Here is a 70,168-nt window from a genome sequence, read left to right as displayed (position 1 = left end):
GAAGCCATGATCTCGGTCATACTCCTCCCGACGGCGAATTTCGTTCTCGTGCCGCCGTTCGCGCGAAGCATTGATAGAGCTTCGCGCGTCTCGGCGACTGTTGATGGCGTGTCGCAGATCGTTCGGCGGATGGGCGAGCGGTAGAAGATGGTTGGCTGCCTGAGTGAACAGGCGCCGGTATCCCTCGGCATCGGGGGTCCGAGGAAGTCCGTCGGCTATCCGGGCCAGAACGCCTCCGACTTCGCTCGGCGTATTCATAGCTCGGGCGAAGTCGGGGTTCAGGTTGCGCCCGAAGAGCGGATTCTCGCGTCGTTGCCTTGCATCTTGCTCGGCTTGCTCCTGAGTCCGACGGCGATCTCGTCGTCGGGAGTTCCTTCGTTCCCTGAAGACGCGTTCTTCCGGAGTTTCTCCTATCTCCGAGACCTCGTCTCGCGAGACAGGCTGCTCCGGATCCCGTTCTCCAGCTGCGTGGTGTCGTCGGATGTTCCTGCGTCGGTTCCTTCGTCGGCGGGACTCTCGCTGAGGCGGTTCTTCTCCAGGTGCAGTCGGTTCATCGTCGGAGACGGCGAGCGATTCTGCCCTCCCAATGAAGAGGACGTCGGGGTAGAACGGCATTGCTGCCGCGGCGAATTTCTTTCTGTTCTCCTTTGAGGCCGGAGGAACGGGAAGAATGACTGGCCTCTCTCTGATCTCCTTCCTTCTCATGACCTGTGTCCATTCTTTCGTCGGGGGAGTAGACAGCGGAGTCTTCCGGGTCAGCGAGCGTCTAGCTCCAGCCTCCCCGGAGGCGATCTTGTTCCGAAGAGCCGGAGGTAGCGTTTTTCCAGCATTCTCGGAGTTTGTTGGAGGAGACTTCTGTTCCGGTAGATCCGCGAGGCGATGTAGAATTCCCTCTTCGTCCGCCACGGATGATATTGTTCCGAAGCAGAATGTGGATCCGGGACGCATGGTAATCTTGCTGTGGAAGGTGACGGCCATTGAGCTAGCTTGGATCGTCGACACACCCCCTACCTGGCGCGCCAGCTGTCGGTGTTTTGGGTCCGACCGCACACCCGGGGTTGCCCCTCAAGGTGCTTTTAGGAGTAGGACGGTGTCGACGACTGTAGCAAAATGGTTCGTGCCGATCACACGAGGGACAATGGACAAGGTTTGCAGGTTCGGGCCGCTTAGAAGTGCGTAACACCCTACGTCCTGGTGAGTATATGAGCGTGGTTACAAGAGGATTCTCTGGATAGAGGGCACAGAGAATGTTTGTGGGTGGCTAAGTAGAGTAGGATCGATCGATCTGGAGGGGTGCCCCCTAGGCCTTATATACTCGGCCGTGGAGCATTACATATGTTATGATAGCAACAAGTAGCTGAAAGATAGTGAACTTCTTGAGCTTATCCCTACGTAACCTCCGCCGACTTATCCTCGCATGGCTCCGTTGCATGGGGGCTTCAGCGCGGGAAAGTCGGGTTTCTGTTTGTGATTCATTCGTTCGACGTTGTGGGCCGCCTGTGCTTGCACTAATCAGTCCCGCGTCCTTTTTATTGGTGGTCTTTCCCTAGGCCCACGAAAGAATGACCTTACGAATTATTGGGCCCTTGGGCTTTTCGTGAGGCCTTTTACTTCTTTAGTGGACCCAGGGGATATCTATCCCCCACAGCTTGGTTATCTCCTCCATGCGCCTAGGGGTCCCTTTTATAGCCCCAAGGCAGCTAGGAGCCGTTGAGAACAAATCTGGAAGGCCATCCTTGCCTTCTGTCATCGGGCGCACCAGACAGTCCGGTGCACACCGGACACTGTCCGGTGCCCGATTTATTTCCTTAAACAGCGCAGCCGACCGTTGCCGACCGTTGCAGATCTGGCGCACCGGACAGTCCGGTGCACACCGGACAGTCCGGTGCCTCCTTCCGACCGTTGGCCAGACCACGTGTCGCGCGCAGATTCCGCGGTCGACCGTTGGCTCACCGGACAGTCCGGTGCACACCGGACAGTCCGGTGCACACCGGACAGTCCGGTGAATTTTAGCCGTACGCCGTCGGCAAATTCCCGAGAGCGGCGTCTTCAGGTCGAGGCAGCCTGGTGTCACACCCGGTTTTGGAAGGCAAACCGAATGCGAACTATGTACGTGCCAGGATCAGAACTCACGTACACAGCGATTACATAAATGAACATCATCACACAATGCTCGAATAATAACATAAAAGAGTACTTATTACATCATAGAGTCATAGACATTCACATAGTCATTGTCTTAACAGGTGAATCAAAGTGCTAAGCGAAACGCAGTAAAGATAAGGCCTTCATAGGCAGCTGACTGGGGGTTGCCGCCAACCCACACCTAGAATTCATCGTAGTCTTGGAACTCCTGGAAGTCTCCTTCCACGGCTTCACCTTCTCCTGAGTAGTGGTTACAATGCGGACAACCTGGTGTTTTGTGGTAAAGCAAGGATGAGTACACATCAACGTACTCAGCAAATGTCCCGTTTGGCTGAAGTGGACTAGCTTTATGTGGGGTTAGGCTCAAGCAGTTGCTTTTAGTTGGTCAAGTATTTATCATTAGTAGAAGCCAGATTTTAGCATTAACCAACCCGTAACCATTTCCTCATCGAGGAACATCATCATCATCGTCGAACCAAAACCATAACATAATCCTGGCATCTCGAACCATCTGTATCTCTAATCAAAGAGGATCCCAAGGCTGCTCATAACCGTGAGCACGGCTGACATATCAGTTTCACTACCCTCTGAGCAGAGGTCGCACACTTTACCCATGAGTCATGATTCCCTTTCTACCCGGGGAGAGCTAATCCCCATTGACCACTACCTAGGTGGTCCGGCAGGGCATCACTACGTAGCTTTTACAAAGATTCCCTAGAGATCATAGCTGCCCGTTAGGTTTCTCCAGTTTGATAAACACAGTACCCCTCCCCGCAGGAGAGTGACTAACAAAGAGCAAAACGAAAGAACCTCGGCACTCAGCCTCGGCAGAGCAAGCACTGTGCCTGGACCCCATTGACGGCACGACGGCTAAGCAACTACACCTCTAGTTCATCTAATTAATCAGCTAAGGGCATCCCATTTCACCCTCATGGTTGCACTGTTATCCCGGGTGGTCTCTCAACGAACCAGTCCTTACGGAGAGGTACTCAGGAAACAGCCTGAGCCCCCTAGAGTATCACAAGATCAACATCGTCATCAGGATAACAGTATCATAAATAGCCACATCATGTTCATTGATTATGTTAAAGCAATAGCAGAGTGCTAACCATAATAGCCCATAAGGTCATCAAGGACAGAGTAAAGTGTAAAGCTAGTCAATCCTTAGGTTTCAAGTAAGTAATGCGGGGTAGTAAGTTATAAATGAATAGGACATAATGGGACAGAGGACACTTGCCTTCACCAAACTGCTGATCAGGGACTTCCTCTGCAACTGCCTCGGGAAACACAGACTGCTCGTTGTCTACGTAAAGCAATCATTCACACTATGCACTTGGGAAAATAACAAACAAAAACAATATACCAAACATATGCAGCAGAGAGAGGTCACAAGTTCATAGTTGAAAAGGGATAGGCACTCTAGTGTTCCCTAGGTCTGGGGTAGAGGACTATACAAAGTGATTCATCATCCACTAGTCAAGTTTAAGTCAGTGGTGGGAATAAATAATTATCTGGTTTAAGTTCCTAAACTTAAGTGTTTGAGTCCATAAACTTAAGTGCTCCAACTTTTATTAAGGTCCACAAATTTCTAATTATCTCAAATAAGGTTCCAATAGCCTTAATCCTATCCTGGTGATTAACTATTAATTGGTACATGGAAACAGCAGGGAAACATTGTTTGAATAGATAGACAAAAACATAATGAGCATTTTGCAATTTGAAGCACCTCATTTGGAGTTCATATAACAAAGTTATGAATTTTACAAGTTTGGGGATTAAAAATATACCCTAAGGACCTATTTTGAATTAAATAAAAGGGCCAGGGACTTAACTGCGAGAAACCAGGGACGGCGGGCGCAATTTCCAGAAAACAGGGGGGTTCTTTAAGAAAACGCGCGGGCGAAGGGGTATCGGGCGTCTACAGCCGTTGGATCTCAGATCGACGGCCAGGATTAGATCCCGCGGCGGGCGCGCGGGCGCGCGGCGGCTTGAGCGGCTGACAGGCGGGGCCGGGCGGACAGCGCGGGCGCGGGCGACTGGCAGGCGGGACCGGGCGGGCAGAGCGCGCGGGCGACTGGCAGGCGGGGCCTAACGGGCAGAGAGACGGGGTGAGGGGGCAGTGGGCCTGGGCCGCTGGATCTCCAGCGGACGGTCAGGATTAGGTCCGGGCGAGTTGAATCAGGGTCGCCCGATCTGGGTTGAACGGCGGAGATCGGGTGGGCGGCCTGGGTCTTACCTACGGCTAGCTGGGGCGGCGGCGCTCGTCCCCGCGGCGGAGGGCTCACCGGAGACGAGGGGCGCGGGCGTTTGGCGGGGTTCTGGGGCGACCCGAGTGGCCGGGGAGGTCGGGGAGGGCGCGGGGAGTTCTCTGGTGGGGTCTGGGTCGGGGCAGAGGCACCGGAGGGGGGCGATTCACGGCGGAGCGGCTCGGCGGCGGGATTACTCTACTCCGGCGAGGAATTACACGCGGCAGAGAGCAAAACAAAGGGCGATAGGGGCGGGAGAGGTCCCTTACCTCAAGGCGGGCTCCGGGGACTCCTCGGCGGCGACGGAGACGCGACGGTGGCCCGGGTCGACGGTGGCGGCTGCACGGCGGACGGCGGGTGAGCGCGGGCAGAGAGAAATAGGGAGGGGAAGGGGAAATTGGTACGCGTTCCGGGTTGCGGACGTCGGGGCGAAGCTCACCGTGGCAATGGACACGGCGGAGCTCCAACGGCGGCCGGGAACCGAGCTCGGAACGGCGGGGTTTACGGCGGCGGCGCTCTGGCGTGCGCGCAGCGAGAGAGAGGTGGAAGAGGGGGGGCCGGTTGGTGCGCAAATGAGGGAGGGGGAGGTGGCGAGCAAGGCTCGGGGCTCAAGTGGCCGAGGGCGAGGTGGGGCGAGCCCCACGCGCGACGTGGGCGCGGAGGCCGCGGCACGCACGGCGGCGGTTACGCGAAGACGGAGAAGCTGACAAGCCGGGCCCGCGGCGCAGAGAGAGAGAAGAAAGCGGATGCGGGCGCGAGGGAAGCGGGGCTGACGGGCCGGGCCCACGGGCAGAGAGAGAGGGAGGCGGGCGTGCGCGGGGAAACGGCAGCGCCGACAGGCCGGGCCCGCTGCGCAGAGAGAGGAGGGGCGCGCGCGAGGTGGGCCGACTGGGCCGAAAGGCCGAGGGGGGCGGGGAAGTGGGCTGCTTTGCCTTTTTCTTTTATTCTGAATTGTTTTTCCCTTTTTCTTTTTACTTTCCCTATTTGATTCAAATTCAAACAAGCCACAAATTCAAACCAAACCTTCCAAGAATTATGCACCAAGCAAAAGTGAAATCTAGGGTTCAACATGATGCAACAATTCATACTCCCTTAAGGTTTAACAAAATAAACTATAATTACAAATCAAATAAGCACTTAGCCCCTATAGAAATAAGAAAGAAAAGAATGAGGAAGGATGAGAAAAGGAAGTAACACCTGAATTTGTGAATATGAGCAAAGAAATTTTATACCCCCAAATTCAGGGTGTTACACCTGGCGCACCGGACACTGTCTGGTGCACCACCGGACAGTCTGGTGCCCCAGACCGAAACAGCCTGTTGGCTGTACACAGCCAACAATCTCCTTTTCTTCTTCTCTCTGTTTCTAACACTTAGATAAATATATTAGTACACAAAACCAATGTACTAAGGCTTAGAAACATACCTTTACTTGTGATGTGCACTTTGTTCATCCATGGTCATTGATTCACATTTAAGCACTTGTGTTGACACTCAATCACCAAAATACTTAGAAATGGCCCAAGGGCACATTTCCCTTTCAAAGACTCCTCCGTCCACACAACTGAACTCCCAGAATCATCCGACTCAAAACACTTAGACACAGAACCAAACGAATCATCGTCGGCAGCCATGGTCGAAGCCGCCACAAAAATAGTATTGTCAGTAGCGGTTGCGTGCGCAGGCCCAAACCTCAGAACCTGCGCAGCAACCGGGGTTCAGTATCACACAGACAAAATTTACAAACTCCCCAACACCTATTCAGCCACCTGCGAAGGCCCGGCCAAGGCCGAGGGGTCCTCGGCAGCCGGCTCGGCCACCGCCTTCAAGGCGTCCTCGCCCGCCAGCGCGGGGTCTTTGCTGGCTCCTGTTGGCCCTGTCGGTGCAGGGACCGTTGAGGGACCCTCGCTGGCATCGGTCGGCGGCACCACCTCCACTCCCGATGTCATGGGCAGCGCACCGTCCAGATCACCAAGATCTTCAACCTCCTCAGCATGCCCCATCTGCAGAAATAGCACATTCAGCAACACTACCACATTCACACATATAACCGCGCAAATGAGCCCTCACCTGATCAATCGCCCGATCGGACCTCTCCCGGACCACCTCTCGGTCGTGCGGACCCCACATCCTGTCGAAGAGTGCCCCCGCCGACTGCTTAAGCACCGAGTCTTTGACCTGGAAGATCTCGCATGCAAAGTGTAAGGAAAATGGACCCCGGGCCATTTGGCTAAATGAGTTTTGGTGTTTGTTGATTAACACAACCTGTGAACTAATGTGTTTGCTAGTGTTTATGTTTATAGTTCACAGGATGCGAAGAGGATTGAACTAAGACACTGAGGATGCAACACCTCAAATGAAGACACAGAAAGAGCTTAGAAGTCCAAGACTCAAGACCAAAGGAGCCTAAGAACAAAATACAAAAGTCCTAGAAGATGGGCTGTCAGCTGGCGCACCGGTCGCACACAGTTGGCTCACCGGTGGCACACAGTTGGCGCACCGGTGGCACACAGTTGGCTCACCGGTGGCACACAGTTGGCGCACAGGACAGCCAACAGGGTTTTCTGAGAGGAGGCACCGGACAGTCACTATTCACTGTCTGGTGCACGTAACGGCTAGCTGTCAGAACTAGCCGTTGGCTGCACATCGTTGGCACACAGTTGGTTCACCGGTGGCACACAGTTGGCTCACCGGTGGCACACAATTGGCTCACCGTTGGCACACTGTTGGTGCACCGGACTGTCCGGTGTGTTAGAACTAGCTGTTGGCTGCACAGCGTTGGCGCGCTGTTGGCGCACCGTTGGCTCACTGTTGGCGCACCGTTGGCTGACAGGACTGTCCGGTGTGTCAGAACTAGCCGTTGGCTGCACACCGTTGGCACACAGTTGGCTCACCGGTGGCACACAGTTGGCGCACCATTGGCACACAGTTGGCGCACCGTTGGCTGACAGGACTGTCCGGTGTGCCACCCTTACAGCAGCCTGCTTTTCAACGGCTAGTTGAGTTGGGGCCTATATATACTTCACCCAACCAGCCATTTGAAGGTGTGGGAGCCCAAGCAACATACCAAGGCATATTGTAGACATTTCCAAGTGCTCAAACACCCAAGTGCTTAATAGAATCACTCGGTGATTAGCGTAGGTGCTTTGCGAAGTGCTTAGGTTAGTTAGACCGCATTAGCGCTTGCTCTAGGTGAATCCTAGTTAGTTGAGTGAGTTTAGACAAACCACACAACCCCTTGGCTCTTGCGTGGGCTGTTGTAATTGTACCGAGTGGGGCGAGAGTCTTGCGAGACCGTGACAACCGCGTTTGTGTCACGGCTGCCACCGTGTACCGGAGGGAACGAGGCCCGCGGCGTTTCGGCCGGAAGCTCGATAGTGGAGACGGCGAGGAGCGTCCGAGAGGAGCCAGAAGCGGAGCAGCACTTGCACGTGGAGAAGGCCCGCGGCTCTCTACGGAGTTACTCGACCGAGGTGCTTGGCCCTCGCGTGGGCTTCCCTTTGCGTAGGGGCACCAACGAGGATTAGTCAGGACCGTGCGTGGTTCCGGATACCTCGGTAAAAATACCGGCGTCATCCACGAGAGTTTGCATCTCTACCATGCTCTTTACTTTCCGCATTTATGTTAAGCATTTAAGTTTCAATCTTGTATTCATATTTATATTGTGTAGATTGGAACTTTGCCTTTGCGGTAGAGATAGCAACACTTAGACAAAACCTAGTTTGCACATTCTAGTTTGATTATTTGCATAGGTTTTGCTCTAGGGATTTAATTGTGGCCTAGCTTAGTAAAAGTTTTAGAAGTCCTAATTCACCCCCCCTCTTAGGCGTCACCCGTTCCCTACAAGTGGTATCAGAGCCTGGTTTGGCTCATTTGAAACGCTTTAGCTTCACCGCTAAAAGAGCCGACGCTTTTTAGAGGAAGGGATGGATACCCATAGGCCACCACACTTCGACGGCACTAACTTCCCATACTATAGTGCTAGAATGGCTTGTTACCTAGAGGCAGTTGATCTAGGTGTTTGGAGAGTCACTCGTGACGGGATGAAACCCTTCAAGAATCTCGAGAAACCCACCACGAGTGAGGAAAAAGAAATTCATTTAAATGCTAGAGCCAAAAATTGCTTATATGAATCTCTTAGCATGGATATTTTTAATCAAGTATTTACCTTGAAAACTGCTAATGAGATTTGGCTAAAATTGCATGAGCTCCATGACGGCACATCCAATGTCCGTGAACAAAAACATTGCCTAGTCTTAAATGAGTATAATTCTTTTCCTATGAAAGATGATGAGCTTGTTAGAGACATGTATTCTCGTTTGAATCTAATTATCAATGAGCTCAATTCTATTGGCATTTATAAGCTAGGTGATGCGGACATTGTGAGGAAGATTATCTCCCTGCTACCACAACAAAGATATGGGAGCATCATCACCATCCTTCACAACATGGAGGACTTGAGTACCATGACCCCGACCATTGTGATTGGGAAAATCGCGGCTTTTGAGATGTCGCGAAAAATGTGTCGGGGAGAGGAGCCAACTTCCTCAAGGCCATATGCTTTTGCATGTGATGAAAGGAAGGGCAAAAAGAAGGCTCCCACTCCAAGTTCCTCAAGTGAAGAAGAGGAAGAGGAAGAAAGTGATGATGATGAAGATAATCAACCATGCACATCATCCTCCGAGGACGAAGAAACAATCTGACGCGTCGGAAAGGTAATGGGATGATCCGCAAGATTAATCTAATGGGTGTACCTTTGCAGGTAGAGGATCTTCTCTTTAACATTGACAGGAAAAAGCAAAGAAAGAGAGGATGTTTCGCATGCGGGGAGAAGGGCCACTTCAGGGACAGCTGTCCAAATATGGCCGAACCCAAAAAGGGGAGGAGCAAAGGCAAGGCGCTAACAAGTGTCAAAACTTGGGATGATTCTTCAAGCGAAGATGAACCTCCAAGAACACACAGCCACCGATCCTCATCACGCTCATCACGGTCATCACACAAATGCCTTATGGCAAGATGTAAAATGAGTATTCCATCCTCTAGTGATGAAAGTAGTAGTAATGATGAAGGTGAGGGAAAGCCCTCCATAGATGAGCTTGCGGAAGCTGTTGAATTTTTCCAGGATGTTTGCACTAAACAAAAAGCTCAACTTAAAACTCTGAAAAATAAGTTGATTAGCTCTCAAAATGATTATAAAGGTTTGCTAGAAAAAATTGAAACTTTTGCAAACTTAAATAGTGAGCTATCAACTAAAATTGAGTTATTAGAGTTTAGTGCTCCATCCATTGCTACCGATGATGGCCTTATTAAAAAGAATGAAAAACTTAAGGCTAAGTTAGCTAGATCCCAAGAAGCCATTGAAAATTTGCTAGAGAAAATGGAAATTCTTAGCATACACAATAACGAGCTAACTACTAAGCTAGAAAACGTTGGTAGCACCCCAGTAGCATCTTTAGTTGAAATACCTGAAATAATTAAGAAAGATGCTTCTACTTCCTGCTTTGATTTAATTGATGATTCTAACCCCTGCAACCAAGTCTTTGTTAAGAATATTGTTGTAGAGACATGTTCGGATGAGGTTGCAAAGGAAAATGAGCAATTAAAGCAAGAAGTGGCTCGCCTTGGCAAGGCTTTGTATGACAAGAAAGGCAAAGATAAACAAATCCGACCTCCACAGGATAACACCACTGTGGGAGTGAACAAGCCTATGGAGGGAGAAACTGTGATTTGTAGGCTATGCCACAAGGAAGGCCATAAGTCTTTCCAATGCAAGGCGATGACCGGGGATAAGCAAAGGCAAAAGCTCAAGCAAAAGACATCAAGCAAAATCTCCAACACCTACATCAAAAAGGTGGACAAAAAGGCTGCTACACCATATTTAATCAAGAAGAAAAAGAGTGGAAAGGTGATAGCAATCAAGGCCAACAAGCAAGCCAACAAAGAAAAGGAGGCCAAACGCATCTGGGTCCCAAAGGAAATAATCTCAACCATGAAAAGCACCAAGAAGGTTTGGATCCCGAAAGGGAAGTGAGTGGACCGAAGGTCGTCGGGAAATTTGGAGACTTGGCAAAGTTGGGATGTATATCATGGGATACATCGTGTTGGGTCAAGTTTATTGCCAAGTGAGTTAGTGAAAATCTTGGACCCAAATATCCCACCCATGACTAAGGTAACTAGATTTACTGTATTTCTTATCTTTAGATATGAGCATCTATCTTTTATGTATCTAGTTTTACCTTTCATGCCTAGTATTACATTTTGTGCTTACTTTAGCTTAAATGCATGCATACTAGGTAAATCACATGGTAGGTCTGCTTGTTTTAAAATTCATACACTTAAGCAAGCCTACATGATTTAAAATGTTCATTTGAGCATGGCACATAGCTCCTTTGTCACTCCATAATAAATGATGCATCAATTGATACTGTTAATATTACAAGTGGTAAAACACTCAAATACTCCATGTGTATCATTTAATTTATATGTGCCAAAGTTCGGATTATAGATAATTCGCCCCTCTTGATATCAAATCAAAGTGCATGTCTCCTACAAGTATTCAAAACTTGTATGCACACCTTTAGGGGGCGGTTACTCTATAATCTAAGACTTTGAGACTAACATCTTTTCAAGTCTATTTTTCTGTGATAGTCTCATTGTAAGGAAAATGAAGTCCCCGGAGAATAACAACAAACTTCCACTGCAAAATCTCCATGAACTCTCATGTCTCACAAGCACACCATTTGGTATCTTTGAGACTACATTTAGTATCATTTACATGTCTTCTCCAATATTTGATTAGACTATATTTCATATCATATACTTCCATGTTGCTAAAAATGCATAAGTGGTTAACTCATATTTCGTTACCTATGCATAAGGAAAGTTAGTCTTTTCAAATCATAACTTGCACCTCTAACTTTCACATTCTTTTTCTTAAGTAGAAGATCTCTGACAGGGGGAGTTTTTCTTCGTCTCTAAAGGGGGAGAAAATTCTTTCTAAAGGAGAACACTCATTCAGGGGGAGTAATCTTTTAGTGCTTCTATTGATATTAATTGATAATTCTTTAGAGAGGGCAAGTCTTATTCGCTTCCTATATGCTCTTAATGTCTTCCTTTTCGGTGGTTGATGCCAAAGGGGCATAAATTGTAGGGACCAAAGCAATATAAAATGTATCAAACACCAAACACCACCACTTTAAAATTTTATTTCTTCAAGTGGTTTTTCAAGTGGTTTTGGTTCTTTGGTCTAAAATAGGAAGTAAGTGAATTATGGAGTTAGGGGGAGGCTTAAGTCCATAATATCACTAAGTGGGGATAAAACATGCATCCTAGCAATTAGATTGCATATTTTCATTCAAATGTTTGTTATATTTGCTTGCTTTGGTTGTGTTGTCATCAATCACCAAAAAGGGGGAGATTGTAAGGAAAATGGACCCCGGGCCATTTGGCTAAATGAGTTTTGGTGTTTGTTGATTAACACAACCTGTGAACTAATGTGTTTGCTAGTGTTGTCGGCGTTTCGAGACCGGGGGGTCCCTAAGCCGACGAGTGAGTGTGTTGCGTGCCCCAGCCCAGATGGGTCGAGCGCGTGGGCGAGCGCGAAGGGGGGAGAGGCGAGGTGGCCGGAGATGGGCGTGAGAGAGGTGGAAGTCCCGCGGCCTTCGTGTTCGTCCCGCGCCCAGGTCGGGTGCGCTTGCAGTAGGGGGGTTACAAGCGTCCACGCGGGTGAGGGAAGCGAGCGGCCCCAAGAGAGCGCCTGTCCCGTCCTCGGTCCCGCGCGACCAACCTTCTCTAAGAAGGCCCTGGTCCTTCCTTTTATAGTCGTAAGGAGAGGATCCAGGTGTACAATGAGGGGTGTAGCAGAGTGCTACGTGTCTAGCGGAGGGAGAGCTAGCGCCCTAAGTACATGCCAATGTGGCAGCCGGAGAGATCTTGGCACCCTGCTGGCGTGATGTCGTGGCTGTCGGAGGAGCAACGGAGCTTGGCGGAAGGACAGCTGTCGGAGCGGTCGAGCCCTTGCTGACGTCCACCTGCTTCCGTAAGTGAGCGGAGAGCCGCCGCCGTCATGGAGCTTGGGAGGCGCCATCATTGCCTATCTGGCGGAGCTGGTCAGATGGGACACCGGTCTTGTTCTCTGCGGCCCGAGTCGGCTCGGGGTAGAGTGGTGATGGCGCTCCCTGTTGACGTGGCGGGCCCGCGCCCGAGGCCGGGCGACGTGGGGGCTCCTCCGAAGCTGGGGTCGAATCTGTCTTCCGTTGTCGAGGCCGAGTCCGAGTCCGAGCCCCTGGGTCGGGCGAGGCGGAAGTCGTTCGGCAGAGGCCAGGGCGGAGTCCGAGCCCTGGGGTCGGGCGAGGCGGAGTTCGTCGTCTTCCGGGGCCGAGCCCGAGTCCGAGCCCTGGGGTCGGGCGGAGCGGAGTTCGTCGTCTTCCGGGGCCGAGCCCGAGTCCGAGCCCTAGGGTCGGGCGGAGCGGAGTTCGTCGTCTTCCGGGGCCGAGCCCGAGTCCGAGCCCTGGGGTCGGGCGGAGCGGAGTTCGCCGTCTTCTGGGTCTTAGCCCGAGTCCGAGCCCTGGGGTCGGGCAGAGCGGAGTTCGCCGTCTTCCGGGTCTTAGCTCGAGTCCAAGCCCTGGGGTCGGGCGGAGCGGAGTTCGCCGTCTTCCGGGTCTTAGCCCGAGTCCGAGCCCTGGGGTCGGGCGGAGCGGAGTTCTCTTTGGCGCCCCTGGCGAGGCCTGACTGCCTGTCAGACTCACTCTATCGAGTGGCACTGCAGTTGGAGTGGCACAGGCGGCGCTGTCCTTCTATCAGACCGGTCAGTGGAGCAGCGGAGTGACGGCGATCACTTCGGCTCTGCCGGGGGGCGCGCGTCAGGATAGAGGTGTCAGGCCACCTTTGCGTTAAATGCCCCTGCAACTCGGTCAGTCGGTGCGGCGATTTAGTCAGGGTTGCTTCTTAGCGAAGCCAAGGCCTCGGGCGAGCCGGAGATGTGTCCGCCGTTAAAAGGGGGGCCTCGGGCGAGACGGAAGTCCCTCGAGGTCGGCTGCCCGAGTCCGAGGCTAGGCTCGGGTGAAGCGTGATCGAGTCACTCGTATGGACTGATCCCTGACTTAATCGCACCCATCAGGCCTCTGCAGCTTTATGCTGATGGGGGTTACCAGCTGAGAATTAGGCGTCTTGAGGGTACCCCTAATTGTGGTCCCCGACAGTAGCCCCCGAGCCTCGAAGGGAGTGTTAGCACTCGCTTGGAGGCTTTCGTCGCACTTTTTTGCAAGGGGACCAGCCTTCCTCGGTTGCATTTTATTCCGGTGGGTGCGCGCGAGTGCACCCGCCGGGTGTAGCCCCCGAGGCCTCGGAGGAGTGGTTTCACTCCTTCGAGGTCTTAATGCCTTGCGTAACGCTTCGGCTGGTCTGGTCGTTCCCTCATGCGAACTGGTCGTAGCCCGGGTGCACGGTCGGGGCCCAAGTTCTCGGGCTGGTATGTTGACGCTGTCAACGGTTCGGCCGGAGCCAGGTTTGCGAGAGCAGCCCCCGAGCCTCCGCACAGGGCGAGAGGACGATCAAGGACAGACTCAACTTTTTACATACGCCCCTACGTCGCCTTTCCGCAAGGAGGAGGGGGGGAGTGCGCCATGTTACCCTCGATGGGCACCGAACATGGTGTCTCCGGTGAGCTGCAAGCGGGTAATCCGAGTGGACGTCCGTGCCCCGTTCGTTGGGGGTCGGCTAGGGGCCCAGAGGCACGCCCAAAAGTACCTGCGGGTGATCTGCCGGACCCGGTCCCCTGGCGACGGGGTCCGAGGGCTCGATGCCTCCCTCTGATGGGATTCCGTTACAAGATCGCTCCCGCTGGTCTCGGAAATGTCCTAGGGTACCTCGGGAGCGCAGCCCGAGCCTCGGTTATGTATCGAACGTACCCCTGGTCATCCCTCGCTCGGCGTCTGAGGCGACTGTGAACCCTTCGGGGGCCAGCCTTCGAACCTCTGATCAGTAATGGGCGTGAAGCCCGAGTAGCCTGAGGCGGCCATGGAGCCCTTCGGAGGGCCGGCCTTCGAACCCCTAACCAGTAGTGGGTGTCGGGCCCACGCGATCTGAGGCGACTGTTGAACCCTTCGGAGGGCCAGCCTTCGAACCTCTGATCAGTAGGGGGGGGCTCGGAGCCCGGTTCCTTCACAGGGAAGGATCCTTTTCGGGGTATCCCCCTTTCCCGGTCCCTGTTGCAAGAGATAGAGAAAGAGGAAAAAGGGAAAAGGATACGAAATCGAATGACGTGGCGTACCTTTTTTGGCGCGGTTATTACGGCGAAGGCGAAGCGTCGTCCGCTTCTCCTGCCAGAAGCGCCGCCTGTCCCGCCGCGGAGTTAATGCGACGGGGCGAGTGGTTGGCGGGGCGGCCGTTGCGCGTGCGCGAGCCGTTCGAGGAACGGATCACGGGCGCACCGTCTTCACGCCGTGGGAGGAGGCTCTCTCGCTGTCCCTGGATGGGACGTGAGCCTGGCTGACGACGTGACTGCTGCTCCCGTCCGCCTGCCACCGTCATTACTGTCGGCCCACTTTCGGCCGCATTGACCATCGCGCCAGGCTGGCGCCGCTGGGTCGTGCGCTGGGTCGCCTCGAGTCGCGGCATAGGCTCCGCAACCGAAGAGGTGCGACGGTGGCACAAGTGGTGGCACGGTTGCTTGCATGCAGCAACTGGCGCGCTGGTTGCGTGACGCGTGGGCCTGGGCCTCTAAGCTGGCGTGTCAGAAGTCGGAGAAGCGCGTCCACCTGGCGCGGTTGCATGCCGCCTGCATGGCTGCCCGCCCCTCCCGCCCGTTGGTCTGGGCAAAAGTGGGGGGTCGCTTGTAACCGCTAGGCGGTTGTGCGCACCACGCGTGGCGGTTTGGCTTCTTCTGCTCGGAGCCGGTCTGCATAACATGCGGGACCCAGCCCCCGAGTCGCAGGGGTGGGCCTTGGAGCGTGTTGGAGAAGACTCAGCCCGCGGCGTTTGGGGGCGCACGTAGGGAGAGTTGCCTTTAAAAGGAGGGCGACCCCTTTCGGAAGGCAACCATGTCTTCTTCCTCCCTCATGCGTCGTGTCTTTCCATCTTCCAAGCCCCCGGATGGGGGGTACCCACCGTCTTTCCGCCTCCTCGTTGGAGGAACACAACTCCGTGGGAGTTGGTACCTTTCAGCCATCGTTCGGCTTCAAGGATTTTCATCACACAGCCTGGTTGCTCCCCTCCGCCGGTGGTCACCCAAGACGGTGACCTCCAGCTCCTGGATGGGGAGAGGCAAACCAGGCTGTGATCCCGTCCCCAGCATCGGGCGTGTTCGTCATCCTCGCTGGGGCGGGGAGCGAGGCGAGCCGGGGCTCTACCTCCTGCGCGGGTTGGCGAACCACCTCCTCTTCCAACTTCTGGTGGTGGCAATCGTCCTCCCGCGCTGCGACGGAGGCGTCCTCCAGTCATGTCAGGGAAGGCGAACTGTTGCTGTCCAGCTAGGATGCAACATTCCGCCCTTTCCCTCGCGTTCGCGGCGAGGACGGCAGCGAGGATCTGCCGGAGCGCTTAGGAGTGGCCCGCTCTTTGGCTTTGATGGCTTGTTCGCGTCCCTTGAGCGGGATCGCGAACAAGAGCCCTCCGGTGGCCGCGTCCACCCGGGACCATGGCTGCTGTTGCAGAGGTCGCTGACGAGCCTCCCGATGTTCGTCCCCCCACAGGCCCGAGGTCGCTCGTACCCGCGGGGACGGAACCGGAGTTCCGTTTGTGATGGCACCTTGAATGCCAGTGTTTTATGTTCATTGTGGCTGTCGAGGCCTGAACATGTATGTAATTTCGGCACGGAGCCGTGTTTTTTCCTCATTTTCGAGCACTAAGTCTCGCCTGTTTATTATCTGTACCACTTCACCAAGCATGAGTCGCCCCGTGTCAAGGTGACGAGTGAGGTATCCGTATCCCGGAGGCGTAGGAATCCCTCGGCTCGATCGGCCTTGTTGTCTGAGGCTCCTCTAGCTTAGTTAAAGAGACCCCTCGGCCGCTCTTCGACGAGCCGAGGCCAGGGGTAGCGATATCAGTACGAACAGAGGCGGAGTTGGCTCGAAAATGGGAACCTGGTTGGCCGGAGCCTAGCCGGGTTGTCCGTCAGCGGATCCGACGCCGGAGTCGATCAGCCGAGGCCTCGGGTCGGGCTAGCGCCCTTGGAAGATGGTTGGCCGAGGCCCCGGGGGTAGCCGGCCAAGCCGCCTGCTCGGGCCGGATTCTCGGAGAAGTCCCTAGACCGCGCCGCCGTCCGAGGCTGGGTCGGACCTTGCTGAAGACGTCGTCGATGCCGAAGGTGCTACGGCCCCCTTCAGCGTGAAGACCCAAGCCTGCAGGATCAGATCGTCTTGTAGCGCGTGCCTTCTGCGGCCGTTGAGGCCAGAAAACACACCCTCGCTGCGCTTGTAAAACTGCGTCTCTTTTCCCCTTATTCCGAGCATCTGGACTTTCCGTCGGTAACAGGGATGTTTGTGCGGGCGAGAGTTGCTTCTCGCGGAAGGTGATGAGTGAGGTATCCGTATCCCGGAGGCGTAGGAGTCCCTCGGCTCGGTCGGCCTTGCCGCTTACGCGTACCTTCACCCGTCCATGAGGCCCTGTCTCCGACTTAGTCGAGGAAGCTTGAAGGACCACTTTGGCAGAAGAGCTTCCGAACGTGAAGACTTGTCCGGTCCACGGAGTCGCTTTATCCGAACGCGAGTTACTTATCGCAGAAGGTGATGAGTGAGGTATCCGTATCCCGGAGGCGTAGGAGTCCCTCGGCTCGGTCAGCCTTGGCTGCTTACGTGTACTCCGTCGTTTCCAGGATCCGCTTTTCGAAGTAGTCAAAAAGCACGAAAGAAATTCTGCTAAAAAGAGATCTTTTTTCGAGGGAAAAATTCGACGCAGAAGGGGTCTCCCCCCTTTTAGCCCCCGAGGGAGGGTCGGGCTTTGCCGAGGCGAGGCTGACCCTTCCTTGATGACTAAACTTTTGCGTGGGTGCGAGGTATATGAACAACTTGAAAACATCTTAAGGGTAGAAGCGACGTAGATGTTTGATGTTCCAAGCGTTGCCGTAGACCTCGCCTTGATTGTTGGCCAGCTTGTATGTTCCGGGCTTCAGGACTTTGGCGATGACGAATGGCCCCTTCCAGGGGGGCGTGAGCTTGTGCCTCCCTCGGGCGTCCTGCCGCAGCCGAAGCACCAGATCGCCCACCTGGAGGTCTCGGGACCGGACCCCTCGGGCGTGGTAGCGTCGCAGGGACTGCTGGTACCGCGCCGAGTGTAGTAAGGCCTTGTCCCGAGCCTCCTCCAGCTGGTCCAGCGAGTCTTCTCGGCTAGCTTGGTTGCTTTGTTCGTTGTAGGCCTTCGCCCTCGGGGAGCCGTATTCCAGGTCAGTGGGCAAGATGGCCTCGGCCCCATAGACCAGGAAGAACGGCGTGAAACCCGTGGCTCGGCTTGGCGTTGTCCTCAGGCTCCAGACCACCGAGGGGAGTTCCTTCATCCATCGCTTGCCGAACTTGTTGAGGCCGTTGTAGATCCGGGGCTTGAGCCCTTGTAGAATCATGCCGTTGGCACGCTCCACTTGCCCATTCGACATGGGATGAGCCACGGCGGCCCAGTCCACCCGGATGTGGTGATCTTCGCAAAAATCCAAGAATTTTTTGCCGGTGAACTAGGTACCGTTGTCGGTGATGATGGAGTTTGGGACCCCGAAGCGATGGATGATGTTGGTGAAGAACGCCACTGCCTGTTCGGACCTGATGCTGTTCAGGGGTCGGACCTCGATCCACTTGGAGAATTTGTCGATGGCGACCAGCAGGTGCGTGTAGCCCCCGGGCGCCTTCTGCAAGGGACCGACGAGGTCCAGACCCCACACAGCGAAGGGCCAGGTGATGGGTATCGTCTGCAGAGCCTGAGCGGGCAGGTGGGTCTGCTTCACATAGAATTGGCACCCTTCGCAGGTGCGGACAATTCTAGTGGCGTCAGCCACCGCCGTTGGCCAGTAGAAGCCTTGCCGGAAAGCATTCCCGACAAGGGCTCGGGGTGCTGCATGATGGCCGCAAGCCCCCGAGTGCATTTCTTGCAGGAGTTCCTGACCTTCGGCGATGGAGATGCATCGCTGGAGGACGCCTGAGGGGCTGCGGTGGTAGAGCTCCTCCTCATCGCCCAGTAAGACGAACGACTTGGCGCGTCGCGCTACCCGCCGAGCCTCGGCTTGGTCGAGGGGTAGCTCTCCTCGGCGGAGATATTGCAGGTACGGGGCCTGCCAATCTTGATCAGGCGTGGCCCCGCTCTGCCCTTCCTCGACGTGCAGCGCCTCGCCTTCGGGGGCCGAGGGTACCTCGGGCTGTGCCGAGGGTGCCTCGGGCTGTGCCGAGGGTGCCTCGGGCCGTGCCGAGGGTGCCCCGGGCTCGGGAGCGTCGTCGATCTTGACAGAGGGTTGATGCAGATCCCGGGAGAAGACGTCTGGGGGGACCGTCGTTCGCCCCGAGGCTATTTTAGCCAGCTCGTCTGCAGTCTCGTTGTAGCGCCGAGCGATGTGGTTGAGCTCGAGCCCGAAGAACTTGTCTTCCAGGCGCCGAACCTCATCGCAGTAGGCCTCCATCTTCGGGTCGCAGCAGTGGGAGTTCTTCATGACTTGGTCGATGACGAGCTGTGAGTCACTGAGGGCGTCGAGGCGTCTGACCCCTAGCTCGATGGCGATCCACAACCCGTTGACCAGAGCCTCGTACTCGGCCACATTGTTGGACGCCGGGAAATGGAGGCGGAGCACGTAGCGTAGGTGCTTCCCAAGGGGCGAGATGAAGAGCAGGCCCGCGCCGGCTCCCGTCTTCATCAGCGACCCGTCGAAAAACATGGTCCAGAGCTCCGGTTGGATCGGAGCCGTCGGCAGCTGGGTGTCGACCCATTCGGCCACGAAGTCCGCCAACACCTGGGACTTGATGGCCTTCCGAGGGGCGAACGAGATTGTTTCGCCCATGATTTCCACCGCCCACTTTGCGATCCTGCCCGAGGCTTCTCGGCACTGGATGATCTCCCCCAGGGGGAAGGATGACACCACAGTTACCGGATGAGACTCGAAGTAGTGTCGTAACTTCCGCCTTGTCAGGATCACAGCATACAGCAGCTTCTGAACTTGTGGGTAGCGGATCTTGGTCTCGGACAGTACTTCGCTGACGAAGTAGACTGGCCTCTGAACGGGCAATGCATGCCCTTCTTCTTGCCTCTCGACTACAATCGCGGCGCTAACCACCTGAGTGGTAGCGGCGACGTAGACCAAGAGGGCTTCTCCATCATCTGGGGGCACCAAGACAGGCGCCTTTGTAAGGAGCGCCTTCAGGTTCCCGAGGGCTTCCTCGGCCTCAGGGGTCCAAGCGAAACACTCGGCCTTCCTTAAGAGGCGGTACAGAGGCAGACCTCTTTCGCCGAGGCGTGAGATGAAGCGGCTCAGGGCCGCAAGACATCCCATGACCCTCTGTACGCCTTTTAAGTCCTTGATGGGTCCCATGCTGGTGATGGTTGCAATCTTCTCCGGGTTGGCTTCGATGCCTCGCTCGGAGACGATGAACCCCAGGAGCATGCCTCGGGGCACCCCGAAGACACACTTCTCAGGATTGAGCTTGACTCCTTTCGCCTTGAGACATCGGAATGTCACTTCAAGGTCGGAGAGGAGGTCGGAAGCCTTCCTCGTCTTGACTACGATGTCGTCGACGTAGGCCTCGACTGTGCGACCGATGTGTTCGCCGAACACATGGTTCATGCACCGCTGGTACGTCGCGCCCGCATTCCTCAAACCAAACGGCATGGTGACATAGCAGTACATGCCGAACGGCGTGATGAAAGAAGTCGCGAGCTGGTCGGACTCTTTCATCCGGATTTGGTGATACCCTGAGTAGGCATCGAGGAAAGACAGGGTTTCGCACCCAGCAGTGGAATCCACGATTTGATCGATGCGGGGCAGAGGGTAGGGAACCTTCGGACATGCTTTGTTGAGACCAGTGTAGTCTACGCACATCCGCCATTTCCCCCCTTTCTTCCTCACAAGCACAGGGTTGGCAAGCCATTCGGGATGGAATACCTCTTTGATGAACCCTGCTGCCATTAGCTTGTGGATCTCCTCGCCTATCGCTCTGCGCTTCTCCTCGTCGAATCGGTGCAGAGGCTGTCTGACGGGTCGGGCTCCGGCCCGAATATCCAGCGAGTGCTCGGCGACATCCCTCGGTATGCCGGGCATGTCCGAGGGACTCCACGCAAAGACGTCGGCGTTTGCGCGGAGGAAGTCGACGAGCACTGCTTCCTATTTGGGGTCGAGCCCGGAACCGATCCAGATCTGCTTGGAGGTGTCGCCACGGGGGTCGAGAGGGACGGCTTTAACCGTCTCCGCTGGCTCGAAGTTGCCGGCATGACGCTTCACATCTGGCACCTCTTTGGAGAGGTTCTCCAGGTCGGCGATGAGGGCCTCGGACTCGGCGAGGGCCTCGGCGTACTCCACGCACTCCACGTCGCATTCGAATGCGTGTTTGTACGTGGGGCCGACGGTGATGACCCCGTTGGGGCCCGGCATCTTCAGCTTCAGGTAGGTGTAGTTGGGGACGACCATGAACTTCGCGTAGCATGGCCTTCCCAGTACCGCGTGGTAGGTTCCTCGGAACCCGACCACCTCGAACGTCAAGGTCTCCCTTCGGAAGTTGGAGGGTGTTCCGAAGCAGACGGGGAGGTCGAGTTGTCCGAGGGGCTGGACGCGCTTCCCAGGGAAGATCCCGTGGAAGGGCGCAGCGCCTGCTCGGACAGAGGACAGATCGACGCGCAGGAGCTTGAGGGTCTCGGCGTAGATGATGTTGAGGCAGCTGCCCCCATCCATCAGGACCTTGGTGAGCCTGACGTCGCCGATGACGGGGTCGACGACGAGCGGGTATTTCCCCGGGCTCGGCACGTGGTCGGGGTGGTCAGCCTGGTCGAAGGTGATGGGCTTGTCGGACCAGTCTAGGTAGACTGGCGCCGCCACCTTCACCGAGCAGACCTCCCGGCGCTCTTGCTTGCGATGCCGAGCCGAGGCATTCGCCGCATGCCCACCGTAGATCATGAAGCAGTGGCGGACCTCGGGGTATTCTCCTGCTTGGTGATCTTCCTTCTTGTCGTCGTCGTGGGCCCTGCCGCCCTCCGCGGGTGGCCCGACCCTGTGGAAGTGGCGCCGAAGCATGGCGCACCCCTCGAGAGTGTGCTTGATGGGCCCCTGATGATAGGGGCACGACTCCTTGAGCATCTTGTCAAAAAGGTTTGCACCTTCGGGGAGCTTCCGAGGGTTCTTGTACTCGGCGGCGGCGACAAGGTCCGCGTCGGCGGCGTCGCGTTTCGATTGCGACTTCTTCTTGCCCTTCTTCTTGGCGCCGCGCAGAGTAGATGCCTCGGGAGCCTCTTCCGATGGGCGGCCCTGGGGCTGCTTGTCCTTTCGGAAGATAGCCTCGACCGCCTCCTGGCCAGAGGCGAACTTGGTGGCGATGTCCATCAGCTCGCTCGCCCTGGTGGGGGTCTTGCGACCCAACTTACTCACCAGGTCGCGGCAGGTGGTGCCGGCGAGGAACGCGCCGATGACATCCGAGTCGGTGATGTTGGGCAGCTCGGTGCGCTGCTTCGAGAATCACCGGATGTAGTCCCGGAGCGACTCTCCCGACTGTTGCCGGCAGCTTCGAAGGTCCAGGAATTCCCGGGGCGCACGTATGTGCCCTGGAAATTGCCGGCGAAGGCTTGGACCAAGTCGTCCCAGCTGGAGATCTGCCCCGAAGGCAGGTGCTCCAACCAGGCGCGAGCAGTGTCGGAGAGGAACAGGGGAGGTTTCGGATGATGAGGTTGTCGTCGTCCGTTCCACCCAGTTAGCAGGCTAGGCGGTAGTCCACGAGCCACAGTTCCGGTCTCGTTTCCCCCGAGTACTTTATGATGGTAGTCGGGGGTCGGAACCGGGTCGGGAACGGCGCCCGTCGGATGGCCCGGCTGAAGGCCTGCGGACCGGGTGGTTCGGGCGAGGGACTCCGATCCTCCCCGCTGTCGTAGCGCCCCCCACGCCTGGGGTGGTAGCCTCGGCGCACCCTTTCGTCGAGGTGGGCTCGACGATCGCGTCGATGGTGCTCGTTACCGAGGTGGCCCGGGGCTGCAGGCGCGGTGTTGCGCGCGCGCCCGGTGTAGACCGAGGCTTCCCGCATGAATCGGGAAGTCGCGGCATGAGGTTCCGAGGGGTATCCCTGCCTTCGGGAGGTAGTGCTCTCGGCCCGTCGGGCCGTAGCGCCTTCCAGGAGATTCTTGAGCTCTCCCTGGATCCGCCGACCCTCGGTAGTTGATGGTTTCGGCATCGCGCGGAGGAGCATCGCTGCGGCTGCCAGGTTCTGACCGACCCCGCTGGATGCGGGTGGCGGCCTGACCCTGACATCGTTGGCGACGCGGTGCTGGAGACCTTGGGGCGGGTGACGTATTTCTCCGGCCGGGGGTTGGCCCGCCCATACCCGTCCGACGTCCCGACGGATCGGCTCAAGCGCTCCTGTTCCCTCGTCGAGCCTGGCCTGCGCCTCACGGACTTGCTCGAGTTGTGGGTCATAACCCCCCGCCGGAACGGGGACCACAGCTAGCTCCCGCGGGATGTCGGCGTGAGGCGCCGACCTAGGAAGATCACCGTCCTCCGGCATACCGAGATGGTTGCCTTCGGAGGGATCCCCTAGCTCGATGTGGAAACATTCGCGGCTTGGGCCGCAGTCCTCGTTGTCAAGGCTGCGGCTTCCGTCGGAACAGTCGGAGAGGCAGTAGTTACATGCGGTCATGAAGTCCCGCATGGCACTGGGGTTGCCGAGTCCAGAGAAATCCCAACAGATGCTGGGATCGTCATCTTCCTCGGACCCAGAGGGCCCGTAGGTCGAGACGTCCGTCAACCGGTCCCAAGGCGACCGCATATGAAACCCCAGTGGGGTTGCACTCGCCTCAATGAGAGCGCCCGTCAAAGCAAGGTTGCTAGGCGGGTTGAGGCCGAGTCGAAATGACGTAAGATGGGAGTTAGTCAGTACCTTTTGGTCGACGCGGAGCGACGTAGTCACATCGGGGACTGGTTGCGCCGTCATCTCAGGTACAGGGGCGACGTCCTGCAGGCTCTCCGCGAGTGCGCTGGCGTCGTCTTCTCGCTCGGGATCGGCGTGTCGCGGGGGGACGGCGCTTGCCTTCGTCTCGAACGCGAGGTCGACGCCCGGCGTGCCTTCCGTCGGGGCGTCGGGGGCGTCGATTCGCTCGACGGCCGACGAAGCGCGGCCTCTCGCTTGGCCTTGGTTGCCCCGCCTCCTCCTCCGTTGGCAGGGGAGAGGACGGAGCGAGCTCAAAGGTTGTTCTTCCACCATGCGGGGGAGATGTCGTCGGTTCCGCCGCCGGCGGGCGGGTTTTCGGCCGCCATTGTCGTTGTCGCACGGCGGTGGAAGGAGTATCATGTCGTAGCTGCCGTCGTAGGACATGAACTCAAGACTCCCGAAACGGAGCACCGTCCCGGGCCGGAGAGGTTGCTAGAGACTGCCCATCTGGAGCTTGACGGGAAGCTGTTCGTCAGCACGCAGCAGGCCCCTACCTGGCGCGCCAACTGTCGGCGTTTCGAGACCGGGGGGTCCCTAAGCCGACGAGTGAGTGTGCTGCGTGCCCCAGCCCAGATGGGTCGAGCGCGTGGGCGAGCGCGAAGGGGGGAGAGGCGAGGTGGCCGGAGACGGGCGTGAGAGAGGTGGAAGTCCCGCGGCCTTCGTGTTCGTCCCGCGCCCAGGTCGGGTGCGCTTGCAGTAGGGGGGTTACAAGCGTCCATGCGGGTGAGGGAAGCGAGCGGCCCCAAGAGAGCGCCTGTCCCATCCTCGGTCCCGCGCGGCCAACCTTCTCTAAGAAGGCCCTGGTCCTTCCTTTTATAGTCATAAGGAGAGGATCCAGGTGTACAATGAGGGGTGTAGCAGAGTGCTACATGTCTAGCGGAGGGAGAGCTAGCGCCCTAAGTACATGCCAATGTGGCAGCCGGAGAGATATTGGCACCCTGCTGGCGTGATGTCGTGGCTGTCGGAGGAGCAACGGAGCTTGGCGGAAGGACAGCTGTTGGAGCGGTCGAGCCCTTGCTGACGTCCACCTGCTTCCGTAAGAGAGCGGAGAGCCGCCGCCGTCATGGAGCTTGGGAGGCGCCATCATTGCCTATCTGGCGGAGCTGGTCAGATGGGACACCGGTCTTGTTCTCTGCGGCCCGAGTCGGCTCGGGGTAGAGTGGTGATGGCGCTCCCTGTTGACGTGGCGGGCCCGCGCCCGAGGCCGGGCGACGTGGGGGCTCCTCCGAAGCTGGGGTCGAATCTGTCTTCCGTTGCCGAGGCCGAGTCCGAGCCCCTGGGTCGGGCGAGGCGGAAGTCGTTCGGCAGAGGCCAGGGCGGAGTCCGAGCCCTGGGGTCGGGCGAGGCGGAGTTCGTCGTCTTCCGGGGCCGAGCCCGAGTCCGAGCCCTGGGGTCGGGCGGAGCGGAGTTCGTCGTCTTCCGGGGCTGAGCCCGAGTCCGAGCCCTGGGGTCGGGCGGAGCGGAGTTCGTCGTCTTCCGGGGCCGAGCCCGAGTCCGAGCCCTGGGGTCGGGCGGAGCGGAGTTCGCCGTCTTCCGGGTCTTAGCCCGAGTCCGAGCCCTGGGGTCGGGCGGAGCGGAGTTCGCCGTCTTCCGGGTCTTAGCCCGAGTCCAAGCCCTAGGGTCGGGCGGAGCGGAGTTCGCCGTCTTCCGGGTCTTAGCCCAAGTCCGAGCCCTGGGGTCGGGCGGAGCGGAGTTCTCTTTGGCGCCCCTGGCGAGGCCTGACTGCCTGTCAGACTCACTCTATCGAGTGGCACTGCAGTTGGAGTGGCGCAGGCGGCGCTGTCCTTCTGTCAGACCGGTCAGTGGAGCAGCGGAGTGACGGCGGTCACTTCGGCTCTGCCGGGGGGCGCGCGTCAGGATAGAGGTGTCAGGCCACCTTTGCGTTAAATGCCCCTGCAACTCGGTCAGTCGGTGCGGCGATTTAGTCAGGGTTGCTTCTTAGCGAAGCCAAGGCCTCGGGCGAGCCGGAGATGCGTCCGCCGTTAAAAGGGGGGCCTCGGGCGAGACGGAAGTCCCTCGAGGTCGGCTGCCTGAGTCCGAGGCTAGGCTCGGGTGAAGCGTGATCGAGTCACTCGTATGGACTGATCCCTGACTTAATCGCACCCATCAGGCCTCTGCAGCTTTATGCTGATGGGGGTTACCAGCTGAGAATTAGGCGTCTTGAGGGTACCCCTAATTATGGTCCCCGACAAGTGTTTATGTTTATAGTTCATAGGATGCGAAGAGGATTGGACTAAGACACTGAGGATGCAACACCTCAAATGAAGACATAGAAAGAGCTTAGAAGTCCAAGACTCAAGACCAAAGGAGCCTAAGAACAAAATACAGAAGACCTAGAAGATGGGCTGTCAGCTGGCGCACCGGTGGAACACAGTTGGCTCACCAGTGGCACACAGTTGGCGCACCGGTGGCACACAGTTGGCTCACCGGTGGCACATAGTTGGCGCACCGGTGGCACATAGTTGGCGCACAGGACAGCCAACAGGGTTTTCTGAGAGGAGGCACCGGACTGTCCGGTGTGCACCGGACAGTCACTATTCACTATCCGGTGCACGTAACGACTAGCTGTCAGAACTAGCCGTTGGCTGCACACCGTTGGCACACAGTTGGTTCACCGGTGACACACAGTTGGCTCACCGGTGGCACAAAGTTGGCTCACCGTTGGCACACGGTTGGTGCACCGGACTGCCCGGTGTGTCAGAACTAGCCGTTGGATGCACAGCGTTGGCGCACTGTTCGCGCACTGTTGGCACACAGTTGGCGCACCGTTGGCTGACAGGACTGTCCGGTGTGTCAGAACTAGCCGTTGGCTGCACACCGTTGGCACACAGTTGGCTCACCGGTGGCACACAGTTGGCGCACTGTTGGCGCACCGTTGGCTGATAGGACTGTCCGGTGTGCCACCCTTATAGCAGCCTGCTTTTCAACGGCTAGTTGAGTTGGGGCCTATATATACATCACCCAATCAGCCATTTGAAGGTGTGGGAGCCCAAGCAACATACCAAGGCATATTGTAGACATTTCCAAGTGCTCAAACACCCAAGTGCTTAATAGAATCACTCGGTGATTAGCGTAGGTGCTTTGCGAAGTGCTTAGGTTAGTTAGACCGCATTAGCGCTTGCTCTAGGTGAATCCTAGTTAGTTGAGTGAGTTTAGACAAACCACACAACCCCTCGGCTCTTGCGCGGGCCATTGTAATTGTACCGAGTGGGGCGAGAGTCTTGCGAGACCGTGACAACCGCGTTTGTGTCACGGCCGCCACCGTGTACCGGAGGGAACGAGGCCCGCGACGTTTCGGCCGGAAGCTCGATAGTGGAGACGGCGGGGAGCGTCCGAGAGGAGCCAGAAGCGGAGCACCACTTGCACGTGGAGAAGGCCCGCGGCTCTCTACGGAGTTACTCGACCGAGGTGCTTGGCCCTCGCATGGGCTTCCCTTTGCGTAGGGGCACCAATGAGGATTAGTCGGGACCGTGCGTGGTTCCGGATACCTCGGTAAAAATACCGGCGTCATCCACGAGAGTTTGCATCTCTACCTTGCTCTTTACTTTCCGCATTTATGTTAAGCATTTAAGTTTCAATCTTGTATTCATATTTATATTGTGTAGATTGGAACTTAGCCTTTGCGGTAGAGATAGCAACATTTAGACAAAACCTAGTTTGGACATTCTAGTTTGATTATTTGCATAGGTTTTGCTCTAGGGATTTAATTGTGGCCTATCTTAGTAAAAGTTTTAGAAGTCCTAATTCACCCCCCTCTTAGGTGTCACCTGTTCCCTACACGAAGTTCTCATCCAATTGGTCGAAGACCTCGAAATGCCCGCACCCCTCGCGGGTTAGAGCATTCAGGGCCCCTTCGCATGTGACGAGGGAGGCAAAGGACATGAGGCCCGTCGCGATGGTCGGGAGCACCACCAACTCCTCCTATAACCACTCCAGGAAGCGGAGGCCCACCTCCTGGTCGGGCGCTTCGAAGTCGGCGGTCCGCGCACCTAGCTCCCGGTACGCGTCCACGAACTGCGCATGCGTCCGCCCGACCTCCATGCGCGTCGAGGACTCTGCCTTTTCCACGCGGTTGCGCAGGCTGTTGAGCCTTGCCTCCAAGTCCTTGGCGCATTTGCAGGCAAGACTGTTTTCTGCCCGCGCGAGCTTGGCCTCGGCCTGCGCAGCCTGCGCATCAGCAATGGCTTTATTCGCCTCCCTCCTCTCCTCCACTAGCTAGCGCCGGAGATCCCCCCTCTCGGCCTCCACAGTGGTCAACTTCTCCGACAGCCTTCAGCTCTTGCTTTCAGCAGCCGACTTCTCCTGCACAGCATCCGCGTGCTGCGCCCGGAGACGCTCAACTTCGGCAGCGAATTCCGCTGTCAGCACGCCCGACGCGACACGGTCGGTGAAGTCAGCCGCCTGACACAAAAGACCATAAGACCACCAACCTCGTAAAAACAACGAACCAGCGAAGTCCAACACGACTTACATGTTGCAGCTGCTGCGACGCACGCCTCAGCTGCTGGGACACGGAGCCCGCCATATCCTTCGCGGCGGCGGCCAAGGAAATCTCGCCACTCGCGCAGAAGGCGGACCACGGGTCCCGCAAACCAGCCTTCGCCCCAACCGCCGCCGTCAGCACAGGGGCCGCCACCGGAGCCGGGACAAGAGGCAATTGCCCCATGTCAGACCCTGCATCATGATATTAGTAAAAAAACTTACCACCAAAATAATCCGGCACATTGATGTCCATGTCGAAGTCGGCGACCCGTGCCCCCGCCTCGTCAACACGCGCTGGGGAGGGCACCTTTCACCCCTTGGCGGGCTCACCCAAAAGCGGTTTGCCCGCGCCAGCAGCACCAACCTTCGCACCCGCCGAAGACTTCTTGGGCACGGGGGCGGCCGACTTCGCAGCCGGCGCTGACTTGCTACCGCTGGCGGTGGCAGACTTCGCGCCCCCCTGCGCCCTCTTCGCCTCGCGAAAAGGATCCCCGATCCTCATGACCGACCGGCGCTTCTGTGCATCGTCTTGGCGATCCCTCTCCATCACTGCCGACACAACAGCAGCAACATTTCGTCCGTAAGGGAAAATCATTAAGCCACGAGCCATACGAGACATAGACATGTCTTCGCCCTCCGCCCAGGGGATCGGAACATTCTTTGGCCATCGACCCCCGGTAACCTCCAGCATTCGCGCCGAAGACTCCCGGAGCTCGGGCAAAGACATCCTTCCCCCGGGGCCACGCATGTCCCCATCAACTCCACAACAAAACTATCAGAGACCCCCAGTCCCCCCACTGCAGTACCTATTTTACTCTTTTTAGTGGCCGAGGCAGCCTCCTACGGAGGCCCTTCCTCGGTCACGTTCACCGGCTTCTTCCCGCGGCGGTCGACAGTGTCATCCCCGAGATAGCCACCGTATGGCAGGCGGTTCAATTCGAAGACCCGATTCAATCTAACATTGGACCCCCGAATATCCTAGCTCCGCAAACCCTCTATCCTCGGCACATAGCGCCCCACAATCCTCGCTGCACCGTCCTCCACTTCACGAACGAATGCGGCCAGATCCCGGCCGTGCAGATCCAGCGTGAAGGCTGGACTTCGCACTCGCTGCCCGCCCAGGGAGGGCATCTCACGCGGGCATACTTCGCCCAACGCCCAGCCATGTGCCAAGGGCCACACCCCATAACCGATGAATTCCTCAACTAAGTCGCGCCCGCTACTCATGCGGGCAGCGCACCGAAGGGCTCCTTCATTTTCATCATCCTCCGCCACCTCAAATTGCGGGTACGCCACATAATAATGGGAGCACATCACGGTCACGGGGAGCCCCGGGTGGTTTTTGACTTCGCTCTCGGAAACATAAAACCAGAAATCCCACCAGTTGCCCCATTTATTGCGGGCACAAGGAACCAACTCCAAGACTTCCATCGAAGTCTTTCCGGTTCTCGGCGTAAACGTGCATGATCCAAACTGTGCAATCTTGTCTCCGATTTTTCTTTTTTGCCAATGCAGACAGTAATGTTTGGCGAAGACCTCCACAGAAGGCTGACCGCCATACGAAGTCACCACCCAGACATACTTCGCCAGGGCCACTACGGCGTTGGGTGTTAACTGGTGGACCTGGACCTCAAATCTCTGAAGGACCTCCGCCACAAAACGATGTGCAGGCAGGCGAAGGCCAGTGGTGAAAAATGCCTCAAACACGATTAACTCACCCTCGGGCTCGGGAACCTCTTCCGCCCCCGGAACACGCCCAACTCCGCTGCCAAAATAACCCAGCTGCTGCATATCCTGCACGCGGACCGAGGAAATCCTCGAAACGCCAAACTCCACCGTATCGCCCGGACGTAGCTCCACCGCCTCCACATTGCTCAAGGTATCCTCAGAAGATGAACCGGCCGGCAGCGTGTTTGCAGCAGACGAGGAAGAAGACGACATGGCTACGTACCATCGACGGCGGCGCGCGGTCTGCTTGACGCGGGCCAGATCTCCGACGAACAGGAGCAAGGAGGGCAGGCGAGCGGGTGCACGGTTTCAAAAGGAGGCTAGGGTTTTGCGGCGCACAGAAAGGTAAGAGAACCTGACCCACGCCGCCCAAGCTTTTTATACACAGGACGCGACGCTTCGGGAAACCCGCAGTCCAACAGTACTACGTCCGTCAACGGTCACATCAAAAAACCCTGCAGAACCACTTTGAGCGAGGGCAGCATCTCCACCATCTAGCGACGTCTCCGGCACCAGATGACTTAGTCGAACTGGTCCCTCGGAGGGCAAATGTTAGGGCGAAGGCAAAGACACTACCCTTCGCTCGAAGCCCTAGTCATCGCGACACACCAACGGAAGCCAGATGACCGGCGCAGGCCACCCTTCGTCTTTCTCACCGCAAGATGAAGGCCCACGACGAAGTCCCGCCATCCCACGTCCTCACCCAACCTGGAGGCCCACGCGGGATGGCGGCCCGTCGTATCAGGCCCCACATGGAGAAGCATGTTATGGGCCCGACTTGTAATGGCTTTTTTGTAATGACAGTCTGTAACCCTCCATTATGGGAATATTCTAGGGATAATCCAGGTGCCTGAGGGCACAAACGTCCTTACTTCAGGACGTTGGGCACTCGGGCACCTATAAATACCCTCGTACAGTGCCCTTGAGAGGCTAGATTAACAGAGCAATTGCCATCTCTAGAAAAACCTTGTTTATATTCTCTTCACTCCCCCGTTGGATCATCTTGCCCAGAAGAGCAAGTTCCAACAATGTCAATCCAAACATCCAGACACGGCTGCTCGCTGCTTCTACCTTTGTGGCGGTTTTGATGTACGTAGCTTATGACTTGTGACTTAATTTTGTTCGCATTTATTATTTACTAGATGTGTAATAGTGCTTCGTTCCATTGTTTTAGGGGCACCTGAGGTGTTACTTTTTCCAGTGGATCGACGGTTCTGATAAATTTGACCCTCGATATCTTCTTTTTGCTAATTGGTTGTGTGGAAGGACTAGTCATGAGCGTTTTAAGCGTTGGGTACCTCCTCCCCCGAATCCTCCACCAATGACGGATGCAGAGAAGGAGGTAGCAACAGAAAGATGGATGGACTCACCGCCTCGATGCGATTGTGGAGACCGTGCTGTCATCGACGAAGACACTGAGAAGCAGTTTGTGTGTCCGAACATTGATTATGTGAGCCCATCGATGCGCTAAATGTATAAACTAGTTATTTTTTTACAATAAATTACTAATTTATTCTCCTGCAGCCATACGGGTGGCGTAAGTGTCGTTTCAGAGAGTGGTTGTATGGTCCTTTGTCCCATTGGCCAGAGCCAGAGGTAAAGGAAAAGAAAAAAATCAGTGGGCGGAAGAGTTGAAGTTTGATCCAGTACTCTACAAATGTGGTAATGAAGCTAAGTATGGATTAGTTCCTTCCGAGCTTGGTGTTGGATATTTTTGTGGACATATGGTCGATTACGATGAGGTTGGTATTTTTTTTGCACTAGCTGTAATGTTATACCGGTACTTACTATTTTTTTGTAGGAGATGAGGAAATATAGTTGGGAGAGTTACGACGACAAAGGAGAGGTGATGCGCATAATAGAGTCCAAGAGACTAATGGGACAGAAGATGTGTTGTGGATCTCAGCTCGTCGATTCGTATATTAACGATCGCATACGCGACATGCGTAGGTACGCAAAATTTGCCTTTTATGACAGCCCGAAGCGTGCAGAGTATAGGAGGTTGAAGGCGGCAGATGAGAAGAGAGCAAAGGATGCAAGCGAATGGGAAGCGGCTCGAGCCGAGAAACAGATGTTGGATAATCTTGCTGATCGTCTCAAGGGAAGTGAGTGAGAAAAATGATACTATAACTTTGTTAGTACTATTTATTTATCATGACTTTGCTAACTTATTTTTCTCATTATATTTGCAGAGATTGGATGTGGCGTAAACTATTTGGCCGATGAGGCGCATGCAAGATATGTTCAGGAAAAAATGGCGACGGTTGAGCTGATGGAGGAGGAGGAGGAGGACACATCTAGATTGAGTGAGCTTATCGCTCTCGCAGAGGCATGATTACATGGAGAAGAGGAGGACGGCACATCTAGGTTGAGTGAGCTCTTCGCACTAGCTGAGGCAGGATTACGTGCTCAAGAGGAAGAGGACGAGTTTATGTCTCAGGCCGCTGAAGAGGTAGAGGTGGCTTATTACAAGCAGAAGTCTGATGAGGCTGAGGCTGAGGATGAGCTATTCTCCCAAGCTACAGATGAAGTAGAAGCCAATTATTACAAGAGAACTGTTGACAAGTGTGATGCAGGACAATGCAGCAAGTGGAATGAGGTTGTCGTTGATGATTGCGCGACGGATGACTCCGAAGATGAGTTACTTATAGATTGTGATTCTGATTGAAGAAACTTGTAGCCTATTATGTAGTACTTTCATATCCAAAATAGTTTAGAACTCCGAAGATGAGTTACTTATTGCTTGTCATGTTTTTAACAATTCACAAAAAAATCGCAAGAGTTCCCCTTGTTTTATTAACAACCACAGTTCAAATAATCACATATTATAAGACATGACCACATTTCAACATACAATATATCACAAAATAACAGAGAATATAAAAACATCCACATGACATAGTGCTTCATACAATGTCCACAAAACATAGTCCAAAATACATCGTTCACATTACAACGTTTCCAGCATGAGTCTAAATCACAAAGTTTTCAGCATAAGACCAACATCACATAGTATTCATTTCCTCCTAGTCTTAACCTTGCCCTTGGCCCCAAGAGCGTCGGTGCCTGGAGTGTAAGGGTCACGTGGACGCCTTCTACGTGGTGTCAGCTGTGATGGTTGAGTTGTAGGAGCATCCTGCAACTGTGATGGTCCAATCTCCTCCTGACCTGCGGCGCCAGCGCCAGCGTCGTCGTGTTCGTCGTCGTCGTCGTCCTCGTCGTCGTGGGCCACGTCTTCAAACGTATCCCGCATCGATCGCGAGAAGCTCAGTCCAGCTGTAGATGGTCCAACTGCACAAATGGGACGCTGAACGTCCGGCTGCATAGGAGGCACAAGCAGCTGCACGTCAACGCTCGCTAGAGACCGGCATCCACAATGAGTCGCTGCACGACGAAGACAACGTGATACCCTCTGTAATTGAAAGATGAGTTACAAACATATGTTAGAACATACAAATAAACAAGTTTTCTTTTAAACATTCATACTCACTGATAGTAACGAAAGCGTAGTACTGTCTGAAGTTCTCTATGAGATATGCTCAAGTTCAACAACAGATACTGAAAGGGAAATGTGCCCTTGGGCCATTTCTATAAGATTTTGGTGATTAAGTGCCCAACACACATTAAGGGAATGAGTATATGCCAATTGATGGATAAAGTGCAAATCAACACAAAGGTATGATTCTAGACTTAGTACATTGGTTTTTGTGTACTAACTTATTTGTCTAAGTGCTAGAATCAGAGAAAATACAATTGGAAAAGACTTGGCTCGAGCAGCCAAGACTCTGCTCAGTCTGGGTGCACCGGACTGTCCGGTGGTGCACCGGACAGTGTCCGGTGGTGCACCGGACAGTGTCCGTTGTGCCAGGCTGGCGTCTCGTCAACTGGCAGCTCTCGGGTCTTGACGACGACGTACGGTTATAAATCACCGGACTGTCCGGTGAGTCGGTTGCGGTGAAGTCGTCGCTCCCGGGAAATAGGTCAATAGCGTACGACTATAATTCACCGGACTGTCTGGTGAGCCAACGGTCGGCCGAGCCAACGGTCGGCCATGCAATCCGCGCGTGACGCGTGGCCGAGCCAACGATCAGATGGGGGCACCGGACTGTCCGGTGTGCACCAGACACTGTCCGGTGCGCCAACGACTCCAAATCTTCAACGGTCGGCTGTGCCAGAATAGGAAAGCAATCAGCACCGGACTGTCCGGTGCACCACCCGATAGAAGGCAAGGATTGTCTTCCTGGATTGCTCTCAACGGCTCCTAACTGCCTTGGGGCTATAAAAGGGACCCCTAGGCGCATGGAAGAGTACACCAAGCATACTTTGAGTATTCTTAATCATTCACACTCCGTCTTTGCGCACTCGATTGACATTCTTAGTGATTTGAGCTCCGTTCTAGTGGTGAACTTTGTGCTATTCATTTGAGCTCAAGTCTTGGCTGTGTGTGTGCGTATTGCTGTGGATTTGAGTGTGTTGCTTCCCTCTCTTACTCTAGTGCTTTCACTTTGATCCTTATTGTAAGGGCGAGAGACTCCAAGTTGTGGAGATTCCTCGCAAACGGGAAAGAGTAAAGTAAAGAAGAACACCGTGGTATTCAAGTTGATCATTGGATCACTTGAGAGGAGTTGAGTGCAACTCTCGTCCATTGGGACGCCACAACGTGGAGTAGGCAAGTGTTATACTTGGCCGAACCACGGGATAAATCCTCGTGTCTCTTGTGCTTGTTCTCATTGTGTCTATTGTGTTTCACAAGAGCTCTCCTTAGCCACTTGATTTCATTGTGCTAACACTTAATCAAGTTTTGTGGCTATAAGCTTTAAGTTTTTACAGGATCACCTATTCACCCCCCCTCTAGGTGCTCTCAATTGGTATCAGAGCCGTTCTCTTCATGCAAGGGACTAATCGCCCAAAGAGATGGATCCTAAGGGCAAGGGGATGGTGGTCAACGATAAGGAGAAGGAATCCGTCTTCAACAAGCCGAGGGACGACAAAGCCAATGACTCCGGCTCGAGTCAAAAGAAGAAGGACGGGAAGAAGAAGAGGCGCATCAAGAAGATTGTCTACTACGCCAGCGACGAATCCTCTTCTTCCTAAAAGGACGACGAATACAAGGAGAAAAAGAAATCGGTTAATTCGAACTTTTCCTTTGATTACTCTCGTATTCCACAAAATTCCAATGCTCATTTGCTTTCCATTCCTCTTGGTAAACCCCCACACTTTGATGGAGAGGACTACAGATTTTGGAGTCACAAAATGCGTAGCCACTTGTTTTCTCTTCATCCAAGTATATGGGAGATAGTAGAAAATGGAATGCAATTTGATAGTACGGATAGTACCTTGTTTATCAATGAACAAATTCACAAAAATGCACAAGCTACCACTGTTCTTTTAGCATCTTTGTGCAGGGAAGAGTATCATAAGGTGAGCGGCTTGGATAATGCCAAGCAAATTTGGGACACCCTCAAGATCTCACATGAGGGGAATGACGCCACCATGATCACCAAGATGGAGTTGGTGGAGGGCGAACTAGGAAGGTTCGCAATGATCAGGGGGGAGGAGCCAACCCAAACGTACAACAGGCTCAAGACCCTGGTCAACAAAATAAGGAGCTATGGAAGCACGAGATGGACGGACCCCGACGTCGTCCGACTTATGCTAAGGTCCTTCACTGTCCTTGATCCTCATCTTGTAAACTCTATTCGTGAAAATCCTAGGTACACCAAGATGACGCCCGAGGAAATACTCGGAAAGTTCGTAAGCGGGCGAATGATGATCAAGGAGGCGAGATATGTTGATGGGGCGTTGAATGGCCCAATGCCGATTCACGAGCCTCAAACCGTTGCTCTCAAGGCAACAAGTAGCAAGGAGGCGCTACCTAGCAAGGTGGCGCAAATTGAGGCGGCCGGGCTAAATGAGAATGAGATGGCCCTCATCATCAAGCTCTTCAAGACGGCGCTCAAAGGTCGCAAGGAGCATCCCAACAAGAGCAAGACGAAGGGAAAGCGCTCCTGCTTCAAGTGTGGTAAGATTGGTCACTTTATTGCTAACTGACCTGATAATGATAGTGACCAGGAACAAGGAAAGAATGGGAAGAGAGAAAACAAGAAGGTTTACAAGAAGGCTAAGGGCGAGGCACACCTTGGAAAAGAGTGGGACTCGGATTGTTCTTCGTCCGACTCCGACGATGAAGGACTCGCCGCCACGGCCTTCAACAAATCGTCTCTCTTCCCCAACGAGCGTCACACCTGCCTCATGGCAAAGGAGAAGAAGGTAAGTACTCGAAGTACTATTACGTATGTTTCTTCGAGTGATTATGAGTCTAGTGATGATGAAGTAGACTACGCAAGCTTGTTCAAAGGTTTAGATAGAACTAAAATTGATAAGATCAATGAATTAATTGATGCCTTGAATGAGAAAAATAGATTGTTAGAGAAGCAAGAGGATCTTTTATATGAAGAGCATGATAAATTTGTAAGTGCGCAAAATTCTCTTGCTTTAGAAGTTAAAAGAAATGAAATGCTTTCATGTGAATTATCTACTTGTCATGAGTCTATTTCTAGTCTAAGGGGTATTAATGATGATTTACATGCTAAGCTAGAAGTAGCAAATAGATCTAGTTCTTGTGTAGAACATGTAGTGATTTGCAATAGGTGTAAAAGACTTTAATGTTGATGCATGTGTTGAGCACCTTACTTCTATTGCAAAATTAAATGATGAAGTGGTTAGTCTTAATTAATGCCCAACTTAAGACTAGCAAGAATGACTTTGATAAACTAAAATTTGCAAGGGATGCCTACACTATTGGTAGACACCCCTCAATTAAGGATGGGCTTGGCTTTAAGAAGGAAGCCAAGAACTTAACATGCCAAAGGACTCCCATTTTCATCAAGGAAAAAGGGAAGGCTCCTATGGCTGGTAGTAGTCAAAAGAATCATGCATTTATTTATGACAAAAAAATTTCTAGAAATGGTTATCATAATAGGAGTTATAATGCTTATGATTCAAATGCCATGATTGCTTCAAGTTCTTCCTATGTGCATGGTAGGAATATGCCTAGGAGAAATGTTGTTCATGAACCTAGGAAAGCAAGTAATGAACCTTCTACAATTTACCATGCTTGCAATGCTTCCTTTGCAATTTGTAGAAAGAATAAGAAAGTGATTGCTAGGAAATTAGGGGCAAAATGCAAGGGGGATAAAACTTGCATTTGGATCCCTAAGGCTATTGTCACTAACCTTGTAGGACCCAACAAGAGTTGGGTACCTAAGACCCAAGCCTAATTTGCCTTGCAGGTTTATGCATCCGAGGGATCAAGCTGGATTATCGACAACAGATGCACAAACCACATGATGGGGGAGAAGAAGATGTTCACCTCCTACGTCAAGAACAAAGATTCCCAAGATTCAATCATATTTGGTGACGGGAATCAAGGCAAGGTTAAAGGACTAGGAAAAATAGCTATTTCATCCGAGCATTCCATCTCTAATGTGTTTTTAGTTGAATCGCTTGGGTATAACTTGTTGTCCGTTAGTCAATTATGTAATATGGGGTATAATTGCTTATTTACAAATGTAGATGTGTCTGTCTTTAGAAGGAGTGATGGTTCATTAGCTTTTAAGGGTGTACTAGACGACAAACTCTATTTAGTTGATTTTGCAAAGGAGGAGGCCGGTCTAGATGCATGCTTAATTGCTAAGACTAGCATGGGCTGGCTGTGGCATCGCCGTCTAGCACATGTGGGGATAAAGAACCTTCACAAACTTCTAAAGGGAGAACATGTGTTAGGTCTAACAAATGTAACTTTCGAAAAAGATAGACCTTGTGCAGCTTGTCAAGCAGGTAAACAAGTGGGAAGTACTCATCATAGCAAAAATGTGATGACCACATCAAGACCTTTGGAGTTACTTCATATGGACCTCTTCGGACCCGTCGCCTATCTCAGCATCGGGGGAAGTAAGTATGGTCTTGTTATTGTTGATGATTTTTCCCGCTTCACTTGGGTATTCTTTTTGCAGGATAAATCTAAAACCCAAGGGACCCTCAAGCGCTTCCTAAGGAGAGCTCAAAACGAGTTTGAGCTCAAGGTGAAGAAGATAAGGAGCGACAACGGGTCCGAGTTCAAGAACCTTCAAGTGGAGGAGTACCTTGAGGAGGAAGGAATCAAGCACGAGTTCTCCACTCCCTACACACCACAGCAAAATGGTGTGGTAGAGAGGAAGAACATGACGCTCATAGATATGGCGAGGACGATGCTTGGAGAATTCAAGACGCCCCAGCGGTTTTGGTCGGAAGCTGTGAACACAGCTTGCCACGCCATAAACCAAGTCTACCTTCATCGCCTCCTCAAGAAGATGTCGTATGAACTCCTAACCGGTAACAAACCCAATGTGTCATACTTTCGTGTATTTGGGAGCAAATGTTATATTCTAGTGAAGAAAGGTAGAAATTCTAAGTTTGCTCCCAAAGCTGTAGAAGGGTTTTTGTTAGGTTATGACTCAAATACAAAGGCGTATAGGGTCTTCAACAAATCATCGGGTTTGGTTGAAGTCTCTAGCGATGTTGTATTTGATGAGACTAATGGCTCTCCAAGAGAGCAAGTTGATCTTGATGATGTAGATGAATATAATGTTCCAACTGCCGCAATACGCACCATGGCGATTGGAGATGTGCGACCACAGGAACAAAAGGAGCAAGATCCACCGTCTTCCTCAACAATGGTGCATCCCCCAACTCAAGACGATAAACATGTTCATCAAGAAGACACGTGTAATCAAGGGGGAGCACAAGATGATCAAGTTATGGAGGAAGAAGCACCACAAGCCCCTCCAACTCAAGTTCGAGCGACGATTCAAAGGAATCATCCCGTCAACCAGATTTTGGGTGATATTAGCAAGGGAGTAACTACTCGTTCTAGATTAGTTAATTTTTGTGAGCATTACTCTTTTGTCTCTTCTATTGAGCCTTTCAGGGTAGAAGAGGTCTTGCTAGATCCGGACTGGGTGTTGGCCATGCAGGAAGAGCTAAATAACTTCAAGAGAAATGAAGTTTGGACACTGGTGCCACGTCGAAAGCAAAACGTTGTGGGAACCAAGTGGGTGTTCCGCAACAAGCAAGACGAGCACGGAGTGGTGACAAGGAACAAGGCTCGACTTGTGGCAAAAGATTATGCCCAAGTCGTAGGTTTGGACTTTGAGGAGACTTTTGCTCCTGTGGCTAGGCTAGAGTCCATTCGCATTCTGTTAGCCTATGCCGCTCACCATTCTTTCAGGTTGTTCCAAATGGATGTGAAGAGCGCTTTCCTCAATGGGCCAATCAAGGAGGAGGTGTACGTAGAGCAATCCCCTGGCTTTGAGGATGAACGGTACCCCGACCACATGTGTAAGCTCTCTAAGGCGCTCTATGGACTTAAGCAAGCCCCAAGAGCATGGTATGAATGCCTTAGAGACTTTTTAATTGCTAATGCTTTCAAGGTTGGGAAAGCCGATCCAACTCTTTTCACTAAGACATGTGATGGTGACTTATTTGTGTGCCAAATTTATGTTGATGACATAATATTTGGTTCTACTAACCAAAAGTCTTGTGAGGAGTTTAGCAGGGTGATGACTCAAAAATTTGAGATGTCGATGATGGGCGAGTTGAACTACTTCCTTGGGTTCCAAGTGAAGCAACTCAAGGATGGCACCTTCATTTCCCAAATGAAGTACACGCAAGACTTGATCAAGCGGTTCAGGATGAAGGACGCCAAGCCCGCAAAGACTCCAATGGGAACTGACGGACACGTCGACCTCAACAAAGGAGGTAAGTCTGTTGATCAAAAAGCATACCGGTCTATGATAGGTTCCTTGCTTTACTTATGTGCTAGTAGACCGGATATTATGCTTAGCGTATGCATGTGTGCTAGATTTCAATCCTATCCAAGGGAGTGTCACTTAGTGGCTGTTAAGCGAATTCTGAGATATTTAGTCGCTACGCCTTGCTTCGGGATCTGGTATCCAAAGGGGTCAACCTTTGACTTAATTGGATATTCAGACTCCGATTATGCTGGATGCAAGGTTGATAGGAAGAGTACATCGAGGACGTGCCAATTCTTAGGAAGGTCCCTGGTGTCGTGGAGTTCAAAGAAACAAACTTCCGTTGCCCTATCCACCGCTGAGGCCGAGTATGTTGCCGCAGGACAGTGTTGCGCGCAACTACTTTGGATGAGGCAAACCCTCCGGGACTTTGGCTACAATCTGAGCAAAGTCCCACTCCTATGTGATAATGAGACTGCTATCCGCATGGCGGACAATCCTGTTGAACACAGCCGCACAAAGCACATAGGCATCCGGCATCACTTTTTGAGAGACCACCAGCAAAAGGGAGATATCGAAGTGTTTTATGTTAGCACCGAGAACTAGCTAGCCGATATCTTTACCAAGCCTTTAGATGAGTCAACCTTTTGCAGGCTGCGTAGTGAGCTTAATGTCTTAGATTCGCGTAACTTGGATTGATTTATAGCATACATGTGTCTTATGCTTTGATCATGTTCCTTTATGCATATTGTTGTTTATTTATGGTGCTCAAGTTGTACAAGCACTCCCCGGACCTCAAAAGTCCATGTGTGAGTGATGCACATATTTAGGGGGAGATGTGCTACAACCTGACCCTTTGAGACTAACCATGTGCTTGAGTTTACTTGATTTAGTTTCAAAGGTGGATTGAAAGGGAAGTTGGACTTGGACCATGAAAGACTTCCACTGCACTCCGATGAAAGAGTAACTAACTCCAAGTTCATCTTCATGCTCTTATTGCCTTTTTGATCTTAATTGAAGATTTTTGGTGAGGCAATGGGGTTCAAGGGCCAAAGATGATCCCGTTTTGGTGCTTAATGCCAAAGGGGGAGAAATTAAGGCCAAAGCAAGAAATGGATCAGCTACCACCTGAGAATTTTGAAAATAGTAGAGTAGAGCTTTTGTTTTAACAAAATACTCTTATTGTCTTGTCAAAAGTTGGTCTCTTGTGGGGAGAATGTTTGATTATGGGGAAAAGGGGGAGTTTTTGAATCTTTGATCAATTTCTCTTGGAATACCTCTCTCTATGCCTCAACAAGTGAATTTGACTTAGAGATAGGAAATTGGGTTTGATTTGCAAAAACAAACCAAGTGGTGGCAAAGAATGATCCAAATATGCCAAATTTGAATCAAAACAAATTTGTGTTCTCATTTGCATTGATGTTGCACTTCTTTTAGTTGCTTTTTGTTGTGTTGGCATAAATCACCAAAAAGGGGGAGATTGAAAGGGAAATGTGCCCTTGGGCCATTTCTATAAGATTTTGGTGATTAAGTGCCCAACACACATTAAGGGAATGAGTATATGCCAATTGATGGATAAAGTGCAAATCAACACAAAGGTATGATTCTAGACTTAGTACATTGTTTTTGTGTACTAACTTATTTGTCTAAGTGCTAGAATCAGAGAAAATATAATTGGAAAAGACTTGGCTCGAGCAGCCAAGACTCTGCTCAGTCTGGGTGCACCAGACTGTCCGGTGGTGCACCAGACAGTGTCTGGTGTGCCAGGCTGGCGTCTGGTCAACTGGCGGCTCTCGGGTCTCGACGGTGACGTACAGTTATAAATCACTGGACTGTCCGGTGGTGCACCGGACTGTCCGGTGAGCCAACGGTCGGCCGAGCCAACGGTCGGCCGCGCAATCCGCGCGTGACGTGTGGCCGAGCCAACGGTCAGATGGGGGCACCGGACTGTCCGGTGTGCACCAGACAGTGTCCGGTGCGCCAATGGCTCCAAATCTTCAACGGTCGGCTGCGCCAGAATAGGAAAGCAATCAGCACCGGACAGTGTCCGGTGGTGCACCAGACTGTCCGGTGCACCACCCGACAGAAGGCAAGGATTGCCTTCCTGGATTGCTCTCAATGGCTCCTAGCTGCCTTGGGGCTATAAAAGGGACCCCCTAGGCGCATGGAGGAGTACACCAAGCATACTTTGAGTATTCTTAATCATTCACACTCCGTCTTTGCGCACTCGATTGGCATTCTTAGTGATTTGAGCTCCGTTCTAGTGGTGAACTTTGTGCTATTCATTTGAGCTCAAGTCTTGGCTGTGTGTGTGCGTATTGCTGTGGATTTGAGTGTGTTGCTTCCCTCTCTTACTCTAGTGCTTTCACTTTGATCCTTATTGTAAGGGCGAGAGACTCCAAGTTGTGGAGATTCCTCACAAACAGGAAAGAGTAAAGTAAAGAAGAACACCGTGGTATTCAAGTTGATCATTGGATCACTTGAGAGGAGTTGAGTGCAACTCTCGTCCATTGGGACGCCACAACATGGAGTAGGCAAGTGTTATACTTGGTCGAACCATGGGATAAATCCTCGTGTCTCTTGTGCTTGTTCTCACTGTGTCTATTGTGTTTCACAAGAGCTCTCCTTAGCCACTTGATTTCATTGTGCTAACACTTAATCAAGTTTTGTGGCTATAAGCTTTAAGTTTTTACAGGATCACCTATTCACCCCCCTCTAGGTGCTCTCAGATACGAGCATAGAGTTTCCCTATTCACAAGTTAGAACATTAGGATGCACAAAATTAGACATAAAGCATTGAATTGAAATCTCTAATTTTAGTAAAGAAATAGGTACCACTCTGTCAAGGATTGGAGCAGCCTCAATTTGGGACCCGTGCCGAGCAGCTATGTCGAATGCAGTGTCTTTGTCGTCTGACGATTCTTGCTCTGCATAGTCTGCAGTTGTCCACTGTCCCTTAAGCTTGCACCTAGTCACACCAGCATACCAAATCAAATACCTTCGGAAGTGGTAGTTTGTGTGTGGCTGGTCGTTGACATAGTTTAGATCCCCCTGCTGTTCCCATTCATCAATATAATCACGGTGGTGGGTCTCGAAGTCCGTGACCTTCTTTTGCCTCTGTCTGTCGAACCTGCAAAAGTTAGACACATATATTAGTAACTCATTGCATATTAGAAATAATAGTTAGAATAACAAGTGGATATAGTCACTCAGTTATGAAGTTCTATTGAAGTCGAGAAGGGCCCCACCGGAAACTCCTGTCGCAATCCGAACTGTCGAGCAACTCTGTGGGGCAAGTGGTACTCAACAACATAAAAACAAATGAGGGGACACCTCATTAGGTAGATGTCCTCGTCTATTGAGCACACGCTGCTCAACTGTATGCTGGTGAAATATGGATCAAGATACGGTTGCCAGGTCAACTGGAAAAGTACTAGAAATCACATATAAGTTTATAGTCATATAAGATACGGTTACTAGGATGATCCTGAACTGGATCCTGGGTCAATGGGATCTCTTGGGGGGTACCACCGGATTAGAAGCCCCACAAACGCCAGGAAGAGGACAAGAAATCTCATACTCGTGCGGCCCCGATTGAGCATCGGGCACAACAACCACTTCTTCCGGAAGCTCTACCAAAGGAGCTTCAATACGAGATGCATTTGGCATTTGTGGAGACAACCCGACTGGAGCATCGCAATGACTAACATATAACTTTTGAACAACCACATCCAAACATGGTGGAACCATCGTCTTCACAATTCTTACATATCTCACCCAGTCATCTTATGAGGCAATGGAGATCAACCGTCGGACAACTGTTCCATATGTAATATGGGACAACAAACCCTGGATTGATATTCTAGGGTCGTTTATGTTGCACCTAATCTCCTCACAAGCTCGAGCGAAAATCTTGTCAAAAGATGGTCTTTCATCGAACATCATGGTCACGATCTTCATACCAGCAAAACGAACATTCCCATAAGCATCTATCTTCACGCTTCCTCCATGGTATAGTGTCACTAGGGTGTCCATCTATTGCAAACACATTACTAACTCAATATCCATTAAATATGGTATCTGACTAACACTATCAAGTAAAAAAATGGGCAGCACCTCCCCTATATGGTCAAGTTTCTAAAACCTGCAGATAAACCGATGGCTGAACATATAAAAGTACTAAACTAAATAAACCCTAAGCTAAATAAATGCTAAACAATGTTAATTAACTCTAACTTCTACCTTACAAGTAAACCATAAACCTTAAACTATGCTACAAAATTAATGACTACTCACTAACGACTAAACCTAACTCATTAATAATTAAAAATGGCACATGGCATGAGAACTAATTTAAATAACTTATAAATAACATGTAAACAATAACTAAAAACTAACTAAACAATTAATATCAAATAAATACGTATAAATTATTTTAAAATTTAAAAAATACCTTGGACAGCCGCCGGCGGCTCGGGCGGTGGCGCGGGCGCGCGAAGGGTCGGTCGGCGGGGAGCAGGGGGCCGGGCGGCGTTGCGGGCGGCGCGCCGAGGAGCAGGGGGTCGGTCGGCGACGAGCAGGGGCCAGGCGACGCTCGGGCGGCACGACGGGGAGCAGGGTGGTAGGCGGCGTCGCGGTGAGCGACGCGAGGCACAGGGACCTCGGGCGGCGCGACGCGGGGGACGGCGGGCGGCGCGGCGCGGGGGCCTCAGGTGGGCGGCGGGACAGCCTGTGGCGCAGGGGAACGACAGAAAGGAAGAAGAAACGGCTCGGACGCTTATGTCATAGCTCGGTGCCAAGATCTGTGGCACCGAGCTAGGCGCCACGTCGGCTACCGCGTCAGCCAGCTCGGCGCCACAGATCACGGTGCCGAGATGTGTTATCTCGGCGCCACATCCCATGGCGCCGAGCTTTGGGTCCAAAATTGTATATAAAATTTCTGGGGGTCCAAACGTAAACATTTTTTGAAAATAGGGCTGAAAAAGAAAAAATTCAGTCCGTATGCCGGCTACAGGAGGCAAAAATCGCCACAGCGCTGCCCCTAGCAGGGCTCCTACGTGGAGGTCCGCTTCTCTCCCCCTTGTTGTGGCGTGCGTGCGACTGCCCTCCAAGTACTGTTGACGTGGGCCCACTTTCAATTATTAGTAGAAGAAAAATTAATAGTAGATGAAAAGTATGTATAGAAAATGATATTTTATGTTGTAGTGGGGTATAGTGGAATAATTTAGGGGGAACCGCTGCAGGAGATGAAGAAGTAGATGATAAAATGTTGATGATGTGACGTAAAAAGTGATATAGGGGAAGAATTTTAGAGAGAACAACCTAAGTAAAACTGTTGATGACAGCAACTGCTTGCAGGGTGAATTGGGTGCTTGCTTACGCAGGAAAGAGGGCTTAATCAGACACCTGGGCAACATATCTGATAAGCTATTTTCCTGGTCTGGCACGAAGATTGTATAGGTTGGCGGTTGCTTAACACGCGACGCAACGCAAGGCTGTACACAAAGGCCCAAAAAAAGCAAGAAAAGCAGCCATCAACAAAAGCAAGACGCGATTCGCTCTCCATCCATCACCACTTTCTTCGTTAATCGTTACATTTAGCTGGCCCTCTGTATGTAGCATTTGCTTCCCCGCTAAGAAGGCATGGACCTGGACATCATGGCGATGCCCACCACGCCCAAAGCCACCACCAGCAGCCCCGCCGCGTACTACGTCGCCAAGCCTCCTCCTCCTCCTCCTCTGGGCTACGCGGTTCACAACAAGGCGGCGGCGGCGGCCTACGATTCCTACGACGGCCGACACGGCGGCATGGTCGCCACCACCACCACCACCCGGTCGTCCTCCTCGGCGGCGCGCCACCACCACCACCACCACCACCACCAGCAGCCGGCGGGAGCGCGGGCGCTGGACGGGGTCCTGCTGCTGCTGCGCGCGGCCGCGTCGGTCATGGCGTTCGTGGCCGTCGCGCTCGTCGCGTCCTGCCGCCACGGCGACTGGATGGAGTTCGCGCGCTACCCGGAGTACCGGGGCCTCCTGGGGGCCTCCGCGCTCGCCTGCGCCTACTCCGCCGCGCAGGCCACCCGTGGCTTCCGCCGGATGCGCGCCTCCGGGAGAGCGGGTGGCGGCCTCGCGGATTTCGCCGGCGACCAGGTGGTGGCGTACCTGCTCATCACGGCGTCGGCGGCGGCTCTCCCCATCACCCTCCGCATGAGATCCGCCGTACTCAACGTCTTCACGGACGCCATGACGGCCGCCATCAGCCTGGCTTTCATAGCCTTTGCGGCGCTCGCCTTGTCCGCCGTGCTCTCCGCCGCCGCGCAACCATACTAGTAGCAGTTCGCAGTACACGGCCACATCCTCACACTCATTATACTGCTGGTTACAACGTGAGTGATGCATCGTATAAACAACCACAATACCTAATGCAGTCATGTAAACCACTTTTTTTTCAATATAATACTAGCCCGCAACAATTTTCCCCAACCTCTCTCTCTCTCAATTAAAAAGGAACATATGTCGTGCAAACATTGATGTGTTTTTAAAAATGTTTTTTTTTCAAAACAATTCTTCCATCTCCTTCTATATACTATTTTTTAAAAGGTTGTGCTGGGCTGCTGGCACATAAAGCCCATACGCCAGGCCTGATCTAGGCTGCTCTGTGTGAAACCTAGGCCCATAAACATCAGGGCCCGTGCATTCCAGACAGGCCCATCATCTTCATCTTTTGCTGGGAAAGTTCAAGTCGGAGTCCCAAACCTCGCATCGCATTTCCCCGCATCCGCAGCTCACATCGCTCCCCCGAACCCGAACCCAAATCCCAAGCAACCACTTCGTCGACCATGGGGCAGGGCACTCCGGGAGGAATGGGCAAGCAGGGCGGCGCCGGCGACCGCAAGCCGGGGGACGCCGGCGACAAGAAGGACAAGAAGTTCGAGCCGCCGGCCGCGCCCTCCCGCGTCGGCCGGAAGCAGCGCAAGCAGAAGGGCGCCGAGGCGGCCGCGCGCCTCCCCAACGTCGCGCCGCTCTCCAAGTGCCGACTCCGCCTCCTCAAGCTCGACCGGGTCAAGGACTACCTCCTCATGGAGGAGGAGTTCGTCGCCGCTCAGGAGCGCCTCCGCCCCCAGGAGGACAAGGCCGAGGAGGACCGATCCAAGGTCGACGACCTCCGAGGCACCCCCATGAGCGTCGGATCCCTCGAGGAGATCATCGACGAGAGCCACGCCATCGTCTCCTCCTCCGTCGGACCCGAGTACTATGTCGGCATCCTCTCCTTCGTTGACAAGGACCAGCTCGAGCCGGGGTGCTCCATCCTCATGCACAACAAGGTTTGTCCGGAGCGGATCTAGCATCCTCGATCTAAATGTCTCACTCCTTTCCTCCTACCGATCTAGTGCTAGCTGCTCACTGGCTGAAGGGTGTTCGGTAATCTCTGTTCTCTGTTGTTAGGCTGGGGATTTGTGGAATTAGTTAGGCGGATTTCATTCACATAAACTAGGCAAAACCACGAAAGTTAGATTTATCAGCATACTATGCATATGCTGTGCAATCACCCACCATTAATAATACAATAGCAAACAACACAGTACAAACCACTAGCACTGGGAAATGGAATTAGTTGTTTGTACCGTGTTGTTTGCTATTGTATGAGAATCTCGCTGTTCTAGTATTTCCCCCCAATATTGTACCTCGCAAAGGTGTTTTCCTTTCCAAATCAAGGATTATGACCAACTAAGGGTTAACTAGGATATCGTGGCTGTTCAGATTCATTTCTCAGTACACGATCTGCTATGTTCCCCCGTAGGACTGTAGTCATTTTAGTGTGGTGCTCGTCTGCTTACTCCTGTAACACGGTTATGTCCGTTACTCTAATGATTTTATCTTAAGATTGCTATTATGTGTGTTGTTTGACCGCTATGGAGAAGACCATATTACTTTGCTTGTTCAACAATTATTATACGTGCACTCAGTTTAGTGCCCTTTGTATACATTTCTAACTAGACTCTTTCCCGACATACTCGGTTGTGCTCAATAACCATTTGTTGTAAATTGCACGCTTTAGTGGATTGTTTTGACCATCAGGAGAGGTTCATCTTGTTTGCTCACTCAAATGTTCACTTCAGGTTCTCTCTGTGGTTGGTATATTGCAAGATGAAGTTGATCCTATGGTATCTGTGATGAAAGTTGAGAAAGCGCCTTTGGAATCTTATGCTGACATTGGTGGACTGGATGCTCAGATTCAAGAAATTAAAGAGGCAGTTGAGCTTCCCTTGACTCACCCTGAGCTGTATGAAGACATTGGTATTAGGCCTCCCAAGGGAGTCATATTATATGGAGAACCTGGAACAGGAAAAACTCTTCTTGCCAAGGTCAGTATTCTGTCTTGCAAGTATACAAGATGTCAATATATTGCTTAGTATTGCAGGGGCAGGCTTTGATATCTGCCTTTGTCTATGTTTATCCAAATTACACTCTTTTTCTACTTTTCAGTTTTCAAATAGCATGTACTTGGGTAGTGATTACTTGAAACTGTCTGCAGGCTGTGGCTAACTCAACATCTGCGACTTTCTTGCGTGTTGTTGGTAGTGAACTCATTCAAAAGTACCTTGGGGATGGTCCCAAACTAGTCCGAGAATTGTTTAGGGTGGCTGATGAACTTTCTCCCTCAATTGTCTTTATTGATGAGATTGACGCTGTTGGAACAAAGAGGTATGATGCTCATTCAGGAGGAGAGCGTGAGATTCAAAGAACTATGTTGGAGCTGCTGAATCAGCTAGATGGTTTTGACTCGCGTGGAGATGTTAAAGTTATTCTAGCAACAAACCGCATTGAAAGTCTTGATCCTGCTTTGCTTCGGCCAGGCCGTATAGACCGGAAGATTGAATTCCCTCTCCCAGATATTAAAACTAGAAGACGCATCTTCCAGGTGCTGTAACATCTGTAGACAGTAATATTTGCATTATCAATGTTCGTAATACCTTTTTGTCCTTATAATGAAGGTTGTAAACCGTGCAGATTCACACATCAAAAATGACATTAGCTGACGATGTGAACTTGGAAGAGTTTGTTATGACCAAAGATGAGTTCTCGGGCGCTGATATTAAGGCCATCTGCACGGAGGCTGGATTGCTCGCCTTAAGAGAACGTAGAATGAAAGTGAGCCTGAACTTGTATCCCTACATCAATTCGTATAAACTTGTCTGGGTGAATAGAAGTATTCGAATAACTCGACCTTTTATTTGCTATCGAATAGGGATTATATTTGGGTGTATGCTAACTGGTAGTAGTTCACCCGGACCATTATATTTTAGTGTGTGTATTACCCAATTTGCTTTAACTATGTCTGAGCATATAGTACTTTATGGTTCCATTTGACATTGCTGATGTTTTGTTTTGGATACCCAGGTGACCCATGCAGATTTCAAGAAAGCAAAGGAGAAGGTGATGTACAAGAAGAAGGAAGGTGTTCCGGATGGTCTCTACATGTAGTAGACGTCTCCTGCCTTGTCAGAACAAGTTATCCTCGTCTCTCTCGTCATGGGAGATTTGATTGCCACGGCACTTGTTGCACACCTATAAGTGGTCTGAGAACGTGTATTATGCTTTGATTGTTTCAAGTAAAATTTCTCTTGGAGAACGCTGGAAAGTTTGTGCATCGGCTACCTACCAGCATCCTCGTAAACACCCATTAATCAGTTTGTGCATCGGCTGCCTCACACGTGTTGGCTGCTCAATCCCATGGATGAAAATATGCTGGAGAAAGTGGAGATGGGATTTCACTGCGAAAGGGGCAGCATCAATCAGTTATAAGCAGGGTTCATGAAACCGGTTGGCTTACAAAAAACGGTCGGGGAATTGGTAGAAACCGGCCGAATTCAAAATCGGTCCACCTTTTGAATTCAAACGACTCAAAACTGATTAATCGCCCCATAAGATCGATTTATCGGTCACTAGCGCGAGAAATCGAATCTCTTGTTTTTTTTAAATAAAGCATATTTAACTCACAAAAATTAAATAAAAATGGCCTAAATGTTATCAAAGTCCAATAACAATATTTAGCGGTTAAAATACATTACATGACACGGTTTCATGGTTCAAATATATTACATATCATCGTTTCATAGTTCATAAATACCATCGATACAATACACCATCCGATGATCATTTCATGGATGTGCATTCCACTGATTGATTCTGTGTTGTATTATACTTCTCTGATAAGAGCAACATAATACTTTGCGCATGCATCAATTGTGCCTCGTACTTCATCCAAGTTTGTCCGATCCACGTAGAAGCGTACTCTATTTTTCTAACAACATTTTAATGTGGAAACATATATATAGTATAGATTATATAATGTCAAAGCAACATACAAATAACAACCTTACCGAGATATATATTTCCCCCTGTTTCTAAACCGGATCAATGTGATTCGACATTCATGAAAATAACAATAATATTAATTATTATTACAAGTAGAAGCGCCAATGCTAAAAAAGATTTGAAGAAAATCCCCAAAACCTAACTACTATAGCTCCCTCGGATTATCTCTGTCTAAACCGATTAATCGGGTAGCAGGCGCGGCTAATCGGCCAAATCTTCCGATTTATCTTTTCTTTTCTGAAACTTGTTTCATTTTTAGTTTGAAATATGTTATGTGTTTTCAAATTTGATTTCAGTGAAAAGTCTTGGGGGTCGTTTGACAGAGCTCCCATAGCTCCGCTCTCTGCAAGAATCACTCCCACGGAGCCAAACGGTAAAAACCTGAACTGCTTCATGATGTGAGTGGAGTGAATCTAATCTCTATTTTGTACTATAAGGTGGGAGCAAAAAAATATGCTTCCCACCGCTCCCAACCTGGTCCCCACTCTCTAACCTATCAGGAACCACTTCATAGCCTATTTGTCAAACAATTTTCGTCAAATAGATTCACTTATGCTAGAAAATCACTCTATTAGAAAATCGGCTCTCGGAGCTAGAGAATCATAGAACGGAGCTCTGCTAAACGAGTCCTTAATATGCGCCGGTGAGCTAGAATTGAGGGCTGGTGACTGTTGTAAGTTACTTATGGGATTTAAGGCGGAACTTCAAATGAAATTTTGGATACTAGAGAAAATCGGCATGTTTTCGCATCTCTTTACTTAGAACTATATCGCCTGTAGATGATTCATACATTTAATGTGTAAACATTCAAAAAGTACATCATGTAAGATGTAAACATGTGAACAATTAAGAAAAAAAATATTATCATAATAAACTAAATTGTTTTCTCGAAATAATTAAGATGTAACATACCATTAAAGACATGTAGACTTTAGGGTATGTTTGGTTCGCTGCCTAACTTGTCACACTTTGTCTAACTTTTTTGCCTAAGGTTAGTTCTTTAATTTGAACGACTAACATTAGACAAAGGGCGTGTTTGGCAGGGCTCCAAATAGCTCCAGATTCAAAAAAACAGCTCCACTCCATTTTTTTATAGCCAAACACTCCCAACTCCAAAAACTCCAGATCCAAAAAAACTTGAATCTAGCTCCCAACTCCACCAAATCCATGGAGTCCCTGAGGGGGTACTCCGCAAACACAGTTTTTGAAAGGACTCGTGAAGTTGTGTGGAAATTACCCACCATTGCCATCGTTTACACAGGATACCGCTTCGTTTTCTTTTTTCTCTCCCGATCGTATCTCCTGCCCGTCGCGCAAACCGATCGCTGCCCTAGTACATACCTTATCATTTTATAGGATTTTTGTTTGATCAAATGCATGACTTGTTCGTTTCACTATTACAAAAAAAACAACGCCATGCACCATCTAGCGTCCAGGCACGACGTGGCAAAAAGAAAAAAAACAGCGACATGCAAGTCTCCAGGCGCAGACTGTTGAGATGTTCGGTGGTGGCCATGGAGGTCTTCGCGAGCCACGGGTGGCGGTCTAATTCAAGGATTGACGCGGTTTAGTGTTTGTGTTCTTATATTCCATAGCATGTTTTAAGTTGAAGTTTGTTTGATTCACAAACTGTTGAGATGATGTATTATTTGAGCTGTATGGCTGTATGCATGAACATGCAAAAGGCCGGAATGATATTTCCATTTCCAAAAAAAAAAAGTCTCCAGGCGCAGAAAAAAAGACCAACACATTCTGTTCCGAAGGGCAAAAGAGGGCAATCCATTCAAATTCCTTGTTTTTGAAGCTGGAGCTGTTATTCCTGCCAAACACATTTTTCAACATCAAATTGAGAGTCTAGCTCCATGCGTGGAGCTGCTCTGTGGTGGAGTAGCAGCTCCAGAGTTGATTTGGTAGAGCTGGAGCCCTGCCAAACACGCTCAAAGTGTGACACAGTTAGCCACAAAAACCAAACAAGTCCTTAATGTTTTCACAACGTTCTCCAGTTTCGCCTGGTCTCCAGCTGGACAGAGGATTTTCCAATTCTCGGCTGTAATAGCCACTTTCCGAAGCAGAAGACCCAAGTTCCGTCAACCTGAATGCTGAAAACATATTGCATTCCTTGGTTTCCACAACTCCCATAAGGCTGCAGCACATACCATGTTATGCACTAGAAACTTTTTGTTACTTAACCACATATTTCCTATTGAAAGAAAACTATGAGCCTGATGGATATCCAAGCTATCTGACACACATTTCCAAATCTGATTAGCTACTACACAGTCAAATAAAAAGATGATGAACCGACTCATCTTCAGTACAAAACAAACATGAGACATCACCTAGCTCCCTGTGTTTTGCAATGTTATCTCGGGTAAGGATTTTATTCTGAGAAACTAACCAAAGGAAAAATTGGACTCTAGGAGGAATCGTTAAATCCCACACTGCAGGGCTATGAATCAAAGTGATCCCTCTGAATTTAATCACTTTATACAGAGATTGGGAGGAGTAAATGCCACTGGGACTAAATTGCCAAATCAAAGCATCTTCTTCTGAGGAAAAAATCATACTATTAATGTTTTAAGTAAAGATATATGCGGACTACAATCAGAGTCTTTTCCCCCTCCTGAACGATGGCATATGTGATAGCTTATCAGCATTTGCATCCTGTTGAATAGTAGCTACCACCACCAGTATGAATTACTAGTTTTAGGGAGGTATGATTTGCTTGTACACCATTTGTTAAGCTATGGTTTGCTTGTTTGTAGTAGCACAAACTGTACAATTGCATGGGTTAGTTAGACAGGTTATCCATTCGATGTGCTTAAAAAGCGAAGCACTCAGTATGTAACCAAACCAACGCCGAATGCCTGTGAAGCTGTTTTTGCCGTATGCCTTATTTCATCTTTTTTTAATTTCATTTATTTCGTAGCTGCATGCATTTTATTTTACTAATTGCCATCCATTGCTGGTACGTGGTGTAGGCTACAAGGGCAAATGTGCAGACAACTAACGGATATAGACATCTGAATAACAGGAAGCTAAGTGTTTTCAATGAGTTTTCTATGCAAATAAAGGGTGAGGCCAAGAGGTATGTGGTGAAGGAAGATCTCAAGGTAAGGTAAGTTGCAAAATTATTGCACTAGTTTCAGTTTTGAATCTTCTACATATAGTAGTAAATTGTGATATATTCTGCAACAACATGATTTTTGCAGAACTAAGAAGACGACTGATTCAATATACAAGAGAGTTGATGAAGTTTGGAGTGAAGCTGAGGAGACATCTAAAAAGGTATGCCAGTGAAATTATTTTTCAAGGATGATTGCTTAACATTGATAGCTGTACCCTATAGATTTGTTTCTTTTTATGCTCATGGATTTATGAGGGCACTCTTTTCCCACTTGTAGGTTACTGCAAATATCAAAGAAAAAAAATGTTTGCTGCTAAAGAAGAGGTAAGGATACATAAATATCACTTTGATACAGTACAGACCGTGATTTTCTGTAAACATGTATTCTTTGCCTTGATGAAACGTTTACAGGTGAAGGAAAGTTTTGGAGTCCGAAAAGAAGAGAGTACAAGTTGCATGGATGGTTCCCCTGAAGCTTCAAAACATGAGAAAACTGAGGCATCCTCACATTCAAATGACACGTCTGAATATGCCACAAACATCCACACATTGTTTAGTAAATTGAAGTCAACAATCACATCGGCTTCACCAGTGGTGTCCGGTGCATTTGCAAAGTTGAAGGACACAAATTTACCTAAGCAGGGATATGGAGTCGTCAAGGATGAATTAAGCTCTAGCTCTAGCAGAAAGAAGGAAAAAAAAACACCAAGCTAGGCATGCTTCTGCTAAAGTAGAAAGAGTATATGAACCGATTTAGTTCTTACACCAACAAAAAAGACAGTACTAGGTGAAAAATGGGAAGCATTTAAGAAAAAAGTATCTTTAAGGAGATTGTTCAACTTTGCCCCTATCTTTCTCATATTGATTTTCTATCTGAAATCCTTTTTTTCTATAAGATCCGAGGTCACCCGGTCTATAAAAGAGTGGATGAGTACACCAAGCCTGTTGTAACCAAGGGGCAAGAGGTACCATCACAATGATGTATAGATGTATTTGGTCAAACCTAGTTTTCTCTTGCAGTGATATCCATGTTTTGCTTATGCATATGCAGGTAGCTGACGATGTCAGAGAAAGATGGGAGACAAGTGACAATCCAGTGGTTCAGAAAATTCAAGAGTAATATGTGCTGTGTCCCATCATTCTTTGTTCTGTCTGGTTATGGAATTTGATCGATTCAATCTGAACTATGATATTCTGGGCATGGCCAAAAAAATACCTGTCGAGGGACGTTTCTGAGCTCAAACAAACACTGTAAGATATAACTGAAAAGTACACATTACCATGCTAAAGCTGGAACTCATGTTTCCATTATAAAAAAAAACTGAAAATATATATATTCGCTTCGATTAGAAGGTGACAAGTGCAATCTGACTCACTTGAGAGCTTGTTTGGTCGCATGGGGTTTGATGGGATTAAATTTCTTCCTATTCAAAATTAAATAGAAAGACCTCTAACTTAACAAGCCCTGATAAGAATATAACTGATAAGTGAACGTCCATGCTCGTGCGGTCTGAAGATATTTTAAAATCCTGTGTTTGAAATCTCTGAGCCTCAGCGGTTCTCTACAAACAATATAAGAAGAATAGCTTAAAACAGAAAAAAAGAACGATAAAGAATAGCTTAATATACTCATGTTCTCTATAATTCTCTAAATCTACAAACAACACAGGAACATGAGTATATTAAGACAGGCTAAAAGGTAATACATTAAGTCTCACACACACACGCGCGCGCCAAAGATTTGATCCTGTGGCTAAAATCTAATAACTATAAGCCTCAACAAATTTGTAGAGACAATCCAAGAACTGTTACAAGAATAATGAATCTTCTACAAACAGTTACAAGAACCAGATTAGCTTAACACAGGAAGAAGAAAAACAATCCAAAAACAAGAACTGCATGATAAAGTAAAAAAAGGGCTAATGAATTCTCTACAAACAATTACAATTAGAAGAGTAGTTTGAAACAGGAAAAAGAAAAACAATACAATGAAAAACATGTTTGTTGAGAGTTGGATTTGAAAAAAAAAGCTAATGAATTCTCTACAAACAATTACAAGAGTAACAGGAAAAATAAAAAAATATTTGTTGAGAGTGGGATTTGAACCCACGCCCTTTCGGACCAGAACCTTAATCTGGCGCCTTAGACCAACTCGGCCATCTCAACTTGAATGACTCTACTTCCATCAGTTAGTACATGATCATTATTCATTGAGTGTCATCGCTCCAGATTTGATCAGTTTCATCATCGTGCACCTGCCTCATTTTTCTTGTGCCAGTCAGATTATACTAAAGCCATGTACGGTTTACGAGGAAGACTGCATGGTTATTACCTGCCGAATGCCATCTGCTCTGTTCAGAATGGTGGCGTTGGTAGGACTCCCAGTCCCAGTCACATGAGAGCTCGCTCTAGAAGCTGGTTTCAGCTTGGAAGACTGCATGCACCAGCCACAGCCAGTAATATATATACAACTTTGTCAGTACAACCACAACCATGCATGGTGGCAGTTGAGTTTGAATCTTGATGCAGGAAATGAGAATGCACTGACAATTGCAATGTCTTTTATCTGTGCACTCCTGCTGTCCAAAATGTTTCTTGAAGGATGGATCGGGCTTGGACCATTCCGTAGCTGCAAATGACAGGCATCTTTTGTTAATTAAACGCCACAGAAAAAAAGAGAGACGGATGCTCATGTCAGGATGCCCTGCCTTAACTGCCTTAACATCAAGCAGTGGATATTTGGGCCTTGGCACCCAAGGAGGAGGAGGGGACATCTTCGCTAGCTCTTGTGCCGCAGAGAAGAACACGCTCTCCTGCAGCAGATTGCTGCTGTGGTCTGAAGCCTCGTGCTCTTGGCTTGGCTTCTCATCAGATTGCCCACTGCTACCAAATTGTTGCTGGAAACATGGTGTTCTGTGTTTAGGAGATGCAGGTGGAGTCCCTTTCTCTGACAGCCACTGCATCGGTGGAATAGGCGCAAGTGGCGTATGTACTTTGGCGTCTTCAGCAGCAGCAGCAGAAGAATTGTCAGGTGGCTCCAGAACAGGACCACTTCCTGGCAGCAGCAGCAGCAGGTTCTTGGAGTCAGCTGCTGTACATGTTTCAGGAGTGCTGCTGTTACTGTTACTGCATCGATCTGCATCTACTACCGATACATTAGTACAAGAGAAAATGCTTTCATGGTTCTCCAGATAGGACGGAAGGCTACGTATACCTGGGGTGGGGATGGCGACGGCGATGGCTTCAAGTTCAGGGCTGCAATCCCCGATGTCTGTGGCTTGGGTCACCCGGAGGCTGCTACTACCTGCACGAAAAGAGCGCGAGTGGTCGTTGTGATGCTTGGTGGTGTTCATGAAGAGCTTCCTCGGCAAGCTGCTGACTCTTGAGGCGATCTTGCCTTTGTACCTCGACCTCGTCGTATTACTCTCACCACCTTTCACCAATGATGCTGAGTTCAGCCTGACCGCCTTCACCGTGGAACTGCTGCTAACAGCCGCAGCATTCGATGTGGTATCAACCTGACTACTGATGGATCCACTACAGGTAGTAGCACCACCACCACCACCACCATCATCATCATCAGGTGGTTCCTGAAGATGGTGATGAGTAGTAGCAGCAGTAGCGGTAGGAAAGCGGCGAGCTTGTGGAGAGAGCCATGCCTCGAAAGAGCTCGTTCTCTCGAGCTCACTTGGGCTGGGCTGCGCTGTACTACCTTCTTGCAGCTTCTGTTCCATGTTGGGCTGTTCGACCCTGTGAGCAGCTGTTTGCTGCATCAGCAGGAACATAGACCCGGCGGCACCTGCTGCTGCTGCTGCTTCTGCCTGCCGACGATGCTGCTTCAGCGTGCCTTGCTCATCAATCTTGGCAGAGTGGGCCCTGAAGAAGAAGGAGGGGTCGGTGTACCTCTTGAGGCACGCTCCATCGCCAGCAGCATCAAACCTGCAACGCAACACCACCGTACCAGCATGGATTGGACATTGGAGTTGGGACTTGGGAGCAGAAATCAAACAGGCAGCTGCACTGCACGTCATCGTATCGTATATCAGCGGCCATATATACTTGTCAAGGAGTGACAGCCTGGGAGGCCCGCGGCAGCGCTCGATACGTTGGACGACGACACGCGGCATCGGCGGCGCGCCTCCGAGATAGGAGCGGCAGCCCAGACGGCCTGCACCACCGGAGGTGGCGAGAGCAGTAGCAGCGGCGGCAGAGCTGAGGCAGCGGTGTTCTTGGGTGGACGGCGGCGGCAGGTCGAGGTCGAGGACGAGGTCGAGGTCGGCCGCCAGCAGCTTCCTGGCTCTCGCGGCCAGTCGTCGCCCTCGCGCGGACGCGGCCATCACTTGGTCTTGCATGTCGTCGAACACCTCCGCGGCAAGCCTGCGCATCCCAGTAGATACGTAACCGGCCGGCGTGTGCATGCGGATGCGGTTCGACGACGCGAGACAACAACTAGTATAGTAGGACACACTAGCTAGGGAGCGGAGTAGGGACTCCAAAACAAACGCACTCTGCGAGGTCTCCGAGCTGGCGGAGGATGTCGACGAGGCCTGCCATGGCGAGGCCCTCGAGGACCGCGTCGGGGGCATCGTTGTCGCGGTTGCGCGCGTCGCCGTGGGAGGTGGTGGTGGAGGCGCCGGCGCATTCACACTGGCGGCATCGTCCGCACCTTGTCATTGCCGCCGCCGCTCGCTCACGTACTGTACCGATAGCTGCTCCCGGCTGCTAGATAGCTTTAAATCTGCTCGGGGGAGAGGAGGAAGAAGAGGAAGGGAGGAAGATGATGTGGTACGTATATTCGCGCCCGTACGTACGTGTTGCGTATGCTTCTGGCAACTTAATCGTCGTCGCTACGTACAAATCAGCAAAAGAAAAAGAAATAAAAGAAATGATTATTGCATGCATGATGACAAACGTGTACTATGTATATACACGTACGTCTGACTCACATGAGTGTACCTACGGCTACACGTACGTACAAAAATGGACTTGCTCTCGTGTGACTTGCCAGCCTGCCTCCTCTAGCTCTGCGCGTACCAACAACCACAGTACACGTACGACACAAACATGTGCATGCTTCGTCCATCTTACCTATATATCTTCAAAGCAACGATTACATATGCATAATTGCTATTTCGGTACTCTCCTAACAATAAGCTAGTACTCGATCCAAATGTTCAACTACGGTGCATTATAATTTGCAACCACAGTTTATCTCTAGGTAATATTAACACCTCCTAATGTACTCTCCATTTAAACATTTCTATATATTAAGCGCTGCACCATGACGCTCACAGATATAGATGTCCAAACGGACCGGACTTGCCGGACGGCCCGAAACCCGGCACAGGTTTGGCCCGGCACGAACCCGGCACGACACGAAGTGAACCGGACCCGTGCCGTCCCGGCTTGGTCACCGAGCCGTGCCTGGGCCGAAGGTGTGACACGACGGGCTAGGTCCGACACGGCCCAATTTTATTTTTTTTTCTTCTATTTTTCATATAAATACGTATATTATACTTGAATATAGAGTATAAAACACAAAAATATGTGTTTTTGTTGGTTATGTGGGTGTAAATAAATGTTTAGAGCTAATAAATATGGTTTAAACCCTAAAAATCATACTTTTAGGATATTTTAATCATTTAAACTTCATATATTGTTATGGGCCCGTTAGGCCAGTCGGGTCGTGGGCTGGTCCGGCACGATTATTAACCTAACGAGCTGTGCTTGGGCTTCGCTTGGGGCCCGTGGGCCGGCACGACACGGCTCGCTAGCTAAACCGGGCCGGGCCGGCACGGTCCTAATTCGTACCGGGCCTAGCCGTGCTCGAGCCGGCCCGGCACGATCCGCCCATTTGGACATCTATACTCACAGGTAACCAGTCTCTGTGTTGCAGTTGTGAGTTAGGGAAGCTGGAAGCAAAAACTTTGGAATAATAATAATAATAATAATAATAATAATAATAATAATAATAATAATAATAATAATAATAATAATAATAATTGGCCTAAACTTTGGATATTGTTATGGTCTGTTGTTTTGAATAATCATGCATATTAATCATGATTTGACAAAACACATACGACAATTCCCACAGAAAAAACACTTAACACCTTTTTTTTGGTTTCTCAATAGCTACCTTTTCATCTCATACTCATATTAATGAATGTTTTATTAACCAAAGCCTTGTAGCGACGTCTGAGCTAGAGAGCAGTACGTACATTGTTTTGGAACCAAGAATGGGTTTGGTGCTGGGCCAGCGGCCAGGCTGGAGAGACCGTGGCCCAACAACTCAGAAGGACCACCATGGCCCAAACCAAGCAGCAACACTCACAGGTCGTTCACACTAGCTAGTAGTACTCCATCATAAACAACCACTCGTTTTCATTTCGCTAGCTAGCTAAGCTACCTGTTTCTTGTTTTTCTCATGTTTTGACGACTGAGAGTGGCAGCAACCGCAAACGACGCAGAAATATCCATCCATCATCCGTCAATCCTTGGAATGGATGGCTACATCCAATCAAGGGACATGGACAGTCTGACGAGGCTGAGTTCAACGATGAGCGGTACCCTCTGATGACATATATAGGGGCACAAGCGGTCAGTAGTAACCTCCAAGCTCCATCGTTCAGCCGACCGGTCGATAGGTCTGTCGATCGATCAGCCTGATCGATAGCATCGCGTTAAAATCGAAACAGTCAGTATCGAACATGTTAAATATCAGGTCGGTATTGATCGCTTTTTACTGACATGACAGTTTCTAACTGATTTTTACTAACACCTGCAAAAATTCTCCACCTCTAATCACTGAAGCTTCTACCACTGAAGCTCCCCCTTTCTCTTCAACCTTTCGCTTATCCATACCCTCTTCTATACTTGTACATGTATCCATATGGTGATCCTCTTTGTAGATCGCATGTTGCTCCTCCTTTATATGTTGCTGTATTCCCCCCATATAGTGTTTATCCTCCATTTTGTTCTCATGCAGGCACGACAATGCCCACAAACAGCCATAGTGATGCAGCCTTAAACAAGTCCATGTATTCTGGTGTTACAATAATAGGTCATGAGTGCACCTCCTATCATTGAAGCTTCTACCATTGAAGCTCCTCCTTTCTCTTCAACCTTTCACTTATCTATACCCTTCTTTATACATGAGTACCTGACCCCCCCCCCTATAGTGCTCATCCTCCATTTCATTCTTCTACATGCATGACAGTGCCCACAAACAGCCACAATGATGTAGCCTTAAACAAGTCCATGTATTCTAGCGTTACAATAGGTCATGAGTGTGCCGCATGGCGAGGGGCTCGCATGTTATGAGTGGGAGACGGATAGGTTCTCTACTGCGGCTCGGTGTCAAGCATAGTTAATACGACCGACCATTTATACCGGGTTAGTCTCAGGCCAAACGAGGAACCCACTCGAGGGCTTTCTCTCGGTTCGCCTGAACCCCTTCTCTAGCTCTGCCTCGTCCGACCCTGGGCTCGGTGCCTCGGGGTTCATCCAGGGTGGTCGCTTCCAAGGTAGACGGTTCACTCATCCTCCTGCTGACCTGACCAGTGGTCCTCGGTAGCCCGGAGATCCTTCTCCTATGCTCTCTCTGATCGGTGCATAAATCAATCGGAATTATTTGATAGATCACTCTATGGCCAATATGAACGTTGACATAAAACAAATCCACAGATTAGCCTTAAAAAGTTGAAAAACAATTAAAATAGATTATGAAAAAGATATGAAAAAGGTGGATGAGAAATATCAAATATGACAGTCATGTACGACCTTCATTCTCGAATATTTGTAGTCTGCTAGTTTATTTTTTAATTAAACAACGATAAATAAAAAAGAATGGAGGGAGTAATTGTTTTGAAGGTTTTATATTTTATTTTGTTCTTTAAATTATGTATTTTTTTGTTTAATTATGTGTACGAATGAAATTTTATTTAATAAAACGCGGTGTTTTATTTTAAATAAAAGTCTAAAAAAGCTGATGTGTATAGGCTGTGATAAAGGCTATACACAAGAGGTGCGGTAGATAAGAGTTTAGGAGTGGTAGATAAGAGTTTGTGACAGATAATAATAGCGTGGTTGGCATCTGAAACCACCCTCAGGATTCAAGATGCCTGGTAGCAGTAGGTAGGTGTAGGTAGCAGGGAAGGGAGAGAAAATCATATCGTTGCTCGCTTGTCAAATGACAAGGACAGTTTAGCCAGTGCTTGCTTGTTTGTGGTAGCCAGTAACCGGGAGATATTTATGTTTTTTTAAATATAAATCAAATTAGAATTTGCTTGCAAGGTATAAGATGCACGCGCGTGGTCAAAGTTGATGAGATATACTGTATATATATAATAGTGACATACGGCCATGGATGGGATACAAATACAATACGTACGTAGATACATACATACACACGGTTGCACTGACTGACTGACGACGACAAGGATGATACGTAGTATATAGATAGAGATGGTATTTAATTTATCCCTCAGAGTGATCAGAGGGCGAGCAGGAGTCCCGGCAGGGAGTTGGTGGCGCTGTCGGGGCGGCGGCTCTGCCAGACGCACTTGGCGGCGACGGCGGCGGCGAGGCGGGTGACGGTGAGGTCGGTGTTGAAGTACTCACGGAGCTGGGTGATCACCCCATCGGGTCCCACGGTCCAGGCGTGCACCCAGTAGCAACCCCTCTCGTGGCCCTCGGCGATCACGGTGCCGGACGAGGCGGCGAGGGCGTCCACGGAGCGGGGCACGAAGCGGAAGCTGCCGGTGGTGGTGGTGGTGGTGGTGGTGGTCAGGAGGCGCATCATGTGCTGCTGGTGCTTGGGCGGGCCATGGAACCACCACTCCAGGTCGGGCGCCAGCAGCGACTGCACGGCGGCGTGGTCCCGGGCGTTGAGCGCCTCGTACAGGCGGAGGACCAGGAACTTGTTGCGCTGCTCCGGAGTCTCCGCCGCTGGGTCGATGCCTATCTCGTCGCCCTCGGCGGTGGCGCCGCCTTTCTCCAGCTTAGACGCCGCCAGCAGATCGATCCTCTCTGTCTCTCTCTAACTAACTAGTAGTAACGCGAGGACAGGATGGGATGCGTTTGCGTGTGCGTGCAAGGATAGGAGGCCACAACCACAACCCAGAGAAGAGATGGAGGCCGGGGTATTTTATAGACCAAAACCCAACCCAGATCGAGAGGCTGACTCACACTCACACTCACCTCACCGCGTGCCAAGCGAGTCATGAATGGTCGGTTCCTTCCGCGTCAGCAAACCGGCTCCACCCACTGCGAGTGCCCTACCAGCTCATGCTCCTCGATTTGCCACGTTTCCAACCTTTAAGATACTTTCCTGTTGACTTCCTCAACCGATAATTGTTTGGGCATCCATATGTATGGATGCCACTAATTTGTTTTTATTATATATATATGATTTTTCTTTGGTTAAAATAAATGTCTCTATTCAAGTAAAAAAACTGTCGCATTTTTGAACCATGAAATTTATTGCTAATAATAAAAGCAATAAATTTTAGTCTGGAATCAAAAAGGACTGGTTCTGAAAGAAAAACGCTTGGACGGAGCGCTCGAGAGAGAGCGAAAACCGCCGCCTCCGAAACTTTCTGAGCACGCGAGAGAGAGCGAAACCCAGAGAGAGAAGGTATGGGGGGGCTCAATCCTGCCGCCCACTGCTCGTTGTCGTCGCTTACCCCCCAGCGGCTTCCGCCCCATTCGCCATCGCAGCTAGGGCGAACAAGGGAGCCGGCGAGGCGAAGGGGGATTCAGCGTCGCAGCTTGCAAGTTCGATGGTGGTAGCGCTCTGCCTTTCCACACTGGGGTCTTCAGCGTGCGGCGCAAAGGTCATTCCCACTGGTAAGTTCGCAGCTGGCAAGTTCATTGAGTTCTGTTGTCTCCTTGTTTGTGCACGGTTGGGGTGTCAGCTTGTTCGCGACGTCTGCCGTTAGGGGGTTGGGGTTATGGAGTTTGGGCTAGAAGATGACAGGGTTGATGACGATTTGGCTATCACTTTCTCAAGGGTGAGAAGGATGGCAAATCCAATAGTTGCTATAGATCATTCATGCACGGATGCACAACATGTCCTATCGAATTCCAAGGTGGAAGAGGGTTCTACCGGGGATGGTCGTTTGGAAGTTGGGGAGGAGAAGCACGTTTGTATGGGCCTCTCCCTGGCCTAGGTGTTCAGGCATTCCTGGAGGCCCATTAACTCAAAATGGCTATGGGTGCCCAGGACCAACATTCTCTCAGGTAAAGGATACCAGGCAAGACCAGAAGAGGTACGCCGGCTAGGGCAAAGTGCTAGGCGTATCAAGAGAGTTGAGCCACCGACACCATTTGAGCGATCCTTTTCTCAGGTGGTTAAGGAAGGAGGGATGGCGTGGAGAAGAGAACCAGGGGGAATAGCTAGAAGCGACCCCCTAAGGATTGGATGGAAGATGATGACTTGCTGGATTCGGAGTTTAGCAGGGAGGAAGACCTACGGGCCAAGCTCTAGAGGGCCCCAGGGGAACAGACCGAGCAGGATCAGCAAGAAATTGGACATCATCGTCTAGGAAGTTTTATAGGTAACAAGATTTCTCGGAGGGGTGGTTTCTGGAGAGGGCGTGGGAATTTTGTGCCAGCCAGGGGTGGCTTTGGGGGTAATCGTTCTTTTGGTAGGAATGAGACAGGGGGTAGGGGAAGCAAAAACCAAGAAAATCGTGATAAGGAACAAGGCTCTCAGCCATGTTCAGAGAGGGGAGATCTGTTTTCGGATTTGGGATGCAGCAGGGTAGGGATTCTAAAATCCAGGAAGGACTGGTCAAGGAGATTAGATGCTTTCGTTGCTCACAATCTGGACATCATCAATCTGACTGCCGGAATGACCCTCTATGTTACAAATGTAAAGAGTCTGGACATATGGCGGCGGAATGCCAAAATAACAAGAAACTTCGGTTGTTTGGATTTGGAATTCCGGAGCAGGGCTTCTTTGGTTTTTATATTCCTGAGAAAAAAGTGCAGGTGAATATGTTAAATGTTGTTATTCACATTCTTGAGGGGGAACCCACAGAAGAGAAATTAGACAAAGAGCTTAAAAATCTGGTGCAAGCTAACTCGGATTTCAGAGTTAGAAGGATGGATAAATATGATTTTAGTGTTTCCTTTCCTGACAAAAGCTCGTTGGAATCATGTGCAAAACTAAGCAGCCTTGAGTTGCCTTTATACAGTTACAGAGTTCAAGTAACCAAATCCAAATCAGATCCGAAGGCTTCATCTGTGCTCCAGTGTGTTTGGATCAAAATTTACAACCTGTCAGACATTGCGCGTGAGGAAGGGACTATAAGAGAAGTAGCAAGCTTAGAGCAACTCCAGTAGTTCTCTAAAAAATAGCTTGCCAAAATCATGTTTAGCAAGTTGCTAAATAGCTATTGGAAGTAAAAAATAACTTAGTCTCCAATAGTTGCTCATATTTAGAAAGTAGTTCGATTTCGAATCTATCTTTAGTGGCCCTGCGCTTATGAGATCTGTCTGATAATAAGGTTGAGAGCAGAGGATGTGAGGGCGGAAGAAAAAAGGTCGTCGATATGAACTATGGATGAGTGGTGGTCCGGTAGCGCAACCTATGAGGAAGTTAGGTTCGACGGTGAAGGATAAACTTGTGTCATGCGTGTTTGACCTAGCTACCTCATTATGCTAGAAAATGAAAAAAGAGCGTGCTATACCTGGCTATCTTACTGTGTGGGAAAGAGAAAAATAATCACGCTAGTATGAAGAAATTGACGTCAACTGCATTTAGGGAGTTCCTACCGAGTTGCTAAATGTGGAGAGTAAATAGAGTTGAATAGCAACTAAGTAAATTTAGCAAGTCTATTTAGAGAACCATTGGAGAAGCATTTTTCTGTTCATTTCTTAAATTTAAGATTTAGAGAGTTGTTTAGAGAACTATTGGAGTTGCTCTTAGTGGGTAAGCCAGTGGTGGTCGATGAGTTAAGTATTATCAAGGAGGGACCAGTTAGAGTCAAAGTGGATTGTCGGGATCCCTCTCGAATTAAAGGTTTCATAGAAGTATTCTTTAACAAAGTGGGATATGAGCTGAAGGTTGTGGCTGAGGGAGCTCGCACTCGATCTCCTTACTTGTTAGGGCCGAGTGGATCTGAGAATCAAGAGGATAAAGACCAAGATGAAGATAGGAACAAACCAGGGAGGAATGATGAGAAAAGAGGGGGGAAATTTGAGAGGAAAGGGAAGGAGTTAGAGAAAAAAAAATCAAGAATATGGTTTTGGAGAGTCTCAGGAGGACATGGAGGAAGATGCTGGGGAGGAGGGGACACTGCAAGAGATTTGTGATGAGATACCCATTGCGGTGTTTCACCCCACAAAAGGATTCTTTTCGCCCGGTCTAAAAAAGGCTAAAGATCAAACTTCTACGGTGAACACAGCTGAAGTCTTGATGCTTAATAAAGAAATAGAACAAAAAATCATCTCTGATAGTCAACTCTCTGAAGTGTTGGATAATGAAGGTTCGGTGGATGATCGGGCCAAGGTGGCTCCGGAGAAATCTCATATTGAAATGATGAAGCAGAGAGTGGAAGGTCAGACATTCTGCTCAAACAAGGAGATTAATGCAACTACAAACAGTCAGGTCAACAAAAACAGTATTGGGCTGGATGGTATGAATCTTTTTGGGGGAAATGATTAACCTTCAGCTTTCAAACCAGGAGGAAGGGAAACAGGATTTGAAACACATGCTGGATGACTTCCCAACAGAGGGCAATGAGGAAGATTGGCATGGGAACATAGTGGAGGAGGCTGAGCTTTACCACACAGAAGAAGATGGTGAACAGGAATGGGAGAAGGCATTAAGCAAGAAAGGGAAGAAAAAAATAGAAGGAACTTTCCAGTGATAGCTACAAGAGCCAGCTCGAGAATTGCCAAAGATATGGAATCCCCATACTGGAGAAAGCAACCAAAAGAGTTCGTGAGAAAAACCAGCTACAAGGTACATCGCATCCAAATCCTTTTCTCATCCTGAATAATGAATCTAATGAAAAATCTATCTACTGTTATGAAAGATATAGGCATTGTTCTAGAAAATTATGACAATCAAATAGATGTGTTCAAAGCTGAAGAGCGGGTTAGAGCCACTATAGCTGAAGCAAACTATAAATAATATGTGGATAGAATTAATGATAGTCGCCTAGAGGGGGGGTGAATAGGGCGAAACTGAAATTTACAAATATAAACACAACTACAAGCCGGGTTAGCGTTAGAAATATAAACGAGTCCGAGAGAGAGAGGGCGCAAAACAAATCCCAAGCGAATAAGCAAGTGAGACACTGAGATTTGTTTTACCGAGGTTCGGTTCTTGCAAACCTACTCCCCGTTGAGGAGGCCACAAAGGCCGGGTCTCTTTCAACCCTTCCCTCTCTCAAACGGTCCCTTGGACCGAGTGAGCTTCTCTTCTCAAATCAAAGCCGGGAACAAAACTTCCCCGCAAGGGCCACCACACAATTGGTGCCTCTTGCCTTGATTACAATGGAGTTTTGATCTCAAGAACAAGTGAGAAAGAAAAGAAGCAATCCAAGCGCAAGAGCTCAAATGAACACGACAAATCACTCTCACTAGTCACTAGGGTTTTGTGTGGAATTGGAGAGGATTTGATCTCTTTGAATGTGTCTAGAATTGAATGCCTAGCTCTTGTAAGTGGTTGAGAAGTGGGAAAACTTGGATGCAATGAATGGTGGGGTGGTTGGGGTATTTATAGCCCCAACCACCAAATGTGGCCGTTGGGAGGCTGTCTGTTCGATGGCGCACCGGACAGTCCGGTGCACACCGGACAGTCCGGTGCCCCCTGCCACGTCATCACTGCCGTTGGATTCTGACCGTTGGAGCTTCTGACTTGTGGGCCCGCCTGGGTGTCCGGTGCACACCGGACAGGTACTGTTGGATGTCCGGTGTGCCAGCATGGGCGATTCTGACTTCTGCGCGCGCAGACGGCGCATTAAATGCGCGGCAGAGAGCCGTTGGCGCGGAGATGACCGTTGCTTCGGAGTCGCACCGGACAGTCCGGTGCACACCGGACAGTCCGGTGAATTATAGCGGACTAGCCGTTGGCGTTTTCCGAAGCTGGCGAGTTCCTGAGGCCGACCTCCCTTGGCGCACCGGACACTGTCCGGTGTACACCGGACAGTCCGGTGAATTATAGCCGAGTCGCCCTGGAAATTCCCGAAGGTGGCGAGTTTGAGTCTGAGTCCCCTGGTGCACCGGACAGGTACTGTTCACTGTCCGGTGGCACACCGGACAGTCCGGTGCGCCAGACCAGGGGTGCCTTCGGTTGCCCCTTTGCTCCTTTATTGAATCCAAAACTTGGTCTTTTTATTGGCTGAGGGTGAACCTTTTACACCTGTATAATCTACACACTTGGGCAAACTAGTTAGTCCAATTATTTGTGTTGGGCAATTCAACCACCAAAATTATTTAGGAACTAGGTGTAAGCCTAATTCCCTTTCAATCTCCCCCTTTTTGGTGATTGATGCCAACACAAACCAAAGCAAACAGAGATGTGCATAATTGAACTAGTTTGCATAATGTAAGTGTAAGGTTGCTTGGAATTGAGCCAATATAACTACTTACAAGATATGCATGGAATGTTTCTTTCTTATTTAGTATTTTGGACCACGTTTGCACCACATGTTTTGTTTTTGCAGAAAATTTTTTGTAAATTCATTTCAAAGATCTTTTGCAAATAGTCAAAGGTAAATGAATAAGAGTTTGCAAAGCATTTTCAAGATTTGAAAGTTTCTCCCTCTGTTTCAAATGCTTTTCCTTTGACTAAACAAAACTCCCCCTAAATTAAATCCTCCTCTTAGTGTTCAAGAGGGTTTTGATATACCATTTTGAAATACTACTTTCTCCCCCTTTTGAACACAACAGGATCCCAATTGATAAATACTTCTTGGAAAACACTAAGTTTTGAAATTGGTGGTGGTGCGGTCCTTTTGCTTTGGGCTCATTTCTCCCCCTTTTTGGCATGAATCGCCAAAAAACGGAATCATTAGAGCCCTCGAAGTAATTTCTTCCCCTTTGGTCATAAGTAAATGAGTTAAGATTATACCAAAGACGAAATCCGGTCCTTTTGCTTTGGGCTTTTACTTTCTCCCCCAAAGACAAGGTCCTTTTCTTGGAGCGATGGCGAAGGATGAGTTACGGAGTGGAAGCCTTTGTCTTCGCCGAAGACTCCAATTCCCTTTCAATATACCTATGACTTGGTTTGAAATAGACTTGAAAAACACATTAGTCATAGCGTATGAAAGAGACATGATCAAAGGTACATTCATGAGCTATGTGTGCAAGCTAGCAAAAGAAATTTCTAGAATCAAGAATATTGAGCTCATGCCTAAGTCTGGTAAAAGATTGTTCATCAAGTGGCTTGGTAAAGATATCGGCTAATTGATCTTTAGTATTAATGTAAGAAATCTCGATATCCCCCTTTTGTTGGTGATCCCTAAGAAAATGATACCGAATGGCTATGTGCTTAGTGCGGCTATGCTCGACGGGGTTGTCGGCCATTTTGATTGCACTCTCATTATCACATAGTAAAGGAACTTTGGTTAATTTGTAACCGTAGTCCCGCAGGGTTTGCCTCATCCAAAGCAATTGCGCGCAACAATGGCCTGCGGCAATGTACTCGGCTTCGGCGGTGGAAAGAGCGACCGAATTTTGCTTCTTTGAAGCCCAAGACACCAAGGATCTTCCCAAGAACTGGCAAGTCCCCGATGTGCTCTTTCTATTAATTTTACACCCCGCCCAATCGGCATCCGAATAACCAATCAAATCAAATGTGGATCCCCGAGGGTACCAAAGCCCAAACTTAGGAGTGTAAGCCAAATATCTCAAGATTCGTTTTACGGCCGTAAGGTGGGATTCCTTAGGGTCGGATTGGAATCTTGCACACATGCAAACGGAAAGCATAATGTCCGGTCGAGATGCACATAAATAAAGCAATGAACCAATCATCGACCGGTATACCTTTTGATCCACGGACTTACCTCCCGTGTCGAGGTCGAGATGCCCATTAGTTCCCATGGGTGTCTTGATGGGTTTGGCATCCTTCATCCCAAACTTGGTTAGAATATCTTGAGTGTACTTTGTTTGGCTAATGAAGGTGCCTTCTTGGAGTTGCTTGACTTGAAATCCTAGAAAATACTTTAACTCCCCCATCATCGACATCTCGAATTTCTGTGTCATGATCCTACTAAACTCTTCACATGTAGACTCGTTAGTAGACCCAAATATAATATCATCAACATAAATTTGGCATACAAACAAGTCATTTTCAAGAGTTTTAGTAAAGAGTGTAGGATCGGCCTTGCCGACTTTGAAGCTATTAGCAATAAGGAAATCTCTTAGGCATTCATACCATGCTCTTGGGGCTTGCTTGAGCCCATAAAGCGCCTTAGAGAGCCTATAGACATGGTTAGGGTACTCACTGTCTTCAAAGCCGGGAGGTTGCTCAACATAGACCTCTTCCTTGATTGGTCCGTTGAGGAAGGCACTTTTCACGTCCATTTGATAAAGCTTAAAGCCATGGTAAGTAGCATAGGCCAATAATATGCGAATTGACTCAAGCCTAGCTACGGGTGCATAGGTTTCACCGAAATCCAAACCTTCGACTTGGGAATATCCCTTGGCCACAAGTCGTGCTTTGTTCCTTGTCACCACACCATGCTCATCTTGCTTGTTGCGGAAGACCCATTTGGTTCCTACAACATTTTGGTTAGGACGTGGAACTAAATGCCATACCTCATTCCTAGTGAAGTTGTTGAGCTCCTCTTGCATCGCCACCACCCAATCCGAATCTTGAAGTGCTTCCTCCACCCTGTGTGGCTCAATAGAGGAAACAAAAGAGTAATGTTCACAAAAATGTGCAACACGAGATCGAGTGGTTACCCCCTTATGAATGTCGCCGAGGATGGTGTCGACGGGGTGATCTCGTTGTATTGCTTGGTGGACTCTTGGGTGTGGCGGCCTTGGTTCTTCCTCATCCTCCTTTTCTTGATCATTTGTATTTCCCCCTTGATCATTGCCATTATCTTGAGGTGGCTCATCTTCTTGATTTTGTCCTTCTTCAGCTTGAGCCTCATCCTTATTTCTAGTTGGTGGAGATGCTTGCGTGGAGGAGGATGGTTGATCTTGTGCATGTGGAGGCTCT

The 70,168-nt window shown here is 50.3% G+C and overlaps 3 protein-coding genes, 1 non-coding gene and 2 pseudogenes across 22 annotated transcripts; 3 read left to right on the top strand and 3 right to left on the bottom strand.

Moving 5' to 3' along the window:
- The first annotated feature begins 31,939 nt into the window (after window positions 1-31,939).
- On the top strand, window positions 31,940-32,353 carry LOC111589755 (uncharacterized). Its single transcript, XM_023300643.1, has 2 exons — window positions 31,940-32,014; window positions 32,081-32,353. The coding sequence occupies exons 1-2, from the start codon at window positions 31,940-31,942 to the stop codon at window positions 32,351-32,353; spliced, it is 348 nt and encodes a 115-aa protein (XP_023156411.1).
- A 12,691-nt stretch (window positions 32,354-45,044) lies between these two features.
- LOC100274995 (CASP-like protein 4B1) lies at window positions 45,045-45,959 on the top strand. The gene has a single exon (NM_001149220.2). It carries the CDS (start codon window positions 45,120-45,122, stop codon window positions 45,804-45,806), a length of 687 nt encoding a protein of 228 aa, NP_001142692.1. The 5' UTR covers window positions 45,045-45,119; the 3' UTR covers window positions 45,807-45,959.
- Window positions 45,960-51,718: 5,759 nt separating this feature from the next.
- On the top strand, window positions 51,719-54,103 carry LOC109941228 (mitochondrial import inner membrane translocase subunit TIM44-1-like; annotated as a pseudogene).
- LOC103633599 (uncharacterized) lies at window positions 53,279-57,819 on the bottom strand. Of its 18 annotated transcripts, XR_004851639.1 has the most exons (8): window positions 57,491-57,732; window positions 57,043-57,360; window positions 56,198-56,922; window positions 55,692-56,119; window positions 55,532-55,612; window positions 55,316-55,417; window positions 55,112-55,238; window positions 53,279-54,545 (listed from the first exon to the last, which is right to left on the bottom strand). XR_004851639.1 is itself a non-coding variant. In XM_008655300.4 (7 exons), the coding sequence occupies exons 1-7, from the start codon at window positions 57,655-57,657 to the stop codon at window positions 54,408-54,410; spliced, it is 1,965 nt and encodes a 654-aa protein (XP_008653522.1). In that variant the 5' UTR covers window positions 57,658-57,732; the 3' UTR covers window positions 53,279-54,407. The 18 variants fall into 18 exon arrangements, 13 of the variants coding, with proteins under 13 accessions (XP_008653522.1, XP_035817094.1, XP_008653517.1 ...); XR_002748887.2 differs by having other exon boundaries at window positions 55,692-56,125; window positions 56,198-57,360; window positions 57,491-57,784; XR_004851637.1 differs by having other exon boundaries at window positions 55,698-56,125; window positions 56,198-57,360; window positions 57,491-57,784.
- Window positions 55,069-55,149, bottom strand: TRNAL-AAG (transfer RNA leucine (anticodon AAG)). Its single transcript has one exon. It is a non-coding gene; the product is annotated as a tRNA-Leu (tRNA).
- Window positions 57,820-61,307: 3,488 nt separating the features above from the next.
- LOC100191899 (wound-induced protein WI12 pseudogene) lies at window positions 61,308-62,088 on the bottom strand (annotated as a pseudogene). The gene has a single exon (NR_168925.1). The product of NR_168925.1 is annotated as a wound-induced protein WI12 pseudogene (transcript).
- Window positions 62,089-70,168: the final 8,080 nt, after the last annotated feature.

This window comes from Zea mays, chromosome 7 (genome assembly GCF_902167145.1).
Source record: "Zea mays cultivar B73 chromosome 7, Zm-B73-REFERENCE-NAM-5.0, whole genome shotgun sequence".
In the NCBI taxonomy this organism is placed as follows: domain Eukaryota; kingdom Viridiplantae; phylum Streptophyta; class Magnoliopsida; order Poales; family Poaceae; genus Zea; species Zea mays.
The sequence above is the reverse complement of the archived record's forward strand: the minus strand, read 5'-3'. Positions and strand labels throughout refer to the sequence as shown.

Bases quoted from the DNA above. Each gene is read 5' to 3' on its own strand.
- LOC111589755 (XM_023300643.1), top strand. From the start codon at position 31,940: ATGGCGACGGTTGAGCTGATGGAGGAGGAGGAGGAGGACACATCTAGA. The intron at 32,015-32,080 runs GCATGATTACAT...GCACTAGCTGAG, and splicing joins AGCTTATCGCTCTCGCAGAG to GCAGGATTACGTGCTCAAGA.
- LOC100274995 (NM_001149220.2), top strand. From the start codon at position 45,120: ATGGACCTGGACATCATGGCGATGCCCACCACGCCCAAAGCCACCACC.
- LOC103633599 (XM_008655295.2), bottom strand. From the start codon at position 57,657: ATGACAAGGTGCGGACGATGCCGCCAGTGTGAATGCGCCGGCGCCTCC. The intron at 57,361-57,490 runs GTGCGTTTGTTT...TGGGATGCGCAG, and splicing joins CAGCTCGGAGACCTCGCAGA to GCTTGCCGCGGAGGTGTTCG. The intron at 56,126-56,197 runs GTATACGTAGCC...TATCGGTAGTAG, and splicing joins CGTCGCCATCCCCACCCCAG to ATGCAGATCGATGCAGTAAC.